At 40.8% G+C, this 68,883-nt stretch overlaps 2 protein-coding genes across 3 annotated transcripts; one reads left to right on the top strand and one right to left on the bottom strand.

The window, feature by feature from the left end:
- Nucleotides 1–14,267: 14,267 nt before the first annotated feature.
- On the bottom strand, nucleotides 14,268–29,844 carry Pus7l (pseudouridine synthase 7 like). Its single transcript, XM_051189728.1, has 8 exons — nucleotides 28,897–29,844; nucleotides 27,056–27,215; nucleotides 24,525–24,717; nucleotides 23,597–23,695; nucleotides 21,514–21,595; nucleotides 20,105–20,382; nucleotides 18,104–18,157; nucleotides 14,268–15,474 (listed from the first exon to the last, which is right to left on the bottom strand). Exons 1-8 carry the CDS (start codon nucleotides 29,801–29,803, stop codon nucleotides 15,151–15,153), a joined length of 2,097 nt encoding a protein of 698 aa, XP_051045685.1. The 5' UTR covers nucleotides 29,804–29,844; the 3' UTR covers nucleotides 14,268–15,150.
- A 1,621-nt stretch (nucleotides 29,845–31,465) lies between these two features.
- Nucleotides 31,466–60,745, top strand: Irak4 (interleukin 1 receptor associated kinase 4). 2 transcript variants are annotated; one of them, XM_051189730.1, is made up of 12 exons: nucleotides 31,466–31,503; nucleotides 38,749–38,916; nucleotides 41,452–41,597; nucleotides 43,107–43,301; nucleotides 43,960–44,120; nucleotides 46,088–46,152; nucleotides 48,340–48,454; nucleotides 48,830–48,939; nucleotides 53,480–53,663; nucleotides 54,779–54,841; nucleotides 59,077–59,235; nucleotides 59,350–60,745. In XM_051189730.1, the coding sequence occupies exons 2-12, from the start codon at nucleotides 38,756–38,758 to the stop codon at nucleotides 59,380–59,382; spliced, it is 1,392 nt and encodes a 463-aa protein (XP_051045687.1). In that variant the 5' UTR covers nucleotides 31,466–31,503; nucleotides 38,749–38,755; the 3' UTR covers nucleotides 59,383–60,745. The 2 variants fall into 2 exon arrangements, with proteins under 2 accessions (XP_051045687.1, XP_051045686.1); XM_051189729.1 differs by lacking the exon at nucleotides 31,466–31,503 and adding an exon at nucleotides 33,187–33,328.
- Nucleotides 60,746–68,883: the final 8,138 nt, after the last annotated feature.

Genomic DNA, 68,883 nt, shown 5'->3' on the forward strand with positions numbered 1-68,883 from the left:
TTTTTCAGACTAGTTGCATCTGGAATACTTACAGACTGTTATACAAACTTGAGAAAAGCATAGGGTCACCCCATCACATGCACATACCCACAACCCACACACACACACACACACACACACACACACACACACACATTTCATTACTAACATTCCTATCTATCATTTCAGTACTACGTTCCACACATCCTTTGGCCCTTGCCTTTCCTCCAGAAGAGAAGTTTGCTCTGTCTTGCTCACTCAAGCAAAGAGCAAGATGATTCTGCCATTACTTGTTCCTACCAGGGAATGCTGATGTTGGAAACTGGTTCTATGGCCTGAGGGATTGTGCATGTCCATTGGTGGCACACCCTTTGTGTCAGCCACTGCTAGTCATAGATATACTATGAGAGCCCTCACGTGGAAATAACATTTCCATTACAGTTGCTTCCTACTTGACTAGACCTTCTCCTTTCCTTTTTTTGTTTGTTTGTTTTTTGGTTTTTTGTTTTGTTTTGTTTTTTAACCACATTAAAAACTAAACACCCAGCATGACAGTCCCTTTTTCCTTCTGTAAGATCTGGGAGGTGTTAACAGCCGATAACCATCCCCTAAAACTGAAAGTTCTGGTTTTGTCTTTTTCCAAATCCTGAGAAGATGTCTTCCTGATTGATTCTCTCAGAATCTCAGCATTACTGTCCCTTCCTTCCACATCAGCGTCTCCAAGGGGATGTGTTAGTCTGAAGGAATTGCCTAGTTGATTGTAAAATAATTACTTCCACTTTCTCCGTGGAATTAGTTGATCCTGTCTTTCAATTGAGCACAAGCGCAATTTGCATACGTTGTACTTAGAATGGAGCAGTCCTTGTCTGTAAATTCCATTGGTAAATAAGATTTTCTGTTGACTGTGAGTGGAAGATGGGCTTTTATGAATCTTACTTCATATAACCCATTTCCTTCAACCTTCTTTATCGCCCTTGGCTATGCTAAGGTCATGTCTTGCCTGCTGCCTTGGAGCCAACGCTCTTTCAGAAGACTGCTATGGTTTTCCCAATGGCTGCTTCTAATTCACCGCTTCTCAGTTTAATGTCATCATCTCATGAGAGTCCCTCCCTGAATTTTCATTGTAGTCACTAACCTCCATTTAGTCTGATCTTTTCAGAAGACAGTCTCTTGTGTCTTTTCTCAGATGCTATCCATCTTGTTTATAAAGCAGACACATGCTGCCATGCTGGCTTGTTGGTGGTGGCAGCGGCAGTGGTGGCGGTGGTGGTGGCGGTGGTGGCGGTGGTGGTGGTGGTTCCAAGGAATGAACTCAGGTTGTTGTGCTTGCTAGGCAAGCACTTTATCAACTGAGCTGTGTCTCCAGCCCCAAGCCAACTGAACTATGTCCTCAGCCCTCATTTTTTTTTTCTTTTTGTTATTTCATTTAATTAATTTTTTTCATTTATTTTTCATACCAACCAGTTTCCCTCTTCTCCTCCTATTCTCCCCGCCACACTCCCAACTATGCCCCCATCCTCATCCACACTCCCATCCTCATCCACACCCCCATCCTCATCCACACCCCCATCCTCATCCACACCCCCATCCTTGCCCTCATCCCCATCTCCATTCAGAAAGGCCAGCCCCCAATTTTTATTGGAGGTTTTCTTTTCACTCATTTCTTCTTTGCCACATCCATAAATGCTCTTTCTTTGTCCTGTCCATTTCAGTGTCTTGAGTTCTTAGAAAAGTAGTTGCCCCATAATGGACAGTCAATAAATATCTGTTAAACAAAGTGCAAAGTGTGACTGCTTTACAACTGTTTCTTTGTGTGACAGAGAGACTGTGAGAACCTTCAATACGGTGATCACTCTGAACATATAATTACAGTTGTGTGTAAAGAATCAGAAACTGACAGTTGCTAAGTTCCTAAGTGATTACCACCAGACACTTAGCTCCCTCTCAGGCACAGGAACAGCCTCTCCAGCTGTATACAGCCCTTAGCACTGTTTACTATGTGTTAGAACACTACCTTCGGTGTAAATAAATATTTGTTGAATGAATTAATCAATCAGTTAATGAGCTCAGCATATCTCTACCTCCAGTTATTCTCTCATCTAGATGGCATAAATTCAGTTGTAGTAGTTCATAGAGGATCACATCAGTATACTTGTATTTTATCTTCATTTTTTCACTCATAAGCATTACTAAGTACCTGTTTAGATAGATCCTGTACTAAAAATAACAAATTAACCAACCATGCCCTTGTTTGCATATGACCTCAGTGTGATGAGAAACACATTCATAACCACCGGAAGAAACATTAAGTACAGCTGAGATGGGTGCCCAGGAATAGATAATAATTATTTTGGAAATTATTATGCACAACTTAAACTAGATGTTATAATAATTCTCAGGAAAAAACACATAGTTTGGTTATTAAAGAAAATAATTTCTAAAATAATAGTTGGGTAAGAGATGAAGGAAAATAGTGGTTTGGGCTCATATACAAAGATTTACTAAATTAGATTAACTACAGACCAGCTCATGTTCATATATTTATTTTCAGGGGCAATTCTTTCTGGCTCTTTATTCTTAGGTTCACCGCTTGTTTTCCAAGTCACCTATATGTAGAATGTTTCACTCTGCTGTCAAAATGAATACATCCTCTTTTGAATTATTTGCCTCTCTGTTCTCCTTTGATGGTAAAGGAACTAGAGAACAACTTTATTTAGGGACTGAAGCCACCATCCAACAATAAAGAAAAAGGCACTAGTGTTTGGAGTGAACCCTGAATGGACCTACTGTGCTGACAATTCCTTCCTGTGACTTGAATGTATCCCCCTTGGTAACTCCAGCATTTGCAGGGTGTTCCTGAAAATTCTACAGGCATACCTGAACTGGAAAGGAACAAATCTGCCATGAATTTCCTCTCGCAATAAGCGTTTTTGTGGTGATCTTTCTGGTCACCACGAAAGCTTCACCTTGTGTCTTTTTCCTACTTGGAAATGTTTTTAAAGTCTTTCACAAACAGACCTGCAAATGTGTACTCTGAAAACACAGGGACATTGAGAAACACCCGAGAGTGAAACCTGGAGAGAACTCGACTCTACCTGGATCACAAGGACTGTTACATGTAAGCTTGTAGCTTCTGACCACCATCAGGCTAGCCTTTGTTCAGAGTGTCTTATATAACTAGACAAGGAGGGTCTTAGTTATTTTTCAAGTGCTTTGATGAAACACCATGACCAAGGGAACTTATAAAAGAAACCATTTATTTTGGGGCCCATGGTTTCAGAGGGTTAAGTCCATGGCATCATGGTGGGAAGCATGGCAGCAGGCCAGCAGCATGGCAGAGGAGCAGTAGATGAGAGATCACATCCAGGTCCACGAGGAAGGCAGAGAAAGCTAACCGGGGATGCCACGGGCTTTTAAAACCTCAAAGCCCATTCCCAGTGACACACTTCCAACAAGCCACACCCAAACCATATTGGGACCAAGCGTTCAAACATGAGCCAACTGGGCCATTCTGATTCAAACCATCACAGGAGTTATAAATGCATTGCTCTGGTCAAGAACATAGTCTGTATGTTGGTGTGTTGATAAAACAACATAACAGCTACAGACAGCACAATTACATAGTGTTTTCAGGCCCGTTCTTTATAAATGTATGAACTTACGGACATTTGATCTCAATCATCTACCAGCTTCCTCCCTTTTCCCCCTATTTTTATTCATCCTTTCTCAAAAACATCAGCATTTGTGGGCAAAATGCAGAAGGTTCCCCACCTGCTCTCACCCACCAATCCTCAGTTTCCAATTCAGTCCCACAGAGGCCATTATTCATTAATTTATGTGTCTTTTCGACTCCATTGCTTGAGTGTGGTGTGAATATAAATGGAAGTCATGTTGCTTCTTTTTTCCTCCTGTAATGAAATTTTCATCAGCACCTTTGCCTGTAAACATGCATGTGTGCACATATGCAGATATGTGGGTAGAGCTCCAAAACTTCTAACCAAGAGAGGGAAAGAATGGTGCTGAGGATGGCAGAGGGAAGGCAAAGGGACATGTATAGCATGCAAGAGGCAAAGAGATTGGGGATGTTTAAAAGAAGAAAAAGGGGTGGGGAAGGTGAGGGGGGTCTACTAAAATACAGTTTGCTTGAAAAATGCCATGATCATATTTAATCTCCTGTATGCTAATTTAAAAATGAATAAGTAAACAAAATTATGAATACTGTTCTGCATCTCCCCTGTTTGGCTTATTGTGTTGTGGAGATTTTCTTAAGTAGCACACAATTTATTCATATTTCCAACCACACAGCATACTGTCTTATGCACGTCCTAATTTAAGTGATGTTATACAGATGAAGATTCTTATCTTCTGCTGCTTCTAATGCCGTTGTACTCGAGAGTAAGTACGGATCATTTCTCATTTCTCACACGTGCAAATTTATTCTGTAGGATAAATTCCCAGAAGCAGAGCTCCTACTGAGAAGCAAATTCATCGTACTTTACAGAACTTTGCTAAATTACTTTGATAATTGTAACTGTGTATCATTTTGCAAGCAATGCGTGAAGGCACATTAATCCTCCACAGATCCACCAACAGATGGATGATGATGATGCTCTTGAAACTTATGCAGAGTAATTGAGAAAAAATATTTTAATATCCATCACTTCAGTACAAGTAGTATTGAACATATTTTCTTCAGTTTCCAACCCATATTTTCTATAAATTGTTCATACATTTAAATATGCTGCATACTTTTTGCCTCACCAGCTTATAGGCTTTCCACATATCTGAGAAAATTAAACTGGTTTTGTCTGTAATATGAATCTCACATACTGTTTCCCAGGATGCTATTTACCTTTGGTATCACTTATGGCTTGCATTTTGACAGAATTGCCCAGGAGTTTTATCATCCAGTTCTTATTTCTAATATACTATACAAGACCTTTCCCTACCATTATTACACAGGAATTCACTCATTCAAGTCACCTTCACGTAAATAAACCCACAGTTTTTATAACTAAAACTTTGTTCAATGATTACCCTATACCATACATAGCATCGTTACAATTTTTATTGTTGCAAATGGTAGCAAGTTATACATCACTTTATTGAGTAATGATTGAGATGGTGTTTTTACAATGTAATCAATTTCTGAACACATGTAGGTGTTTCTGGGTCTTCTACTCCCCTGATCTTCCTGACTGTGCCCGACTAGCTGATACTGTGTGGGTCAGAATTCTCCAGAGAATTAGAGCAAAACAAATGGGCCATGTATGTAGAAACAGTTATGGAGGCTCACACAACTAGAGAGGCTGAGATATCTCACCATCTACTTGTGTGACACAGAGCCTAGCGGAGCGACCAATGCAGGTCACATCCTGACAGCGGAAGGTATAAATTCCAGACACAATATAAAGAGCAAAAAATCAGAGCCATCTGAAGCAACAGACAGCTGAAGCCCTGTCGTCATGTCCCAGCATCATGTCCCAGTATCATGTCCCAGTGAGGCAAAGTGTGAATGTGCCTTTCTTGACGTTTTTGATTCATTTTGGCCAACGGTGGTTCTAATAACGAATGCACCTTCAGCTGAGAACTTATTTCAACTCACTTCGGTGACTCCACCACCAAGGTCTTCTGCATGTACTTTCCCTTATACTGTCAGAAATAATGCTTGACCAGACAGCTGGGAATCCAGAAACTAAGTCAAGTTGCCAACTTAAAAACTGTTTTCACGGGATTTATGCTTTGCATCTAATCCCATTATCTCTTACCATCCTTCTTAAAGTTTTCTAGCAACTGTGATACACATGTGTAACCTTTAGAATCAGACTGGATAGTCTTTCTTTTGAAGTCAAATCTGCTAAATATTTATACTGGCCTCACACGGTAGTTAGGCATTAGTTGAAAAGAACCAGGCGCATTGTATCTTATCATTCCTTTACACCAGATTTCTTTTTTCACTAAAGTTTAGCATGATTTTTTTCCAAGATATTTATTCATATAAATAGAACATTTTCTTCACTTTTATCTTTAAACTCATTTGTGCAAATATGTAAATTCTTGAGCCCTATAATTATTAAAATACATACCCCTGTGGTGTGACTTTTCTTGAAGAATGTCATTTATCTCAAGGAACCAAAGACAGGCAAAAGAAATTATTCCTCCCAAGTATTATAGACTGTGAACTTCTGAGAATACTGGCGTCACTTACAGAAGTATGTGTGACTCAGATGGACACATCACCAAAAATGTCACCACTGGATAGAAGCTGTGCTGCAGAAGGCCCCACACAACTTTCAGGTGCCTCCTCTGTCCATCTGTCCATCTCCTGTCCCCAGAAAGTGCTCTCCAGGAGGTACTTTACCACTCACACAACTTTGCCTCTCCTAAGTTTCATGAGCTTCCTGAGTCCTAGAAGATTCTTTGAGAGCTGTGTAAGCTATGGGGCCTTCCTTCTCTCTCCAGAGGTGAATGTTTCAGTCTGGAGCAGCAGTTCTCAACCTTCCTAACACTGGGACCCTTTAATACTAGTCGCTCATGCTGTGGTGACCTCCAACCATAAATTTCATTGCTACTCCCTATCTGTAATTTTGCTTCTGTGGCGAATTGTAATGAAAATATCTGATGTGCAGGATATCTGATATGTGCCACCATGAAAGGGTCATTTTACTCCCTGATGGGGTCAGGTCCTCCAGGTTAAGAACCTCTGGTCTGGGGGAAAAGCTGTGTAGCAATCTCATTATCTGCTTCTATGTGTGCAGGTTTTGACACTGACTATCAGGGTTTCCAAGCATGAAATCATATCATTTTCAGAGTGATGGTTTTCCTGTTCCTTCTAATTTGTCTAATTGTGTTGGCTGGTAGCCTCACTTCAATGTTTTATGGTGGTGGTTATATTAGGCAGGGTTCTCTGATGGAATAGAACCACTAGAATTTGTATGCATATATTATAAAAGCAGTTACAAAATTGGCTTATATTTTAAGCCAGTTTACTAGATTGGCTTGCATGGGAGGGACGGAATAGTCCAACAATGGCTTTCTACACACTGAAAACGCTGGGAACTTGATAGTTACTCAGTCTTCAAAGTTGGATGCTTCCATGGTCTCAGTCTGGTACTGAAGGAAGTCCTGATAGATTTCTAGAGAGTCAGTGGCTGCAGCCTACAATTGAAAGTGGAAGAAGCTGAAGTCTGATGCCAATTAAAAAATGGCAGTGGCAGCAGCAATAACAACAGCCATGGGGATGAGATTGTAGATCAGTGGAAGGGCACTTGCTTAGCAGGTGTGAGGCTCTAAGTTCAATTCCCAACATTGCCATTAAAAATAATAATAATAAGGAAGGAAGAGACAGAGACAGAGAGAAACACATTCCAATGGACGTGAAGGCAAGCAGGCGACAGTTTTCTCCCTGGATCATGTGACACAAAGTGCTCTGAAGGAAGACCATCTCCCCAGAGGCAAACTTTGTTAAAAATGCCCAAGAAACCAGTCTCTTAGATGAGTGCAGATTCTGTCAAGTTGTCCAGCAGTGTTAAGCATCACCATGGTGACAGTCGGAACCCTTATTCTGTGGCAGACATGAATGAGGATGACACCAATGATCCCATTGATGAGAATGCTTCATTTTAGGAGACTTATATTGTTATATTAGTGAAGTATTCATCTACTCATTTTTTCCTGTTATTTCAAAATCAAGAATAGATACTGATTTTTGCCTTCTCTGGGTGACCAAGTAGCACTTTTCTCAATAGTATGATGGTGTGAGTGGGTCTGCATGTATGAAATCATCTGTTTCTAGAGCTGTGGTTCTCAACCTTCCTAATACTGTGACCCTTCAATACAGTTCCTCATGTTGTGGGGATCACAACCATAAAATTGTGGGGTGCTGCTTCATTAAACTATAATTTTGCTGCTCTTATGAATCATAATGTAAATGTCTTTGAGGTTTATGAGAGGGGTCATGACCCACAGGTTGAGAACCACTCTTCTAAAGTCAAACCATGCTCACTTTGTCATTTTTCAGTGTGCTTCTAGATTCTTCTTGGTAATAAGCTTGAAGACAGCTATGAACATTTTATATAATTAGTTTTAGTAGGATTTGATCTGTACTTTTTCTGTCTGTTTTAGTTCTTGATTTTTCTTAGTTAGAATGAAGGAAAGTTGCTATAACAAGGTGTGTCAACTCTGAGGCATCAGTCAAGTACACAGGGAGCTTCTATTTCAGAGACATAAGTTTAATCTACCTGTGTCATCAACAAATGCTCCCATTTTGCTTTTCAATGTGGATGGATTATATGAGGCACTGTGTTCCCACATGGGGAAAGGGTAATGATGAAAGGCATGTGGGCTGTGTTTGGAGACCCAACCCTGTAAGCCCCCAACAGTCTCCTACTTAAATTAGAACTAAGCTGTAAGATGGCTCAGTGGGCAGAGGAGTTTACACACAGACCTGGTAACCTAAGTTGGATTCCAGGATCCTACAAGGTAATAGGAGAGAAGCAATTCTATAAAGTGGCCCAGCATCCTCCACACACACCACGACACCCTAACACCTACACATCTCTGTACACACATGAGTAAATAAATAAAATTAATGTATTAATTAACACTTCGAAAGAGCTTGAACTTAATCACGTGTCATATCTAACTACGAGGGAATCTCTAGGTACTTATGGTCACACTTATAAAAATGCTTTCATGGGTTCTCTCTGTTACATTATTTCTGCTAATTTACAAATGGATCTATTTGTGGTACATATAATATTTTAGAATAAGTATGCATCATGGTGGTTGATGTGGGTATTTACTAAGGAAACTTATAAAATTTCTTTTGTATTTTATGTTTTATAATGTCTAAATATTAAATTCCTTGGCTATCTTTACCCTTTCCTTTAACTAAAATATTTCTCAGAGAGGGTCTATCTTCACATGCAGGGTTAATTAACTCTTGCCTCAAAGTGCAAAAATGAATTGCTCGAGAAGATTAGAGTCATCTTCTTAACTTAGAGGCATTCATGACAGCTCACACTGGAATTACTCAGTGCCAAATTCTTGTCCTTTAAACTGGCACACTCTTAGAAAGCTGCCTGCCTTAATGCGGAGCAGTTCAGGCACATTTTAAGGAGCCCCCGAATCACTTAGAAATGCTATTGTTGTAGGTGTCATTTAAGGATTCAGAAGGGGTGCCAGAGGCCAAGCAACACCTCAGAGAGCTGCAACCCAATGGGAACCTGTGCTTTGTTTCCTCCTTGCCATTTAGTCTGCACACTCTTTCTGCATGTGGCAATTCAAGTCAAACAAAACCGAGAAGGATGCAATGTGCTAATCTCTGCAAGCAGGGATATGTCTTATTATTTCCTACTGCAACTCCAGAGCGCCCTCACCTGGGAACCATTCAAATGCCTGCTGACTGTTACATCACGTACTGAGTACTGCTCGTGGCCTATCAAAAAATGTTAGAGCGGAGGTCTTGAAAATCAAGATTAAACCAGTGCCATAAAACATCACACTTTTTCTCAGGAACCTAGTAGAAATTGACAGTAAATCTGTAACATGGCAACCTTGAAACCACAATGTTTACTTCTGCTGCCGCTGGTGCTGGTGGGATGTGTAATTCATGTCTCTCTCTAGCCATGCTCCCACGGGCCCCCAGAACTATTCTGAAGACAGTTGTAATCTGCTGCTTCCCTTACCCTCTTCTCTCAAACTTAAGCAGTCTCCATGGCTTTTAACTGGGGAAAAAAGTTCATGACTATCTGTAAAAAATTCAAACACTTCAGAAATGAATGAAGGGGAACATTCTAGTTTCCCACATTGGCATAATCCTCTTCCAGCTTTGTTCCCACTCTTAATGTAAAATAGCTCTGTTAGGGTTTCCTTTTTCCTTTTGGTATCTTAACATTGAGGGATATTAACCTACATAGTTCTAACTGATTCTAACTTGAATGAATTTTCTGAACCTTGGTATTTAGAAACTTCTTTCCACTTAAAGCTTTCCCTTGGGGGGTGGGGCGGGATGTATGTGTGGTACACACACACACACACACACACACACACACACACACACACACACACTCATGCTTGTATGTGTGCAAGGGTGCTTAGAGGCCAGGGGTTGGTGCTGGGTGTCTTCTTCGACTGCATTCCATTTAATTTCCTGAGACAGTCTCACTGAATCCAGGAAGCGCTGATTGAGCTGGTAGTCAGCTCACCACAGGGAATCCCATCTCTACAGGACAGGACTACAGCTGGGGCACCATGCCTGCCTGGTTCTCATGTGCCCAGCGCTTATGTGGCAAATGCTTTACCTACTAAGCCATCTCCCCAGGCCATAAAAATATGAATTATAGTTTGCATTAAGACAGAATCTGATCAGCTCTCAATGAAAAGTAACTAAACTGCTGGGTGGTGGTGGTGCATGCCTTTAATCCCAGCACTCGGGAGGCAGAGGCAGGCAGATCTCTGTGAGTTCGAGGCCAGCCTGGTCTACAGAGTGAGCTCCATGACAGCCAAGGCTGCCACACAGAGAAATCCTGTCTTCAAAACAAACAAACAAAAGGGGGGAAAGTAACTAACCTTCTGTAAAGGGTTGCAGAGAGCACAGTGAAGTGGTATTGACTCCAAGAACCAGAGCTGGAATTTTCTGAGAATTTCTGAGGTACCAGCCACAGTTCTGTGTCTTTTAAGATTTTTCTATGAAGTTCTTACTAGTAAAAATGTCAGGAAATGTCATATGTATTAATGCCTCCATTTATAACATGAAAATATCACGAATTTGTGTGCTTTTCATAGATTTATTTGGTACAAAATATCCAGGACTGAAGAAAATGAGAAGGTGACGAAGGTTACTTGGAACCCGAGAATGTCATAACGGAGAACTTCAGTGGATTGCTAAAGTCACAAACTAATGCATGGTCCAGCCAGTCTCCAAGGCGAGGGATTCAGGGCTTAGTAGTATTTCTCAGATTTTTGCCCTCCCTGTACTGCTGTCCAATCACTATCTCATTTGTCCTGTCAGGACCCGTGAGGTGGCCCTCCCTCTTTACAGCAAAATTCGGTAACAGTTACAAATGTAGGAACACAACTATCTGAGTGAACATGTGTTAATTGCAAAAGTGAGTCTAATATGAGAAGAAACCTCATTCAATTCTGGGTGCTGTAACTTGATGACGCATCTAAGCAGGGGGCCTGTAGCATCTGTTAAAAAGGTGGGCCGGCCAGTGTGAGCTTGCTGCTTCTTTAAGCAGAATGACTGCTGGAAAGACTGGAGAAGCTAGGCCTGATTTAGGACTACACATTCTCACTAAGCTTTTCCAGTGATACTTAAAATTGTCCCAGGTGTCAGCTCAGTTTCCTATGAGCTGTGATGACTTCAACACATCCCTGTGATACACACTCCAGTATATCGCATGGGAGATTCCAGAATGATTTGGATCTTCTACTTAGTTCAGGATCTCAGAAAGAATACTATTTCTTCTCTATATATACACGTTCCAATGTGCCTACTCAGCCGCAGCAGACAATGCTAAATTGGTGGACACAGAAATTATTACCCCCAAGATTGCTCTCAGGAGACAGATACTAGTGAAGGCAGTATGAACCTAGTGCTGGCTGGTTTTGTGTCCACTTGACACAAGTTAGTCATCTGAGAGGAGAGAACCTCAACTGAGAAAATGCCTCAGTAAGTTCTAGCTGTAGAGCATTTTATTAATTAGTGATTGATGTGGGGGAATCTACTCCATTGTGAGTGGTGCCATCCCTGGGCTGGTGGTCCTACATTCTCTAAGAAAGCAGGATGAGCAGGCCATGAGGAGCAAGCCAGTAAGCAGCACTGCTCCATGGCCTCTGCATCAGCACCTGCCTCTAGTTTCTACCCTGTGTGAGTTCCTGCCCAGACTGCTTTTGATGATTAACTGTTCTATGGAACTGAGTGAAACAAACCCTTTCCTCCCCAGCTTGCTTTTGGTCATGGTGTTTCATAACAGCAATGGCTACCCTGAGCAAGACACCTAGGAAGCACAGTCAAGTTCTAGTTCATACTGTATCTTGTCTTACCTTGAAGAGATTAGTACATCAGATATCCTCACAATCTGTCCAAAGCAGACACTATTACACATGCCCCAATAGGGGGGGATATGGGTTAATAGGAGAGACGCCGATTTACACTAAAATAATGTTACCTGGGCTTAAAGTTAGAGATTTTTTACATTTTTACAATATATATATATATATGTGTGTGTGTGTGTGTGTGTGTGTGTGTGTGTGTGTGTGTGTATATATATATATATATATATATATATATATATATAAAGAGCAGACATTTTTATCTTGACAAAAAGAGTGAAAATAGTGAGGCTCTCACTGTAGTTTTAGAGCACTTGCCTAGCATGAGCGAGGTCCTGGGTTCAATCCCCGCCATGGTAACAAAGTAAACCACCTCAAAATGAGAACTGTTCACTTTCCTGTTCTTCAACATTATTAGTCTCAAATGCCACCTTGGTAATTAAAACTAAAGCAAAACTTGAATTGCCCCATAAAATCTGTAAAACTTAAGAGACTGGTCACCAGTTGGTTCTCAGGACACAAAAAAGTCCATGAAAAGCCAAACAATTATCATATCAAATATCATATTAAATGTTATATGGAATGACTTTCAACATGAGCAGCATCCCAATCGTTTTTATAGTAATGAATGATGCTTTACACTGGCTCCAAGTGTCGACTGTATGAACAATCTAGACTTACAGTGCCACCTACAGGCCAAGAGAGGAATGTTAACGACAGCACATTGTATGAAATGCTTTGATGTTGTCTAATTAATGCTTAATTGAAAGAAAACTAAAGTTCACATAATTTACTTTCATATTTAATTCATGAAATTCAATTTATGTCAATAAATTAACATATTTCTATCCTCCCAATTTATCTTTATTTTCGATAACCACTAAAACTGTGGAAGTAGTTTTAAAAAATTCAATATCCCCCTTCTTTTGTATTTGTGATGGGCAGTCTCAATTGGCAATTTGATCAGATTGCAATCACCTGGAAGACAATGGCCCTAGACACACATGTAAGGAATTATCTTGCTTAGAGTGATAGGGGTGGGAAGCCATTCCCAGGGCTTGGATCGTGAACTGTATAAAAAGGAGAATGTAAGTTGATAAGTATCCACTATTCTCTGCTTCCCAGCTATGGATGTGAGGTGACAGTGCCCTCAAGGCTCCTGCTGCCATGTTTCCTTGCCATGATAGACTGTACCTTGGACCTGGGAGCCAAAATAACCTTTTCACATTTAAATTGCTTTTGTTACAGTTTTTTTTTTTTTTATCACAGGAACAGAAAGGTAACTGAGATGACCAAATATACATAATATGTATGCGTGTATATACATATATGTGTATCTATATGCACATATAAGTATTATTATTTTTAATTTAATACTCATCATCTTAATTGAATGTCATTATCTTCTCTTCCAAATTTGTACCTGCAGACATGTAACGATTGTGGAGTGCCAGGCCCTTCTCTAACATGCTGCACTTATGCTATCTGATGACACCCTCACATTTGCCCTTGAGTGTTATCTGTATTCACATTCCCTTCCATGAATACTGAGAGGGAAGCACAAGAACTTAAATAAGCAGTAGAGGCTGGGCTCAGACCGGGGAAGTTAGTTCCTGGAGGCTATAGCATGCAAATATACTTCTTATTAGTATACCCAGAATTTGTAAAACGCATGTTTGTAACACATTTTCTAATGCTAGTGGACTTCAACCAACATTTTCAGAAACTACATGTTTGCTATTAATTTGATTCCACTCATCTTACTTATATTATTTATAGGTAGACTTTGAGCTGACTTCTGATTTGCTCCATAATACATACATACATACATACATACATACATACATACATACATATATATACACATGAACATGCTATTTAAGAATTATATTCTGTTCAGCATTTTTCCTCCTTTTGGAATTTTATTTCCTGATGCTAATATTCCCTAAATGGGCAGACTAGCATAGACATACAAAAGGACCTCTTGCTGGTCTGTAATATTCCATAAGGCTTTTGAAATTTCATCACAATGTGTTACAATCAAAGAAATGATACCAAGAAATATTCCTGACAAATACATCACCCCTCTTTATCCAAATTTAAATGATATAACACTATTAAGATGATTTATGGTGTGAGACAACTAAAACAAACCAATAAACATTAAGATTACCAAACAGACAATTTTTTTCCCCTTGGTGGCATAAAACACAGAGACAATTCTGTGGTAACTTAGGAAATGGATAATGCCTTTATTTCCAAAAGAATCAATACCATATCCAATGTGTGGGAAATGGAACATGAGTAGCTCTGAGTATAAAATCTGAGTTTTAGGTAATAGAAGACATAACAAAAAGTTAGGGTATCGAGTACAAAACTTGTATGAAAAGGTTTAATGAAAACTTCTAGTCTTCCTCCAAGATGATGTCAGATGTCAGTTACTGTAAGAACCTGCATGTTTCTGTGACCAGCCACCTTAAACTGGGAAGGATGGTATTTCAATTGTCCTGACACCATGGTTTCAATGTCACCTAGCTTTCCCTTTTTAAGCAGAGCAGAGGGGGCTCTCTCTCTACATGTCACTCGAGTGTGAGCCACTGCAGCCAGGGCACAGAGTAGTGTTCTAAAGACTGGAACTGTGGTGACTGGGACAAAAATCCCTGAAGGACGTGGAAAGACTAGTCACACAGCTTTAAACCTGCGGCTCTCAACCTTCCCGATGCTGCGACCCTATAATACAGTTCCTCCTGTTGTGCTGACCCCCAACCATAAAATTATTTCCGTTGCTACTTCATAACTATAATTTTGCTACTGTTATGAATCATAATGTAAATATTTTTAGATAGTTACCAAAGGGGACTTGACCCAAAGCTTGAGAACCACTGCCTTAGGCCTTTGATTCCTCAACTGTTATGAGTAAACACAGGACTTTAGTGAAAAAGTTTAAACTGAGACACTGACATTTACTTTAATTCATCAGGTTTCCAACCTCTTGACATACTGTGAAAATTAAAGGCAACAGCAATCATGAAGCTCAAGGCAGAGGCCCTAGAAATGGCAGTTACCCTTTCTTCAGAATGGCAGACACACGACTACATCATGGGTGCTGGTTTAAACATCACCCTTCATCATTTCCCTCAGACAAACAGTAGCATAACATGAAGCATCGAGATCAAAGGAGATGGACAGAGATGAGGTTATGTCATTGCCGTGGGAACCTTCTACTTTATCGTCAGAGTCAGGATGGACTAGTTGGTATGACACATTGTGGGGATGTTTCAAGATGTGCCTGTAGCATCCTGGTACATTCAGCTTCAGGACAGGCACTCTAAACCTACAAGACTGCAGTCCGTCCCTGCTGAGGACTCCTTGGTACCAATGCCCTACTTTGTTCTCTGGGTACTGAGCGTTGTATCCAAGTACTGGCAGAACCACCTGGAGAGGTCAGGGAGAAACCACAACACATGGATTTAGCCCTCAGAAAGAAATGCCATCATATTTTTACCTTTAAGACTACAACCCAGATTTGTAAAAATAGTCTAAGGCTATACTATAAACAGGACAGTTGACCTAGGACATTTTGAATACTAGGATATTTTTAATGTTATCTGGTAAAGAAAAGAGCTAACTAAAACCAAAGACTTGGAAGAGTTAAGGCCATTAGCTTATATCAGGAGTCAAGGGGCAAAATTCAAAAATAAAGGTTGATTTAATTATCCAGTAAGGAAGGACTCCATCTCCAAAACCATTAAAAAAAAAAAAAAAAAAAAAAAAAAAAAAAAAAGCAGTAAAGCAGTCTTCTGTGATACACAAAGCTACAAAACTGTCTCTACTGCTAGCCACTGCTATTTTGGGGTAACAATCTGAAGTTCCTTTTAATAAAAACAAAGTAATCAACCAACAGGAAATATTTTAATTTTTTCAGCTGTATGTGCATGAGTAAATCTGTGATCCTTATGATCCTTAGAGGTCTTCTCCTTTGCTTAACGTGAGATAGTATGCTTGAATAGTAAAAGGCATTTAGAAAAACGGGCAGAATCCTCAAATACATAAATGAATCTCAAAGAAGCCAGACAGGGAAGGCTGAGGCAGGGGTATGAGTTGGAATCCAGCCTGGGCTACAGCCTGGGCTTCAGAAACTTGATTTGCTTGTGACCCATATTATCTAAGAAAGATGTATACAATTCTAAGCATATACTCTATAAAGTTGGTATAAAAGCCAAACACTGACATTAAGATTAAATCATAAAAGATTTATTCCAAGATGATTCTCTGTTATACATATATTTCTGTCATTCATGAAAGACAATTTACTTGTCATTAAATTATTAAAGCAAACTTGCATACCAATGAGATGATATGCTGTTTATTCTCATATTAAACACTAAACATTACCTAGATATTTGAAACCGTAGGATATAAAGCATTTTCAATGTTTTTCATTGTTGACAGACATTTGGATTTTGTAATTCTTGGCGCTAAGAGTTCCGCTTCACATAAACACATGGCACAAAATAGCAGAAGTATATTTAGAGCCTTTTCATAAAATGTTGGAAATTCTGTCCTAATCCTGAGTCAAAACTCATTTAACTATCTTTTTTATGACACTCAGGTCAGCAACCAAAACAGCAATTTTTAAAATCAAGTATTCAAACACAATACAGCCCAAGCATATACTAAGTTAATATTCACATGCTGATGAATGATGACAGGAAAATATTAAGTCTTTGCTTTCCAGAAGAAAGCCATTGAGGATTTTTGTTTTGTTTTGTTTTGTTTTTAAGAATAGAAAACTTTGTATGTACAGTAAGAGCTACAATTACTAATATTTAATAGTGTGGAATCTGATCTGAGGTGTTTCAGGCATCACCATCATCACCATCACTATCATCAATCATCAATCATCATCACCATCATCAATCATCACCATCATTAATCATCATCAATCACCATCGTCAATCATCATTAATCATCAATCACCATCACCACCATCACTATCATCAATCGTCATCATCATCATTAATCATCACCATCATCTCTCATCATCATCACCATCATCAATCATCACCATCATTAATCATCATCAATCACCATCATCAATCACCATCATCATCACCATCAATCATCATCATCATCATCATCATCATCACCATCATCAATCACCATCATCAATCATCATCAATCACCACAATCATCATCAATCACCATCATCAATCACCATCATCATCAATCACTATCATCAATCATCATCATCATCAATCACTATCATCAATCACCATCATCATCACCATCATAAATCATCATCAATCATCATCATTCATCATCATCACCACCATCATCACCATTATCAGCCACAATGCTGAGCGGGATGGTACACACAGGGCAAAGTGTGTGTGTGAGTGTGTGTGTTGCTACACAGAACCAAGTCTTTAGTGAAGTCACATGACACAACACTGGTGAATTCTTCTAGAAATACCTTGCATCCATTATGCATTTAATTTTCAATTAATTTTCTGTCACTATGCATTCAGATATCTTGTATCACTACAAATATTTTTCACAACCCCCATACTCAGTCTTGGGATCACAACCCAGTCTAAGAAGGTAGAATATAGAAAAATCTACATATACAATATGTGAATCTATTTATGTAACATTTTTTTAAACATAAAATCACAATGATAGAAATAAATCAGTGATTCCAATGAAATAGGATCAATACAACCCTGGAAATAGGATTAATGTGGGGGGTCAAACACTGGGGAAACATTGGAGGGAGATGTGAGCAACGGGAAATCTGAGAGAGACATGAAACTATTCTAACTTAATATTGAATTTTCCAGTGTCCATTATTATATATATTTATCAAAAGCAAGGATAAATTAAATTATTAGGGTTTAGATTATAGCATAATAAGTTTAATAGAAGCATAACTGAATTACAGAAGTATAAATTATTAGGATATATAATAAACAATTTAAAAGTTCTCTAGGAAGGGAGGATTTGTCTTTAGGGGACAATGCTTATTCAAATCTACGTGGGGGTAACTTTTAACCAAACTTACCTGGTGTATTGCATAAGTGTTAGCTGATTCCTCTTCTTTGGTTACCAGGTGAACCTAGTTTCATAAAATACAATGGGAATGAGTATTTTCAAAGTGTTCACATTACCTCAGTGTTTCCTAACTCTGATTCCTACACTGAATATACACATGTTCAAGCACAATCTTTTTACAATAACTTGTCTCCTTGAGCCCACTACATTAAAAATTAGACCAATTCTTTCTTCTTTACCCATGTACCACTGAAGCTGGCAAACAGGTGACACTTTCCTCAGTCACCAACAAATGATGCCAAACCGAATGTCTGCTTCTGTATAGCCAGCCCCTACCTTCAACTGTCCCTGTCCCCAGGAAACACAGTGATATTTTTATTTAGCCATGGGGTTTATGGATATTTATTTCAGAGGACAGTAGTAGGTATCTGAAGCCAAAAGGGAAATAAGTCAGTGTGTGATTTAAGTGTAAATTAACTTTGCTCCACAACGTCACAGAATACACAACCCTCAGCTGGACAAATGCTCAGCTGTTGGGAGTACTGCTCTTGCAGAGGACAGGCTTGGAGACGCAGATGTGCCTGAATAAACCATGAGTTTTCAGACACAGGGCCAATAAACTCCTGCTGGATTTTCTCTTAATTAGTTTGAGGGAGATTTCTATTACCTGAAACCAAACAGCCTTAATTCATACATCTGGAGTTCATCATTGATCTAGGGAAAGCTTTCTTTAAGCAGAGCTTAGTCTACCTTCCCTCTAGTTTGAAGGGCTGGGCCATGATGTACCTCTTACTAGCCAATTCCTAGGTCTACCTTCAGGTTCCTCCAGAGGAGACCCACTTGCACTCCTGGGTCTTTCTACATACATTACATAGATTTTTCTGAATTTTCCCTTTCCCATCTCAGCCTTAGTTCTCACTCCTATAGAACGGAGTTCAAAGACTGGACCTCTGAAATCCTTTACTCCCCTAAAATCCAACTGTTTTGCCACTTATAGCGTGAAGCACCACTCAGGGTCTTGTCCTTGGTTTTAACCCTGCTAAAATTGACTTAAGATAATATTAAAGAAAAACTCTTTGTTCCTTTTGTTTCACACTATTATGTGAACTCTCATAAGACTCACAGAATTCAGCTTCACTAATTAGTTCAAACCTATTGAGAGAAAAATGCCAGGTGGACAGGAAAGAAACGCAAAACAAAGTTTCATAAAATAGTCATACTATAACTTCATTAATATAAATGTCATAAAAATGACATCTACATAAAACCACATGTATAGGAAAGAAACATAGCATCCCATGTCCTCATATTACTGAACTTTCCTTTTTCCTCTTTTAATCTGTACATCTCTTACACCTGTCTTTCCTTGGTGTTATACATAAATAAAAGTCACTTTCTGCAGGCATTTGGGGAAAGCAGAGAGAAAGAACACATGCTGGACAGCAGGGAAGCTAGGGATGGCACGCAGATACCCCAGCTCTGCGTGGTTTGATTCTTATTTTTAAGAGGGCAGCCTAACAGGTCCCAATGCATTACACGTACAGGTTTCTTTGTTTTTGAGACTGTGCTCTTTAGAGGAGGCTTTACCACCTTTCATTCTGTACCACTATTTCTTCACTTAGCAACATGGGGTGATTCTCAGCCGTTAGAAAAGCACAGTCAGAGATTGTTGTGTGATATCTTAACATAATAATTACGCTTGCTTGGAGTCAGAGGGCAGAGCTAGCCACTAACTGACCAAAATTAACCATAGAGGTTTTGGAAGACTGAGGACAGATAGGAGACAAGAGTAAGGAGGGGCTTAGAGAGGATCTCAGCCTTTTGGATGAGGAACCAAGGAAATAGGTCATCGGTGGCTGCTCTGCTGCTTCTCTGACCATGCAGGTTCTTACCCTGATATCTGATTCCCAGTTTTTATTGATAAAGCAAACAGAAGTGTTTCCAAACCCAAATGTCTTGCAATTACTGTCTCTGGTGTGGCAAGTCACCTCTTGGATGGATGGACACTCACTTTACTGCTTGAGATATGCTCGTCAATGTCTTCATCCAAGCAGATCAGGTCCCCCTCCACCACTCTGGACCCATAGGCTGCAAGCCTATAAGATGCTGCCTCATTCCAAATCTTGCTGCTGTAGGCATGGATGTAGAATATGCGCATGGAATGAGGAAAAGAGAACCAGGCCTGGATGCAGCCTTCCTCTGTCATACCAAAGCGATGCAGTGACTCCAGCAGGGCCCGCTCTCGAATTCGGAACTCCGGCATCAGTGAGAGCGTGCCTTTGGCGTCCTCTGAAATGGAGAACAAATCAGCTGGTAGGCTCCCCCACTGCAAAGCTACTTGGGGGATGCCTTTTTCAAGCAGTCTGAGTGGGAGGCAATCATTTTGTGGGCACACTGAACACTACTGCTTAACCCAGTTATACTTTTAGAAGCTTGCTTGTTTTGTTTTGTTTTTAACTTTTATTTTCTTTGAAAAATAAGAACAAGCAAGCCTAGCATTAGGAACAGCTGGCCAGACCAGACCCCTTTCCTCAGAACAGAGTTAATCTAATTCAGAAGACTGCCCAACAAAAAGAACCAATCACCAGGGACTAAATAAGCTGGTAAGCTGGAGGGGCCTCAGAGTTTCTGAAGAACTGTTATGGATACAGAGTAGACTGTCAGATGAAGAAGCCGTGGCAATCTCTATCCTGGCTAATGGGTTTTAAAACATGTAGTGCTGAGCTCCAGTGATGCTTACTCAGGGAGGACCTTGTAACTGGTATTTAATAAAGGTTGTGGGTGTTTGCTGAGTGCACTAAGGCTTTGGAATCACTGACATGGGGATTTTCTCCTCAGACTCCACAAGAGAAACAAATCATACATGGACAGCAAAGCCACAGCTTATCTGCCATCACACTCACAATCAAAATCGTGTTTCTTTAGTGTACCTGCAAACGACGTCATACATATACATCCACATCAAAGAGGAGTCAGGAATCCATGGCAGCCCTTCAGAAACAATCCCGAAAGGACTTGATATCACAGATGAACTTCACTCAGCTGGAGGTTTTGCTGCTTGCTGTGGCCCTACTACCATCAGCAGCAGTGTGGAACAGACCTCCTCCTATAGGACTTCAGTGCAGGAAAACTAAGAAAAGACTTCCTGCCTCTCCTTATCCCCAAAGTACAGTTAGGATAGACAAAAGTCCAAGCAAGCAGCCCAAAATGAAGTACATGTGTCAGGCATCCACATTATTCAAACTGCAAACTACTACCTATTGTTTGTTCAGCCTACCAGTCTCCCAGCTGCTTCCGCTATGTCTTAAGGAAAAGCCCATGCAGGGTGGTTTTAGGGTTTTTTGGGTTTTGTTTGTTTATTTGTTTGTTTGGTTTTTTCTGTGTCTATATTACTATAGATTAGTAAAGAAACTTACATACCAGTTTGAAGAAAGTATTTCTTTGCTTTATTTACAGGATCATCCATGTCTTCTGGAGTAAGAAATAATTTTATGGCCCTTACCTTGAAAAATTAACCAAGTAAACAGGTTTTAAAACATGGCAAATTACTTATTTAAAAATATGCAAATTCTTGGGCACCTGGAAAGGGCAGAAAACATTGCTTCAAGTTCTTCCTTAAGGTTTCAACACTTAACTGGTTTCAAATATAGAGATAACCCTCTCATACAAACTTAAAGTAACTACAACAAAACATTATCCTGGAAAAGGCCCTTCCTCAAGCATTGCATTCCCATCATTCTTTATTCAGCTGAGATATAAGCAGGAGTGTAAAGTGATGAGTTGGTATATAAAGGAGTTTGCTTGCCACCACGCCTGATGATCTGAGTTCAGTCTTCAGGACCCACATGGTGGGAAGAGAGAGACTATTTTGGCAAGATGTCCTCTGACCGCCACACTGGCAAAATACAATAAAGCAGCCACTTTAATATTTTACTGAACATTTTAGTAGTTTATTTTAAAACATACACATATGTTTCTTTTCTAATTTAAAAAAGGTATCCACTTAATCTGTGTTATTTTATCACTGGGACTTATTTCTGAGTATGTAGTTCATAGTATAGAAGCAACTTAAAATAATTCATTCATCCCAATTTCCATTTCATCATCTTCTACAGTATTCATCCAAACAAATATTCATAAAAAGTTAATACATCTGTGGCGGTTGGTTTTCTGTCAACTTGATATATGCCAAGGTCACTTGGGAAGAAGGAGGCCAGTTAAGAAAATGTCCCCATCAGATTGGTCTGTGGGCAAGTTTATAGAGCATCTTCTTGATTAATGATTGATATGGGAGAGCCCATCTCATTGTGGGCAGGTGGACCCTATTATATTAAAAACAAACACACAAACAAAAAGCAAGCCAAGCAAGCCATGGGAGCAAGTCAGTAAGCAGCACTCCTCCATGAACTCTGTTTGGTCCCTGCCTCCAGTTCCTGCATTAGCTTCCTCTGATAATGGACTGTAACCTGTTTGCCAAATCAACCCTTTCTTTCCCAGGTTGCTTTTTGTCATGGAGTATTATTATAGCTACAAGAAGCAAACTAAGACAACAGCCAAGCAAATGTTTGTCTCTATTACATGCTGAGGACTGTGTGGGATGTGACAGATAGAGCACTACCTACTGGAAAAGACTGAGCCATTTCAACAAGATAATCATAACAGAACAAGATGAGAAGTCCCAGATCACAAATCAGTGGACATTTAAGATACAAAAAGTAAAGATTAGGGAGGGGTGCTTTAAGCAAAGAAAGGAGATGTGGCATGCCAGCTACAGGAACTGACCCCTAGCTTATCTCTCATGCTAGCCTCTCTCCTACATGTACCTACATGCAGTTCTCCCCTACATGTACCAGGTCTGGTTATATGAGCAGAACTCAGCAAAGCTAAAGGCCCATCACCATCACTTTGCCTAGTTTGTGGAAATGCAGGTTACTCTACCAGTGGATCTTTTATTCAGTTATAGAGTCAAGGATCACTGGTCAAATTTATATCATTTCAAATAAAAGTTAAACACAAGGCCATTGAATATAGTTGGCTTTCTTATAATGTGAATCCAAGAATATGGTAGCTGCCATATGATATAAAACATGACGTATGGGAACTGGCTTTTGGGAGCCCATTCCCTGCAGGGGAATACTTTGCTCAGCCTAGATACAGGGGGAGAGCCTTCCTCCTGCCTCAGCTGTATGTTGAGATGTGACAGACTCTATTGACTCCCTATGGGAGGCCTCACCCTCTCTGAGGAATGGACGGGGTGGGGAGGCGGATGGAGCAAGAAGAGGAGAGGAAGGGGGAACAGGGATTGGTATATAAAAATTTTTTAAAAGTTTAAAAAAAAATAAAGATAAAATTGGCTTTCATAGGAAAAATAAAAAATAGGATGCATGGTGTGTATGAGAGTGTATGCACGTGCACACACATGCAGTTATATGCCGCAATTAGATATGCAATGAGCTTATGCAGTAAGTATAAGAGTTAAGGTTATCGTTTTGAAAACTCATACCATTTCATTCTTCAGTAAAGCCAATCCGATTTGGTCTGTTTGAATTTTCCTTCCTTTCCCAAACCTCTGTGGTCCATAGTAATTCACAAAACCTTTAGTCTATGAACATAAGAGAATATAATAAATTAGAACTTCATAAATATAGTATGCCAAAGTATAATCAAACATTTCTCTTCATATTTAATTGACAAATCTGATAATTACCAATAATACAGAGAGGCCAAATGGTGTAAGAAATGCTAAACAGTTATACACTGGAAGGAGAATAGGATAGATACAAATCAGCCAGTAAACCCTCAGGGACAATGGTGTAAAGAGGAGAGGAAGGGAGGTACTGAGAGCCAAGGCCCACCTAGGCTGGGAGACCCTGTCTGAGAAAACCAAACTAACCCAAAATTTACTACATGGGACCAATGAAGACCAAAGCTTTAAAATAGCCTTCCATTCACAACAGGAAGGGGTCCCTAGTACATGTGACTTAAAGAGTTAAGCCAAATGAGGTGGGGTGTACTGGGATAGGGTGCACATTAAACCTTCGCCAGTCCCACTTATCAATATTCTGACTAGCTCTTGGTCATTCAGTCTTAAATTAGACCAATAAGATAAGCAAGGTGAAACAAAGGTCACACATCTTTACATAGTTAAACAAGTGCCATATAAACAAATGTAACATACCTTTACATGGTAATATTCTGCAACAAAAATAAATGTAACACATCTTTACATAAAGTAATATTCTACAACAGTCTCTTTTTATTTATGTTATGTTTTGTTTCAATATGAAGCATCTTGAAGGCAAAATAAGCCAACACTTAATTATCATTTTAGAAATTAATTAGATATATACACATTACAAAAACAATCTTTTTTTAATCTGAGAGGATTATAGATTTTCCTGTAATGCAATTTCAAAATTGTGTTTTCTTACCTTAACATTCTCTATTGCCTCCAAAATCCTCTCACTCAGGCTTGCAGAATCATTTGTTTGAGTTTTTAGATTTCTGATGACAATTTCAAAGTGATTTCCTTTGAGCTGACCAAGTCTGAGAGAATCACCTACAGATCGAATATTAAACACATTCATTCTCTTCTTTTTAATTTCTTCCTCAATATTTTTCAACCTAGAAGTGATAAATCATATAATCAGTTAAATCTTGATCTAAAAAAAATTATATATTTACAAGCTTTAAAATGATAGTTGCCAGGGAACTCTTTTCAAAATATAAGTATGATGGGAGGCTGGAAAGATGGCTCAGTGGTTAAGACTACCAGGTTCAATTCCTAGTACCCAGTTACAGGAGTTCCAATACCCTCTTCTGGCTTTTACAGGTACCAAGTGACATATAGACATACATGCAGGCAAAACATCCATGTACATTAAATACATGTGTATAATGTTTTGGTGAAATTTTACGTTAACTTTAGTGAATATACTCTAAATATTCATTGTTACAGGACTAGACTCAGCAGATTAGTTTGGCAACATGAGCAGGTTTATCTATCATCTGCCTTCTCCTCAGCTCCAGGGGCAGAGCCTCCCAATGATCTTTCCTTCTCAGTGTCTCTTCCAATATCACTGAAAAGACGAGAACCCATCGGCATCAGCAATGCTGCTCTGCACACTTCCTTACTCAAATGTTCAGTTTTCTGCCAACTTTAAAAAAAAAAAAAACAGATTTCATGGTCATGTTTAAAAAAAAAAAAAAATAAGCCAATGTCACAATGTCAGTTTATATATATATATTAGTTCTTATAAAAATTGTCTATTTTACTTGGTAGACTACTTGTTGTCCCTCTAAATAATTTCTTGATTTATAGACCTACTATTACTTAAGGGTACTTGAATTCCCCACACCCATAGACCAAATCAAGGTCATTTTTTCTTCCTTTCCTGGGAACTAATAATATTTATTGCCTTTCATTGTGAAAAAATTAACCTTTGTCTTAACAGTGTGATATCTAAATTCCTGTCATTCAGACCACAAAAACAGACTTTATATAGGTCTTAAAAGAATCTCCTTACAAATATGTGTGCTTAGTTTATAGCTAACTACTAAAATATTACATCCAATTAAGAGGAATTCTTATGCATGACTCAGCTTGGGCAAGTTTAAGGAAAGCATCCAAAAGTTGCAGACTAAAGTACAAGAATATCATTTACAGTGAAAAACTGGATAAAATCTGTTTTTTGGTTTTTTGTTTGTTTGTTTGTTTGTGTTTTGGGCTTGTTTTTTGGTTTTTTGGGGGGGGTTCTTTTTTTTGTTTTTGTTTTTTGGGGGTTTTTTTTTGGTTTGTTTGTTTTTCAGGATTTCTCTGTAAAATAGTCCTAACTGTCCTGGGACCAGTTAAGTCTTTTACAAAAATTATTTTGAAACTCTCTCAGCAAAAACTCTCATACTATTTTATTACAAATATATAAATTACAGAGGTAACATGATTTTCGTGTCTCTGAAAAACATCTTGAAAACCAAGTGTTTACTGAAGTTATTTCTCAGCAGTGGAGGCATTCATCAACTGATCCTTTTCTATTTTCTAAATCTGAAGTATATGTTATTTCTTTTAAAATGGCAAAATTATTGATAGATAAAACTTCATTGCACTGAGAGGTAAAATTTGAGTCCTATACATTGTATTTAAATAAGAATGTATTTTAAATGTAACGGCTTATGATAAAAGCACTATAATAATTAAAAATATTTATACATTTTATGTCTTCCATTATGCTTTTCTGAAGTCAAGTGCATATTGAACATAGTACAAGATGTTTATAAACAATTCAGACAATTTAAAATCTACCACTTATCAGTTTTCTAGGCAAAATTTCCTATTTTCGGTAAGTTTTTTTCTTTGGGGTGTGTGTGTGTGTGTGTGTAATTCAGACAATTTAAAATCTACCACTTATCAGTTTTCTAGGCAAAATTTCCTATTTTCGGTAAGTTTTTTTCTTTGGGGTGTGTGTGTGTGTGTGTGTGTGTGTGTGTGTGTGTGCGTGTGTGTGTGTATCTTGTGAAAGGAGACCAGGAAAGGCCAGCAGAGGACACTGGATCCCTTGGGGTGTACTACAGACAGTTGTGAGGCTCCCATCATGGGTGTGTGTGTGTGTGTGTGTGTGTGTGTGTGTGTATCTTGTGAAAGGAGACCAGGAAAGGCCAGCAGAGGACACTGGATCCCTTGGGGTGTACTACAGACAGTTGTGAGGCTCCCATCATGGGTGCTGGGAACCAAACCTAGGGCATCTGGAAGAACAGGAAGTGCTTTTAACCCCTGAGCCATCTCATCAGCCCCAAACTTCATATATATCCAAAGCACATCTATGCATACACTGAAGACAATTATTTTATTAATGCAGAACATGCTGTTCGGTATATAATCAGTTAGTTAATATTGATTGTAAAGATAAGCTGGCATTTTCTTTTGCATTTTAACTTTATACTTTACTAGAAAGCAATACTGTATTACCTCTGTGGAGTCACTTTTTTGACAACCATCGACTGATAGGTGACTGCTTTCTTGTCTTTAAGGCCCGCATAACTGAAATCTGAAGGTATGACCCCAAGCTTGACGGCTAAAAATCCAACTGCTTCAAACATCTCCAGGTTTTCCTTTTGTAGGGTAAAAGCTGAAACAAAATAAGAACAAAAAGAAGATGCCATCTGTAATTACATTCTTCACAAACTAACAGGTTAGGATAATGAATCTGAAGTGAAGTGTGTTTTAAAGAAATCATAAAACTAGCACCACAGATCTCAACTGTCAGTGTTGCCTTGTTAAAGGTGTGCATTCAAAATTCACATCCTTTTCCTGGGACATAGGTCTACCTTCCAGTTTCCACAGGGACCATTTTCACTCATATATCCTAAATTTCAACACACAGACTCCTGATTTGTCACATTTCTAGTCAATCTCAATAATAGCCGTCCTGCCTCAAATGCTTTTTAGGTTCCAAGGCTGAATGTTCCATAGTAAGGGCTATGCTTACTTTACAAAGCATTACGTCATTGTCTCTACTAGTAGTTGTCAATCATAAAAACTAAGCAAAATGATGGTTGCTGGGAACTGAAAGTAAGATATGGTTATCCAATTGATATTAATGCCAGAATAAGAAAATGATAAGACTTAGGAAATTAATGGTAGCACAATAATGCAAATGTCCTTCATTCCATTAAAATGTAAACTTAAGAACAGCTAAAATAGAGCCAGGCGGTGGTGGAGCATCCCTTTAATCCCAGCACTTGGGAGGCAGAGGTAGGCAGATCTCTGTGAGTTCTAGGCCAGCTTGGTCTACAAAGCTAGTTCCAGGACAGCCTCCAAAGCCAAGAGAAACCCTGTCTTGAATCCCCCACCACAAAAATAGCTAAAATGGTGGGCTGAAAAGTCAGATCGGCCATTAAAGGCTAGGCTCACAAAGAAATCCTCAAGAATGGATAAAATGGTAAATTCTACATGCTATATATCTTACCATAATTGTCATACACTTATAAACGATAGTAAATTTACTACATAAATACACAGATATGTGTGCATGCATGCATGGAGGCAGAGGAAATTTTAACATGAGCTAGTTTGGTTCTTATAAAAGGTATCATAAGCAAAATCTCTTTCTGTTTTTGGACACGGATATCTTCACATAGTCCTCTTGGTGAACCATTAATTCAACTTCAGTAAAATTAATTTAGATTCAATATATGAAAATATTCCCATGTCTTGACTCATTATCCCAAACCAGATACTATTTCAACTAATAGAAAAAGTTAGAAGCCCTAAAGCTACTTAAACCATAAGGGCAGCAGTTCTTATCCTATATGTAAGCCTATATGTACTTTTCCTTTAAAATAGATGAACTTATCCATAGTATGGCTTTTCTCATGTTTACATTTGTGGATGCTAAGCTTTAAATATATGAAATATTTCCTAAGTCCAAAGGGTTTAAACATGCCTGCAGTCCCAGCACCCAAGAAGCTTAAGTTTGGGATCAGCCTCTGCTACATGTGATCATGCCTCAAGAAACTCCACAGCTAAGGGTGTAGCCCAGGGTTAAAGGCCTGGCCTTGCACGCACAAGGTCTTTAGTTCAATCTTGGGCAATGCATAAGAAATTTCACCCCTGTCATAGCGAATAAATGCAATTTAAAATCAAACCCACATCACTCCAAATTCAAACCTCTTACTTGGACCAGAGGCTCTGTAACACAAATAATCAGTCCATATATTTTTTACATTAGCTCTATAACCAGTCCTATCCATCCAAATTACTCACCTTTCATAATTTTTACACAAGAAAATGATGATTTACAAAATTACCTGTATATACAGCTTTTCTTCTCTCGCACTCAAGACGAGCTCTCTTTCCATGTCTATGTGCTTTCTCCCGGAACCTGACAGTTATGGCTGTGTTTGCATTTCCAGCACTGTGATCCAGCTCAGTAAAAGACTTGGTCTCCACAAGGTTTCCAAACTTCTTGTTGAGGAAATGGTGCACGGCTTTCCTGTGATCCTTATTTGTGTCTGGTTTAAAGGTAAACTTGGTATTTTCTTTCTTTGCATCCAAATATTTGAAAAAACCAAGTGCTTCTTCTTCAGATACCAAATGGCAGAGTTCTTTATACTCAGGATTTGGTTTTACAATGACTTCACTGCTTTTTCCTACAGTTATCAAAAAAGGAAATGTCTGCCTAACAGCACTGTGTAAAACAGCCCTTTGGCTTTTGTCAAGGATCCTACCTAGAGAGAGTTCCAGAGATGGTTCAATTAACTCGGTTTTTGAATTCCACATCCCTTTGATGTCACAGGCAAACTGTTCCAGCAATGTATGAGTTTTTCCATCTAAAAGTGAACTTAATAAGTCAGCGTTTTCTTTTTCACATTGAGAAGTCACACCATTGACACTGTCTTCTGAGCCAGAATGATGACTCTCATCACCATCAGAGTACCCAGTCAAGTTAGCAGGTTCTTCATCACCTTCACGGTATAGGGACACATCTTGAATATTTAGCTTTGGCTTTTTGACCAGATGACTTGGCTCGGAGTGTGTTTTACTAATTTCGTAACAAGATTCATCAATGGTCTTGCTGACTAATTGTCCCTGTTCATCAATCTCAGTGACGATGAAGTCACTTGGGGAGGTTTTTATAGTGCCTTGAAATCCAACATGATCATTAATGAAACATAAGGAACTAAACCTGATTCCGCCATCCGTGTCCTCTTCCATTCTAAACAGTACCTACAAAAGAGATAACACGGTCAGCTACCAGAAAAACTTACAGGTAAGAATGAAATTTGCTTGCAAGATCCATTCAGTTGTCTTCCTCTTAATTCTATGTTCCCTAAAACACACTCATAACTTATCTATGGATATATGTGCGTACCTACTTTCATTTAGCAAGCAGAGTTAACAGGCCAACTATCTGTAACCGAAGTAGTGGCTTGATTTTTCCATTCATTCCAAGTTTCTATTAGGCAGAATTAAAATGGCTCAATTTTAAACTGGAGAAATGGCTTAGCTGTCAATCAAACTTGTTTTTGCAGAGGACACCAGCTCAGTACTCAGCAGGGCAGCTCACAGCCATCAGTAACTCCTGTGACAGGGGATCTGTTGCCGTTTTCTGACCTCTGCTGTCCTAGGCACACCTGTGGTTCACATGCGTACATACACACAAAACATGCATAACAAAATAAATAAGCATATTTAAAAGGTTTAAATAAAAAATATATACAATATGTAAAGTGGGTAAATGTCCATTTCACCTGAAAAGTAGCAGCTTTAGGCCCACACAAAAGAAAGAAGAAAATAGGTCTGTTGTGTCGTCCCGGGAGCCTCACGATCTCCTGGATCTAACTCCAGAGACACTGTCGTGGTTTTTCAATATACTGGAAGTTAGATCACGAGGAAGAGTAAGACAGAAAGGTCTGCAGTAAATGGGTGCAACAGGTTCTCTGTACACTTAGAGGCAGGTTTATGTCCATCCTGGTCCTTCAGCGTCCTCTAAATTCCCTACAGAAAAGATACAAAATTCTCAAGCTGATAAGAGGAAATTTCTACCCAGTCGCTGGCAGCCGAGTAAAGAAACCCTTATAGAGTTTTCTTGGGGCTGGACACAAGAGCAATTCTACCCTGCCCCTGCCCCTGCCCCAGTCACATATCACACGGAGCTGGGAAGCAGCTTCACCACTTGGCTCTCATAGTTCTCATACTTTACAAGCACTTTGTCATCTTGATCAAAATGATTTAACCTCCGCCCTTCTCGGTCCTTCCCATTAGGCCATGTACAAACCACAGTGAATTCTATCACCATTTAACATTGATTTTCCTTACTTTTTAAATTCCCTCCAGTCCCCTGCATTCCATGCTCTGATTGCCCTAATCAAATCCTACAGATCTGTCTTCTTCCTTCCTCATCTTGGGGGGGGGGGGGCCACATTTTTTTTTTCTTCGCAGACCTCATCCCTGGCCTTACCATCTTCCCATATCTTCCCTGATAACTCCTTCACAGAGGCTTCCATCCTCTGGAGCAGAGCCTCTCAGTCACCATGTGGATCATGTTTCCAGCTCCATCCCACACTCCCTCACTCTCTTCCTCAGCCTCAGGCCCCACTCCATTCCAGCCATCTACTCTTATGATCAGTCTTACTTTCTCATCACCAAAAACTTCACCACCTATAGAAATCTGGTTTCCTAATTGTGGTGGTTTGAAAGAAACTGGCCTCCAAAGTGAGTGGCAGTATTAGGGGGTGTGGCCTTGTTGGAGGAAGTGTGTCTCTGTGGGGGCGGGCTTTGAGGTCTCTTGCTCCAGTTTCCTCAGTGTGACTGTTGGACTTCCTATTGCTGCTCCAGTAGCTCTCAGCTGCTCCAGCAACACATCTGACTGCATGCCACCATGCGCCTGGCCATGATGATAATGGACTGAAACTGTAATTGAATCCCCTTAATGTTTTCCTTATAAATTGCCATTGTTGTAGTGTTTGTTTCAATAAAAAGCCCAAAGACACTGATCAGACCTATTTTACCATTCTTAACAGTTCCAGCTTCCAAATTCTTAGGCATTTATGGCAGGCTTTTTAGTCTTTCTGTTTAGTCAACTTTTATCTACTCTGCGTACCACCCAAAATACTGTATTAAAAGGTAAGCCATACCACAAGTGTTTAGAACCCTAATATTGCCTTTACAACAAAGTCTAAACTAAATGCCCCAAGATTCTGCATCCTGTCTATTCTGCAGTATGATGTACCTTTATCCCATTACCCTCTAAACCACAGTTACAATGGCTCTCCTCACTACCTTTGTAGTAACTTCCTGCTCAATCTTTTCAGAGTCACTTTCTCAGAAGTTTTTTTCACTGACCAATAACCTTATCTATGGGAACCTGTACACCATTTTCTTTCACAAAAACCAGACTTAATTTTCTGTATGGAAAATGTTTTATTATTTATTGTCCATCTTCTTCAACTTAGTGTAGGTTCCAAATGAGCAGGAACTGTACCTTATTCAGTACTGATCAGCCCACATTTACAACAGCACCAAGCACATGAAAGATGACCATACCAAGTCTGCAATTAATATTGGTTGTTGGCCAAAAACAACCAGAGCACAGTAAGAGCTGTAATAGTGATGAAGAAGGAAGTGTTAGCTTCTGTTTGTGATAACCAGGAATGGTATAATAAGTTGCTACTTAAGTCTTTGAAAATAGTTCAAGAGACGGAAGTGGGGCAGAAATACCACATGCAAGTACAAACAAAACGGACAATATGTGGGAGAGGGAAAGCCCTGTACAGCATTGGGAAGAGGGAGTAGGGTGATACAGTTTTGGGAAAGACAGCTGAAGTCATGCTATGAAAGATACAGAACGCTCTGTCAAAAGTTGGAATCTGCTTTGTGGAGGTTTCTTAAACGACTGATGGAATTCTGAAGTCAGGGGTCCACAGGCCTTAAGAACTCTAGGAAAGGAAAGATCATAGGAAGGCTTTCTAGGCTAGGCATGGGGACAGCGGGGAGATTAAGGCATTCCAGCAGCTAGTAAAGCGGTGGAATGCAAAGGCAAGCGAAGCGCAGCGTGTGGGCTAGGCTGGCAGGAGCTCCTCCGCTGCTCCTCAGGGCGAGCCGAGGGTGCGGAGGGATCCAGCCCAGGAGAAGGGCTGGCTGGAGGCTGGCTCCCTGAGATCCTCACCCCCTATACACACACCAGCCACCCTGCTCCCGCGGCTTCCGCCACGCCTTCCTCCCCCTTCCAGGCCTCGCGCCATGTCGCCCTTCTCGGGGCCACCGGCTTCGGATCTTCCACGTCCGCCACTCTCAGACCCACGCGTGACCCAACATCCCACTACACTAACCTGCTCAACCTCGCTTCCAAGAGAAGGCGGTCCTCCCGTGTGACAAAGTGCGCATTCCCGGAAGCCTTCGCATGCCCAGCCTCCTACAGGGACTTTTAAAGGGACAGTGTCCCACTTGCGTCGTTCCTCCCTTGATGGAGAGCCGCCTGTAGGCACCTAGAGCAGTAGAGGGCGGGGAGGGGAGGCGTGGCCTTCCGGGTTGACCCCGCCCCTACGCTCTCAACCTCTGTGAGCACTCGCTCTGCTGTACTGCATGGATCTGGCACCCTGGAAAGCTCATTACCTTGTCGCTGACCGTCTGAAGTCGCATCGTGGCCCCGCGCGTCCAAACCTCCCCCCCAGAGTCCTCGCGGGACCGTGGCGGGGCGCCGGTCGCCTTGTGCAGGAAGCGAGGAACGTCAGAGAGGAAGTAGGTTGGGCGACCGGGCGAGGAAGGCTGATCTCAGGCCACGACCTTGCTGCCATCCTCTATCCGGGCCCGGTTCGCGACCGGCTCGCCTTACCCCAGAACCGGGAAGTGGGCGCACCTCCGCAGAGGCTTGGGGAGCCCCGCAGCCTATGCGCCGCGAGGGTTCGCTGGTGTGTTGCTTGCTCGCAGTGGGGAGTATTAGGAAGCTGTGTGTCACAGTCCATCAACAGGTGGAGGGAGGGGTCAGCGCAGCACTGCTTGGAAGCCAGAGAAGAGCAGAAAAAGCAAAGCCCAGGAGAGCGAGAAAGCTCTGGTCTCTTTTGGAATGGACACAGTGCCCCCAAAACAAGATAAAAAAAAAAAAATCCGACTTTTCCGTTCCTTCAAGATATTTCAAAGAGCTCAGGTTTCTTTTATTCTCCTGTTTTCCTGCTAAACATTTTTGCTATCTACATGTTCCAGACTGACCTGATTTCCCAGACCAAACTTGCGCCTTATACTCTTGTTTCAGTCATGCTTCTGTCTGAAGCAGAAAATCCTGGTGCAGTCTTCGCACTCTCTACATCAGCAGACTTTTGTGAATTGCCCTGCAAAATACATCTAGCACTGGGACACTAGCGCCCCTTCATAGCTTCCACGTAAAGTTTTAGTCGCCAATTGCTGTTTCTTTGTCCTTACTCAGTGCCCCCGTTGTTGTTGTCTATGAAACCTCCGCTTTTGCCGTGAATATAGAACTATCTGCACATTCTCTCGGAACTTCCACTGTCTTTTCTCTCAACGCAGCTGATAATCAAGTCAGTTCAAAGGTTTAAGGTTCTGGAAGTCCATCCTCTCATTTCTAATCTCCTGTGCTTGTCTGTTAGGTCTCACACGGAGACAAAAGGCTAACTGAGGCAGATGCTGGCCACCAAGTTCTCCCAGCATCCCCCAGTCTCTACCTCCAGTACCTTACCCTGAACTCTGGGTACTGGGTATCAGCCCAACTACTGGGCTTCCTACCAGCCCCCCAGCTTCTTTGGCTCCTGTTAAACACAGCCATTTGGGCTAAGCCAGTCTCTTAGCCCAGGCCACCACTTTTGGTAGACTGTTCCTTTCTTGCTCTCTGTCCCCCTCCTCACATGGCCAGGCTTAATTGGTGTCTGCCTCTAGCTATGCTCACCCTCACATCTACAATAAACCCATTAGGAATACTCATGCCCTTCCCTTTATTTCTTCACTCACAAGAACCTCCAACTTGTGTGCTGATTACTCATTTACACCAGAAACTTTCCCAGCAGGACTGATGAGCGTTCTCATTCCTCAAGATCTCTGGAGGCCCATAGTAACTAACTAGCCCTTTTAAAGTTGCAGCCCCTTGTCTCTCCGTCTGGCACTGCCTTATTTACTTATCTGTTAGTTGAGTTTAGGATCCTAGAGGGACCAGAGCCTCAGTGGGAGAGTGGGAATGGCAGCCTGCACACAGACAAAACAAACAAGATGGAGAGATGGAACACCAGCTCACAGTTCACCTCTTGACCCACAAGCAGGATGCAGAGCTGCCTGGAAATGGCCCAAGGGCCCAAGTCTTGAAACCTCAAAGCCTGCTTCCAGTAACACTTCCTCATCCTCCCAAACAGCCACCAATCAGGAACCAAGTGTTCAATTGTGGGAGACTTAGGAGGGCCTTCTCTTTCAAACCACCATAGACACCATTTAACATAGGCAAAAAGCATTCTTAGCTTGCTGCCTTCTTCCTCCATTAGAATAAAACCTGTGTGTGTTCTTGTCTCCTTTTTCTCTATTTTTCCGGAATAATGTCAATATCGATGGTATAGGACACTTTTTTGGTGAATGCATGACAGTATACATTTTAGTACATCCAAAGCATTTTAAGTTGCTACTGAAGTAAATGAGCAGATAAGAAACATGGATGTTGCCCATGTCATCTAAAAGGTCCTTTTGATGATGTATCAGGGACAGATGGAGCTGTTAAGGATGAGAGCCATTGGGAAAGCTTATGTGGAACATTTTTGTTTGGGTATAGGGGGAATGTTCAGTGAGAAAAACGTTTAAAATACGGGGCAAAATATGAGTTTGAGCATAATAAGGAGCATAAAAGGAGTGATGGAAGGGAGGAGGCAGAGTGGGAGGGAACCAAATGCCTTTACATAGGAGGAGACAAGTTGGTTTTGTGTGTGTGTGTGTGTGTGTGTGTGTGTGTGTGTGTGTCTGTTCTCAGTGTCTTTGGGCCCTGTCTCAAACCAGTTGGATTTGCTTGTGCCTAAGGAGCTTTGCTCATTGGGAAGGGCACAAATCCCATCCTTAGCTGTCAGATCTAGTCTTTTTAAATTTTGGAGTACTGCAGCAGCTAAGGAATTGAACTAGTCCTGAAGGATGTTAAACCGGTCTGAAAATGCTTTAAGTTTCTCTGGTATCTGGTGAGACAGAGAGGTTAACTGATGCAAAGAAGGCTGCAGTCCAGCTGTTTTAGTTCTGAGTCCAGGAAACAATGTCCAGAGTGGCAAAAAAAAGGAGGTGGGGGGGATAAGTTGGATGGCCTATTAGTTCCCCCTTCGGAGGTCACCCAAAGTGCTTTTGGGTGGTTTGGAGCACTGATTTCGATGGCTTCAAGCTGACAAAAAATGGATGGTGTAAATGGGACCACACTTAGGGAGTGTCAGAGGAAGGTCCATTCAAGGAGCCACAATATAACACAACAGATGGGAAACATCCAAAACGTAAGTCGGGAGGAAATAACTGTACAACCTTGTGTAGGCAGAGTTTTTCTATCCCACCTGTCAGCTCTGTCCCACCAGTCAGCTCCCAAATAACCACACAGAGATTTACTATTAATTATATATGCTCAGCTGATAGCTTAGGCTTGTTACTAACTAGATCTTACATCTTAAATTAACCCATATTTCTTATCTATACTCTACCACATGGCAATACCTTTTTCTAACATGACATGTTCATCTCCTGCTTCCTCTGAATTTTGCTGGCAACTCCCCATGACTTTACCCTTCTTCCTAGTGTCCTCTTTGGCTCTCCCACCTAATTTCTTCCTGCCTAGCTACTGGCCATTTAGCCTTTTATTAAACCAATCCGAAGGTACCTTGGCAAAGCTCATCTTCACAGTGTACAAAAAGATTAATTCATAGCAATCTTGTGGGAATATTAGGAGGCAAAAATAAAGAAGAAAAGATTTTAGATCAAGATTAACAGAAGTTATGTTTGGTAAGGTTAAGTGATCAATTGTTTCTATGTCTGTGATAAGGGGGAGCTTCATGGCAGAGAGCAAATAGTGCAACAAATCTGCCTACCTCATGGTGTGGGAAAGGGCAAAGACAAAGAGGGAGGAAAGAAAAGAGATAGGAAGGGGAACAGAGTCCAAGCTCATCAAGGGGCACTTAGCCAGTGAGCCTTTTCATTTAGATAGGTCCCATCTCCTAAAGTTACCACCAGTTCCCAATATCCCATTAAGCTATCAATCCATCAATGGATGAATATATTGATAGATAATAGGGGAGCCTTCATGATCCAAACACCTACCAAATGCACCTACCAACACAGAACACTATTATATTAGGGACAAAGCCTTCAAAACAAGAGCGGATAGGAGCTATTTCAAATCCAAACTATACTGTACAACACCAGTATCAATAATGTATAAGTTGCATTAATGAATGAGTTTTGGTCCTTAACTCATGGAGCTGTCAATCTAATGGCAGAGACAGGTAGTAAACAAGCAGCTAATTATATGATTATAAATATATTGTGCAGGGGTGAATGATAATTAGATATGGAGAAAATCAACTTAGGTAGACAATGAAGGGCAGAGAGACATGAATACTTTTATAGACACTTATATACAGACAAATGTATTTTTACTGTTTTATAGCTTTTATATTTTGCATCATTTGAATATATGATTTACTCCCAAGTGATGGGGGGTGTCTTTCTGTATATATGTTTCTCTTATTGGCTGATGAATAAAACATGGATTGGCCAGTAGCTAGGCAGGCAGTATAGGCAGGGCTACGAGATGAGAATTCTGGGGAGAGAATACAGAGAGGAACTGCACTGTATTTAAAAAATGAAAACACAGAAAAATCCTTGAAAGAATAAATATGAGTCTGTTTCTCTTGATTAGTTGGAAGGCAGGATTATTGTCTGTTGAGAATGAGGGACAGAGAGAGGTAAACGTAGGAAATGACCCCGAAAGACAAGGAGAGAAAAGTGAGTGTTGGAGGCACAATGGAAAGGCTGTTCTCATCAGTCTGTCCAGTAATCTGTGGCTGTGCTCAGCAGCTCCATGTATGAGGAACACTGGGAGGTATCTCTTGGCTGCAGCCTCCAAGGTGGAATACTAGGAAACAGGAGGATCGATCAAATAAAGGTACTATCACAAGAGGAGCTACAGAGGTGGCCACGGATTCCACCATGCAGGACACAGTAGTCATGCAGATCTCAGGCTCATAAATGTTCAAGGTTCTTTGTGTGCTTCGTGAAAAGTGGGTGGATGGAATGTGTCTCTAATGCTGTGTGAATTAGTTTTATTTTGTCTTATTTTTTAATTTTGGCCAAAGAGGGTTGCATTAAAGAATGTTAATAGTAGATGCTGGAGTGACAGCTCAGTGGTTAAGAGCCCTTGCTGTGGAGGACCCAGGTTCAGTTCCCAGCACCCACACAGTGGCTCACAGTCATCAGTACTCCAGTTACAGATCATCTGGTGCCCTCTTCTGACTCTGCAGGCACCAGACAGGCACATGGGGCACATACATACATGCAGGCAAAATACTCATATACATAAAATAAAATGAATAAATAATTTTAAATGTAATAATAAATGGGTACTAACTGAGAAAAATACTTAAATTTAGGAGATAAGTCTCTTCTATTCATCTCATAGATTTGATTCCTGAACATGCTCCCAGGTCGCTTTCCAATAGACATCTTGTTTTTTATAAATTTCACGTGGAAAATTCCAGCGTCAGAATGAAGTTTTCCAATGTTGGTTTGGGGGATGGGAGAATAATTCTAGAGGGTGATTAGACAACTTTTGATGAGAGGTAGGTTGGAGCGAGAGTTGCTGTGTTCAGATAGTCAGTTGCAGCATCTCATGCATCTACCAGTGCATGGCATGCAGCTTCTAGATGCTGGCCTGAAACTTGTAAAGTTGTGAGGGTTTTAACTTTTTTTCTTTGCTTTTTTTAGTTTTTGTTTTTGTTGTTTTTCATTTTTATTTATTTGTTTTGTTCTTGAGACAGACTTTCTCTGTATATCCCTGGCTGTCCTTTAACTTGCTCTGTAGACCAGGCTGATCTTAAACTCAGAGATAACACCTGGCTCTGCTTCCCAAGTACTGGGAGTAAAGGTGTGTGCCACTACTGCCCAGCTGACTTATTGTGAAGTTTTAATGAAAATATTTCATATTTCAGGTAGAAGATGAACAAGCCTCTGACACCATCCACATATGTACGAAGCCTCAATGTTGGACTCATTAGGAAGCTGTCAGATTTTATTGATCCTCAAGAAGGATGGAAGAAATTAGCAGTAGCTATTAAAAAACCATCTGGTGATGATAGGTACAATCAATTCCATATAAGGTAATATGGTGTTTATTTTTCTTTTTAAATCCTTCTCATCACAAGCAGGATTCAGGCATAAACACTGTCTAACATAACTGTCTCTTCTCATCTCTGCTTGATTTAGTAGAAAATACAAATTCTAATTAAAAATTGTTGTTGTTTTTCAAGACAGAGTTTTTCTGTGAGCTTTGGAGCCTGTCCTGGCACTCATTCTATAGACCAGACTGGCCTCGAATTCACATAGATCACCTGCCTCTGTCTCCCAAGTGCTGGGATCAAAGGCACGCACTACCACCACCAGGCCTCAGATTTAAATTTTGTGCTGTATTTTGCATTAAAACTTACTGCCAAAAATCTCTTATATAAAAAGAAAAAAATGAATTATTGATTTTTTATTTTTAATAAATCTGATAAAGACTCTAAAGTCTGGGCTCCCAATTGTCCTTCATACAAATGTCTCTCACATGAAGGCAAACATTTTAAGGTACAAGGGAGAAGCTCAGCTTTCAAACTCAAAAACCAATTTTTCAAGGATAGCTTGATGATATTTTTATTAAAAATGTGAGGTTGTCGCAGTGGTCATTCTAGAGAGAAAGGACTCTTCCATACTAAACAGTGCCAAAAACATTGTCAGAATAGCAGAATTTATTATGTCAGCCATGTTCAGCCACCAGGGAAGACTGCTTCTCATGAGCCTCATGGGACTCAAACATAAAAGTTTTGTCCACAAATTTTGTGTGCATTAAGAAAGAGAAAACTAACTGTTGCTGAGACAGGGTCCTGCATAGCCAAGGCTGTCCTCAACCTTGTAAGGCTGGCCTTGGACTCCTGATCCTCCTGCCTCCACCTTCTAAGTGCTGGGGCGACAGGTGTGCATCAGCATACCCAGCCTGAGAGAGGTACTTGTGTCATGAAGAAATCTGAAGCACATCTCCCTATCCAAATGATCAAACAGTGCCCCCAGTCATGGCACAGAACTACATATTGTGCCTCCGGGTATGATGTAGCAGGAAGAAAACATTACCTCTTGTGTAGTTCTTAGCAAAAATGTTAACTGTGATTGAAATTACTCATTAAAAAGTAGTCCTGTAAATGGAGACTGAGATACAGACAAGATACCTGGCCTGTATCGCATGCCATGTATAGAGAAAGGTTAAAAGAGCATTCACAAGAGCACGGATGTGGACAGATGCTACCAGCTGGCCAATTGGTAAATCTAGATGGAGGGCAAGTTGTTCACTGTGCTATTTCACAGTCTTTGTTAAAGTTTGAAATGTTTCCAAACAAAACCTTGGAAAGAAAACCAGAATGAGCTTGGGTTAAGTTTCCAGTATTACTTTCTAAGTTTTAATTTTAAAGAAATGAGATGAAAAATTACAGATGTTTTTCTTTCTATTTAAATATAGTTGAGAGGAAAGCATAGGCACATTCTGCTTCATGAGGCAGGCTTGTTCATTTAAAAGTAAACAGCTAGAAGACTGTATGCTTACACTGTCACGTAAGGTGCATGTAGACATTGCAATAGCTAAGTGGTTTTAAAGTGTGCTCTTTGGTCAGGAGAGATCAGAACTTGAACTAAACCTGGGTGACATTTTGGGTGTGCTGTATGGCTCACAACTGGCTACTCCATCCATCCCCGTCTGGCAGTCTCATGCTAACATTCTCAGCTGGTTGCTCTAGAGATATCCTGTAGCTCTGTGAGGTAATATTTGCTAAATAATACTAACCAGGTGGGTTTGACTGATATGTGTGTTTGTGTGTGTGTGTGTATGTGTTAACTGTGTGTGCATGGTAAGTGTGCGTGTTTGTGGAGGACAGAGGTCAACATGGGGTGCCTTGCTCACTCTCACTCCATCTGTTTTTTGAGACACAGTATCTCGAAGAGCCTGGAGCTTACAAATTCATCAAGTCTAACAGATGGGCATCAGGGATATGCCGGTCACTACCTGTCTAGCCCAGTATTAGAGCAGGTGCCCGGCACTGCCTCTTCTTTGCTGGATGCTGGGGAATCTGAACTCAGGCCCTCAGTCTTTATACTGGCAAAGGCAACTGAGATACCTCCTCCGCCCCAAAAGTTAATTTACAGTTTTTAGAGTTCTTTATTTTGTTTTATGCTACATATATGTATTTGCACCACATGCATGCCCATACCCATGGAGGACAGAAGATGGTTTTAGATCTCCTGGAATTGGAAATGCAGGTGCTTGTGAGCTGCCCTGAGGATACTGGGAACCAAACCCTGGTCCTCTGTAAAAGCAGCCAGTGTTCTCAACCACTGAGCATCCCTCCAGCCCCAGTTGTTAACTTGAATTGTCATCTTCTCTGAATCCTTTTCTGCTGAGTGCCATTCTCCTAGATGGGGGTCCTTCCGGGTTCTCTCACACTCCCGTCCCGTCCGTCCCGTCCTGGTGAGAGCCAGTGGTCTGGACAGGAGGGGACGCAGAAGTGGTGGAGAGTGGTTTGGACAGAAGGGGATGTGGTTGTGGTGCAGAGATCAGTGTCTATCTTCAGATGAATGCTCCTTGTGTACTAGTTTTGTCTCTTGCTTTTCAGGAGATTCGAAGCCTTACTCCAGACTGGGAAAAGCCCTACATGTGAGCTGCTGTTCGACTGGGGTACCACAAACTGCACAGTTGGTGACCTTGTGGATCTTCTGGTCCAGATTGAGCTTTTCGCCCCTGCTACTCTCCTACTGCCGGGTAAACTGGGTGTGGCCAGAGCACCAGCGGCTGGCTGAAGTGATGAACAGCAGAAATCAAAGTGTTTGTTTTTCCTTTTACTCTTCTATGGAATGAACACACCTGACACTTGAGTTCCCTCGTTCTTTCAGCTATCCCCAGCCATTAACCACTCTAGATGGCTGATGCGCTAGACTGTGCTGCTAAAGTGATAGAAACTCAGGGGTAGCGTTTAAGCACCCCAAAGCCAGGTGGTTTTGTACCAGAAGGTTTTACTCAGAGGGATGAAGAATTCATCCTACAAGAATTTACTCTTTAGAGCCATGTCTCTCTCTAGACCCCCATTGGGCTTCACCTTCACAGGACTCTCATCATGGCTTCCTTACACTACATTTCCCTGTGTTACTGTTGCTCTGCCCTGGCCATCACTCCACTTCTTTTCTCCCTTTCATACACTAGGGGATCTCGACCTTTACTGTGTAAAGAATCTCTTAGAGTTCTTGTTGAATGTGTAGATTACTGGACTCCATGCCACACCTTCTTTTGAGTTTTTTTGTTTGTTTGGTTGGTTGGTTGATTTGGTTTTGGTTTTGGTTTGTTTGAGACATGGTTTCTCTGTGTAGCACTGGCTCTCCTGAAACTCACTCTGTAGACCAGGCTGTCCTCGAACTCACGGAGATTCACCTGCCTCTTCCTCATGAGTGCTGGGATTAAAGGCAAGCACCACCACCTCCCAACACACCTTCTTAATAGGACTCAGTAGCACTGATGTTTTTGATCCTTCCCACCACTGCCCCCTGCTGCCGTGTGTGTGTGTGTGTGTGTGTGTGTGTGTGTGTGTGTGTGTGTGTGTGTGTGTCTAGTTGTTTGTTTTTGTACACAGAATCTCAGGTAGCAGTCAAGACTAAAGTTGAACTTGATTCTCCTGTCTCTACCTTCAGAGTGTTGGGATCACAGGTGGGCACCACCATGCCCACTAGTTCTCTATTCCTAACTAAATACAGTGTTTCCTAATTTCCTAATGGCTCTGAACCACTTTTGTAAACACTGTCACTCTGTCTATTCATCTTTATCACAAGGAACAGCATCATACTGAGGATCCTCCTGTGTTTGGTAGGGTGTAGGGCCAACATCTAGATGCTGCATGTGAGTCCTGGTTTTCTTAGTTAGGATTTCTGTTGCTGTGAAGAAACACCATGACCACAGCAACTCTTATAAAGAAAAACATTAGTGGGAAGCATGGCAGCACAGGAGGCAGACATAGTGCTGGAGAAGTAGCTGTGAGTTTCTGATTGTCAGGCAGGAGAGAGGGAGAGAGAGAGGAAGAGAGAGAGAGACACTGGGCCTGATGAGCATCTGAGACCTTAAAGCCTACTCCCAGCGACACGCTTCCTCCAGCAACGCCCCACCTCCTAATAGTTTCACTCCTTATGATCCTGTGGGGTTCACTTTCATTGAAAACACCACACTGTTTTCCCACAAAGACTTTTCTTCTTACACAAAGAGTAATTTTGTCTTCTTGTTCGGCAGATGCTGTTCCCCAAACTGTCAGCAATATACCTTCTAGAGAAACTGCAACGGTGCCACAGACACACAGGCCCTGCCACGAAAAAGTCAGGACACTGGTGATGCCTGTGCAGAGGCCAGCACAAAGCTGTGGGCTACCTGACTCCTCAAGCCCTGACAACAAAAGCAAAAGCGTAGACCTCAGTGATACTGAGACTCGTAAGTAATGTTGCGTGTGCTTTGCCACTGGTGAATTTGCCACTGTGGTGATTTAAAGAAGATCTCTCCCCATTTGTACTGTGGGCAGAAGCATGTTGGCAGCATCCTTAGACTTGTATTTTCCTTTGTATTTAATTACTACCATTGCCATTGCATCTGTTACTATTCTTTCGGTGACTTGAAGCAATGTGCCATGCAAATAGTCACAGAACTAAGAAAACAGTGTGGTGCTGTATACCTGCGCTCCAGACCCCAGGGAACGAAAAGACAGGGAAGCCCAAAGTTTGAGGCCAGCTTCAGCTGAACAGCAAATACAAGGTGAACCTAATCTGCATGATACCCTGTCTCAAAAATAAATGTATAAATAAAATAATTTTTAAACATGACTCGAGTTCTGGAGAAGTAGATAGAACTTAGCCAAATAAGTATTTTGGGTGAAGATAGAGTGTTTGGTACAGAATCACCAAGTGTAATTGTCAGGATAAAGGTTACAGTCTGTATTTCATGTGAGTGCCCGCACATGCTTGCGTGTGTGTGTATGTGTGTGTGTGTGTGTGTGTGTGATCTTCAAATTGAGAAGATACCAATTATAAATATCAGTTGCTAAAGCCACATTCTTTTATTTGAGCACCTCTTCCTTGTTTTGTTGATGCAATAGGTTTTCACAGTTTTTCCTTTTATGAACTGAAGAGCATCACTAATAACTTTGACGAGCGACCTGTTTCTGTTGGAGGCAACAGAATGGGAGAGGGAGGCTTTGGAGTGGTGTACAAAGGCTGTGTGAACGACACAACCGTGGCCGTGAAGAAGCTTGGAGCCGTAAGCTGTCTTCCTTCCTCCTGTCAGAACAGGCTGTCAGTTAACCTTCTGGGGATTTATTATCTTAACACTTACTCCCTTTAAGTGGACCCCATCCTAAGCTGTATCTCGTAACATGTAAGAATCTATTGAGGGCTGAAAAGCTGAGCCCTAGGAAAGTGTTTATGGACACAGACCTAGAATCATGTTTGTAATTGTGGTAGATTCACAAGATAGAGTTAAGAACTCTTGCACCACAGTGCCTCTTACATAATTTAGATTCAAGCTAAAATACTAAGAAAATGTTATCTGGATACTTTTGCATGAACTGACTCATTTAAAAATATCATTTAGGTGCCAGTGAGATAGTTCAGTAGGTAAAGGTGCTTGCCACCAAAAGCCTGATAATCTGAGTTTGATCCCTGGGAGCCATATAGTAGAATAAGAGCACTGGCTCCTACAATTTGTCCTCTCACCTCCACATGCTCAATGTGACCCAGGCGTGCATGCACACACACACACACACACACACACATGCACACACACGTGCATTCATGCACATGCACACACATGCACACATACATGCACTCATGCACACACACGCACTCGTGCACATGCACAATAAATAAATAAAATTTTAAAAATAACATACTTTTTTGAAACAGGGTCTGTGTATGTAGTCCTGGCTATCGTGGAATTTACTGTGTGGACCAGGCTGGCCTCAAACTCCCAAAGATCCACCTGCCTCTGCCTCCCAAGTGCTGGGATTAAAGGCATGTACCACCATGCCCAGCAAAAATAATATTTTTTTAAAATGCACATTATAAAAAAGGAGTGTCCTTGCCTGTTCTTTGTTACAATTTCTTTTATTAATATTATTGTTACAATTTCTACAAGGGTTTCTTTTTTTTTACCTTTCCTATCTTTAAAGTGTCAGTGTCCTGAATATGTATATACACAGGCATCCTTCATCATTAATGTTGTAGGTGCTTTCGTTGGATTTAATTCTTTTTCTATTCACATTTGCTTTCATGTTGTTACATAGAATTCTTTTTTAAAATTCTTCTGTGGTGAAATACTATATTTCATTTTGTTTCTATCACAACCCTAAAGGTTTATGTTTTTTCCTTTTTCCAAAACAATATGGATCTAAGGCAAATCACTTGTGTTTCTAGATGTCAATAATTCTTTAAAACAAAGAGAATAAGACCATGTGTACCCCTGTATGAGCAGACATCATGAATGAGCATTTGTAACATGAGAATGGTCATGTCAAAGGCCCCAGTGCCTCAGGCTCCTGGGCAGGGAAGGGCAAGGCCTTCCTCTGGTCTGAGTATGGATGTTGACAAATGGTTGGCCTTTAGCTAAGGCCAGTGCATGTAAAAGGTATCAACCTCTGTTCCCAGGTGACTGAAGCCTGAGGCTGCTGCCCTACAGAGGACCCCCTTACCAAAATTAGCTTACTGCATCTTAAGACAAGCTATGCATGCTAAACAGGCTGAGTATCTGTGTTGCTGGTATGGCAACATCTCACCACATGGACTGTTTGATCCCAGCTTTGTGTTACTTATGTCTGTCTGTCTGTCTGTCTGTCTGTCTGTCTTAGTCTCTTGTCACTTGCTGTCAGGTTGTTAAGACCCAGCTGTGCAGATGGTAGGAAGACATTATTCTATATTCATTTTCCTGTATTACTATTGAATCCAGAGCCAGCACTTTGTATATGTTAAGCCAGCACTTTACCACTGAGCTATATCCTAGCCCTCTTTATGACTCACTTGGAGCAAAGGTCAAGCTGCATAGGCCACCCTTGAACTCACCTGTAAGTCTCAGCCTCACAGTTATCTGGGACTATAGTCCTAAGTCACCTGGTTTGCCATGTGATGTTAAAGTAAGCAAGTCAGCAGAGGACTCTTTCTTGAGCCCCCTTCCAGCTTTAGGAGCCACAAGGTTATTGCATTGTGTTACAGTATATGTTTTTATTTTCCTAGATGGTTGAAATCAGTACTGAGGAACTAAAGCAACAGTTTGATCAAGAAATTAAAGTAATGGCAAAGTAAGTGTTGATGGTGTTGATGTGCCTGTGTGGCATGGGGCAAAAGCATGGCATAAGGCAAGGGGACCAGGTTTCGCATCAAAGTGTGCAGATTCAGATTTGTAAAGATACAGAGTTGAGACCAGCACTGTTGATTCTCTAATTATATGATCACTTATACTTATATGCTGGCAGATTAAAAGGGTTTGGTATTTTACATCACATCAAAGTTACAGAGGATTCAAAGTATTTCCCATTATCAGGTTTCTAGTCCAAGAATTCCTGACAGATCAGTTGTAGTGATTAAAAAATAAATAAGTAAATCCAAGAATGATGCTGCACTCCTGTAATCCCAGTACTTGTGAGGATAAGGTAGAGGATTGTGAATTCAAGAACACCCTGTGCTATGTTGCAAGTTATAAGATAGCCTGAGCTATATAGGAAGAGTCTATCTCAAAAAATAAATAAAAACTAAAACTGTTTATAAAATAACAGACCCTGGGAGAAGTTAAATTCAGAGGAAACTAAGGAAATGCCATATACAAAGACTTGAGGAATATAGTGATGCAGAATGTAGGAAATTCCTGGGGTTAATAAGGAAGGGGATAAGAACCAAATCAGAAGATGTAACAATCCCAGTGATTGGCATTTGAGTCTATACAGCATGCCATATGCTGTTCTGCCTACTTTAAGTTCATGGAATCATTTAATTCTGAGAACAATGAGTGCAACCTCCTTTATTTAAAACAAGATTTAGAAATGTGAAATAATTTGCTCAAGGTCACATTGCCAGCAAGTATTAGAGATGGATTTTTGTTCAAGTGTAGCTAATTCCAGAGCTGTTGGTGGTCGAATCCTAAGGAGGGTTTTAAACAACATGAGGCCATGTTGTCTGTCACCCACTCCAGTTATTTGCCCTCATAAAATAGCTAACAGACCAAGAGTAATTTGTGTACAGTAAAAATGGTGCACGTGGAAAGAAGAGCCAAAGCCCTCTTCAGATTTGACCTCCTCACCTCTACCTCCAGTATTCAGTTCTAAGCGTAACTTGTGGCCCAGGCGGTGAGATGTCTGCCATGAACAAGGCTCTGGGTTTCATCACCAACACCACACTGGTCACCCTCTAGATTACACTACATCCCCAGCCTCTAGTGTTACACTTTTTAAATGTCACTTTCCAGACCTTAGTATCAGAATGACCTAGTCCAAATTTCTTACTTCTGTCCATTGGGGAGTAAAATAATAACACATTATAATGGTTAGTGAGACAAAGTAGGTAAGCCACCACCTACTTTATAGACAGTAGAAATCCGATGTGTGCTATCTACTTGTGTTTAAAATATGCAAGTGTGGTGGAAATGGGGAATTTATCAATTGCACTTACACTTCTCAGAGTATTTCTGGCAGTGGAAGTCTGGTTTTATGCAAGGCTATGCAGAATTACAGAGACATGGAATGAGCAAAATGAGTAAGCCCTGAATGGAGGGTCTCTCCTGTGCCGTGTGTGCTGCAGGTATTCATTAATCCTCACAGCACCCACATTGTGTGAGACCGTTGTGCTAGTGCCCTGTTCTGTATGTAGGGAAGCCCTGAGACTGAGATTGTCCACATGCTGTGTGTTGCAGGTCCAGGAGGTGGCAGGACTGCGCTTTCAGCTGAAGCCTGAAGCTTTGTTCCTCTGTAGCCTTTGTACTCATTTCTCTCAAGTGTACAAAAATCTCAGATTGTAGACAAGCACGTGGTTAAGGACCAAAAGTATGAAAGTTAAATGTGACTGAAGACCGTTCCTATAAAGCAGTACCTTGGGAGTGTTAGAATTTTGTTATGTTCAAGGATTTTTCCATATTCTAAGTTTCCAGGTCTTGAAAAGGCACTGAACAAAAAGATGGGCATCAGCCATGTCCTGGACTAACCTGTCTCAGGTTCCACTGATCTAATCAAATGTGACCATAGGACCAAGAGAGGTTTGTGGATCAGTGTCACAGAAACAAGAACCGTTTACAGAAAAGAATCAGCAATTTCAATGAAAGTGCTAGCATGTTATGAGCACCTGTCATATTATATATGATATATGTTGCATATTATTCACACACACACACACACATTTATATGCAGTTATCTCTTTGATCTTTCTGCTAAAACTCTGAAATTGAGTGACTCCTAGAAATACTTAGTGTAACAATTTTGCATGCTACCTCACTTGTACAGGTGTCAGCACGAAAACCTGGTAGAGCTACTTGGCTTCTCAAGCGACAGCGATGACCTGTGTTTAGTATATGCTTACATGCCCAATGGTTCCTTGCTGGACAGGCTGTCCTGCTTGGTAAGACACCTGTCACCAGATTTTCCCACTTTCTGTTTGTATGTTTGGATTGCTACTGTTCACATTTGTTCGGGAACACTTAAACCACGGTAATCTTACTATTTTCTTGCTCTGTGAAATGATGCTGTTTATGTGTTGACAAGTATTGAAAATTTAAAATTCAAAAGCATCAGTCAAGGTTGGGTGTTGATGATGGTCTCACATATTTTCATTTTCAAGTGAGAGTGCAGAGTCCATTTAATCTTAGTTAAGATTACTTTTGCTTTAAATTTTGCCAATCTGAATTCTTAGTAAACAAAAATACTGTTATGGGTTTTCTATGGATTTTTTGTTTCACCTAAACGATTATTTAAAACCAGTTTCTTTTTTTGTAAGGATGGCACCCCACCACTTTCTTGGCACATGAGATGTAAGATTGCTCAGGGTGCAGCTAATGGCATTAGTTTTCTGCATGAAAATCATCATATCCATAGAGATATTAAAAGGTAAGTCTAGTATGGGGAAGCTTTTGAAAGCCATTTCTAAAGAATAATTTTCTCTCGCCCTTTTCATTCTCCCTTTGCATGTTTGTCTTAACATACAGTGGCTAGACTTGCCCCATCACTGGAAAGACCTCTACACTATACACACCTATAATCTCCATTGTCCCAAGCCCTCTGACCTACTTCTCCTCAGGGAGATTAGGTTCTTTCTTTGTTTTTGGATCACTGATCTCTCCTGAATCACCTTCATTCTCCATGGATATTTTTTTTTTTAGTCCTCTCCACCCTTATGTTATTTACCTAGTTAAATATTTAGCTACCATGTGCTAGACATTGTACATAATATGATCAGCAGATGTACCTCAACATATCAATCAGATAATCACAAAATAATAGTTTTAGCATTTATTATAGTGTTCAGTCTTACTATCAAGAAGGATTTTGAAAGGAATGATGTTTAAGCTGAGACCTGAACATTGAGCAGGAAATAAGGAAGCATAGTCTGAGGGTAGTTGTACAGAAGATTAGTAAAATAGTCTAGAACTCGTAAGCCTATGAGTGTTAAGAGGGAATATGAGGGGGCTGGAGAGATGATAGATCAGCAGTTAAGAGAACTGGCTGATCTTCCAGAGGTCCTGAGTGCAATTCTCAGCAACCACATGGTGACTCATAAGCATCTCTAATAGGATCTGATGCCCTCTTCTGAAATAAAGGTGTACATGCAGATAGAGTACTGATTTCATAAAATAAGTAAATCTTTTCTGTAAAAAAAAAAAAAGAGGGCATATGAAATATGAAATCATGATGAGTTACAGAAAGTAAAATGATTACAGCGTTACTGGTGTGCAGAAACTGAGGGGTAGAAGACATGAGAGGAAATTAAATAAGTCCTATGGGGCTTGGTAGACAAAGCCCAGCGTTTGATTATAAATGTAATGAGATGCTGTTGAAAGTTATAAAACGATGGCAGTGGTTCTCAACCTTCCTAATGCTGTGACCCTTATACAGTGCCTCATGTTGTGGTGTCCCCTATAAATCATTTTTGTTGCCTAACTAGTTATAGATTGTAATTTAAATATCTGCTGTGCAGGATATCTGATAGTCAAGCCCTGTGAGAGGCTCGTTCATCTCCCAAAGGGGTTGCACAACTTACAGGTTGAGAACTGATGGAGTACAGTATCATATTCAAGCTTTGCAAATCACTCTGACTCTAGAGTAGAGAGCAGTTTAAAATCAGGGATTATTAATAGAGCACTAGAGACATTTTGGTAGACCTAGTTCATATGAGCATAAGTGAGCAGACACGAGTGATTAATGTGGCAAGACAGGTTTGTGTCTTAGCTATAGAAGGCCTGGGAAGAGGGGAGTATCAGTTACAGCACCCACAGTTGCACTCTGGGAATTGTTGTGGCATGACTCACTTGTATGGAAAGACCCAGAAGGACTCTAGGTTGGGGTGGGCTTAGGAGAGGTGTGCATTCTATGTTTGAAATTCTCTTATGATGGAGAGGTGAGGCAGACAGTGTCACATACAAATTTATAGGCAGACATCTGAGCTGAAGATATAAATGTGTAGCACTCGCATGGACATGATGCTTGAAGAGTTATTTAATTATGGAAAGATATAGCACAAGGGCCCAGGGTTAAATACAAAGGACCCCTAAGACATAATGGCCAAACAAAAGAGAATAGTCCCCAAAACACATCTAATAAACTATATAAACACATAGGTAGATGAAAGCCTGTACGTGGATTGTACTGTCTCCCAAATCAAGTAAAGAAAGTTTGCCAAGAGGTGGGTAGAAGTCAGGTTAACCCATTGGATTAATACCATGCAGGTCATTCATGATTATTTCCATTTAGGAATTGAGTTAGAAGTCAGGTTGTATGGGGGACAGAGTGGGAGCTAGAAAACTGGGAATAGAGTAGAAACACTGTTTTATGATGTTTTGATCCTAAAGTGTGACATCTGAAAACAGATATGCCATTTAGGAATCCCTTAATATTGCCAAGACTAGCCAAGGCAGTAGTAGCACACATCTTTGATCTCAGCACTTGGGAGGCAAAGGCAGGTGGATCTTTGTGTCTTTGTGTTCAAGGCCAGCCTGGTTTCAGGACAGGCTCCAAAGCAATACAGAGAAAACCTGTCTCAAACCCTCCCCCCCCAAAAAAAAAAGCAAGACTAGTGCATGCTTATATGACTATGAGAAGTGCCTAAGAAAAGAGGGAAAGGTTACAATGGACAAACGCAAGATAAGCCTTAAACTAAGGTCGGTCCTGGAGAATGCACAGAGCCACACAGAGGAGGGGGCTGGTTCAGAGATTCTGATCACTGTCTTCTGTGTCTTCTGTCCTTCCTAGCCACACTTTTGCAAAGGTTTATTGGGTGTGCCTGAAAATTTGCAATTCCCATTTATCCCCAGTGTTTACCTAACATTTGTTAACATTTATCAACTTTATTTCAAGCCTTCCTACTTGATAAAAACAATTTGTACTAGGTCTCAGCTCTTCCCTACCACAGTGGCATCTTAAGGTCCTAAAACGCATGTTTGATAGTATCAGTCACCTGTTCTGAAAACTGAATGTTGTCCTGGTACCCAAGGATAAAGTCCAAATTCTCTCTGCATTCCATGGACACAAGTTCCTTGAGTGGCAGTGTATACCATATACTCTGTGCTTTAACCATCTTGTTCCTCTACTGGCCTGCCATGCCTTTCTTCCCTCTTAGAAACATCCATTTCTGATAACTAAGACTAAGCATGTGTCTCATTTGCTCTGTAAATCCCTCCTCAATTCACCTACAATCATTCCATCAGCATTTCCTACCGAATATTGCCATCTTGTAATCTTCATTGGTTTTTTTTTTAAAGTACTAAAAATTATTCATATGCCTTTGTCACAAATAAGACCTGTGTGGTTTTTTGTTGTTGTTGTTGTTTGTTTTATTTTATTTTGTTTTGTTTTTTGTTTTTGTTTCTGTTTTTTGTCACCTTAAATACTATAAACTGTAGGAGCTCTCTGTAAGAAAATACATACAAATGAATTCATATGATACATGGATGGAGATGTTTCACCTGTACATATTTCTTTAAGATTCCAAGGAGTACAGCCAGGTGTGTACTCCTCGGAATTCCAACACTCATGTGGCAGAGGCATGCAGATCTCTGTGAGTTCAAGGCCAGCCTGGTCTACATAATTCCAGGACAGCCGGAGCTATATACTCAGACCCTGTCTCAATAAAATAATAATAAAATATATATATATATATATATATATGTTTATTTATTTATTTATTTATTTATTTCCAGGAAGTACAGAGGAAGGACATGTGAAAGAAATAAAAATTCCTGTAGTTTGGTTGGAAATTTGTTTCCAAATGTATTGAGAAATGTTAGGAAAGGGGTTAAGGTGCCTTTGACTCATCTCAAACCCTGACAGAAAGGCAAATACCACATGTTCTCACTCATTTCTAGATACTAATCCCAGAGAACTTTGGAATACCGGGGTGTTCAGTAGGGATAGGGAGCGCAGCAGCAGAAACAGAGGCAGTACCAAACAAAGTTGAGCCATGGCTTCTCAGTCTTCCTCAGCTCAGTAGAACTGTAGGCTAAAGGCCTGTGAGATCTCTCAGGGTGGCTGTAAGATCGCAGAATGCCAGCACATAGAAATGGCCAATGACTGTAGAGGCTGCCGTGCTGCCTAGCCTGATATGACTACACTATGTGGACAAGACTGAACTGCTATGTAGCAAGTCTTTCTCTGTCCCTCCAGCCAGCTCCTAAATAATGACGTGGAGACTTATCATTAATTATGAAAGCTCAGCCTATAGGCTTGTTTTTACTTGCTCTTGTAACTTAAATTAACCCATTTCTATTAGTTTACTTTTTGCCTCACGGCTTTATTACCTCATCTCTGTATTGTCCATCCTGGTGTCTCTGCCCTTCTTCCCAGTGTCCTCTCTGCCCTGAAAATCCTGCCTAGCTATTGGCCATTTATCTTTTTATTAAACCAATCACACAGTGTAAAGGAATATTCCACAAGACTACCATGTAATACATAAGATATTAAAATATACCCCATTAGAAAATCGAATTTCTTTCTAAGAACAGTACTTTTGGCCTAAGGATGTAGCTCAGTAGTAAAGCTGTTGCCCACCTCAAGTGATGCTCTGGGTTCAGTCACCAGCACCATTATAAATTTTGTTTTTAAAGAGGCTCCCTGGTTAGGCTGTCTGTGGCATACCCAAATTGTAACTCCCGTAAGGGGAAAATTTATTATGTTTTCATCCCTTTAAACATCTCTGTTCAAGATACAGAAAAGAAAGGAAAATGGCAATTTCTCTCTTGCTGTCATCTGAATAATTGACTGATTTAAATACATCTCAGTCTTCTATGCTGCACCTCTAAAATGGCACACACACGTATTACATATGTGTATATATACATATGCATACATATGCATGTATCACTTTCTCAGAACCTATTTGACCTTGTAGCCAAGGGAAAAAAATGTTTTCTTCCTTCAAATTTAAATTTTTTTCCAGTGCAAATATCTTACTAGACAAAGACTTTACTGCCAAAATATCTGACTTTGGGCTTGCCCGGGCTTCGGCAAAGTTTACCCAGACAGTCATGACCAGCCGAATTGTGGGCACAACGGCTTATATGGCACCTGAAGCTTTGCGAGGAGAAATAACACCCAAATCGGACATCTACAGCTTTGGTGTGGTACGTGATCATTTTCTTTGTTGTTTTGCATGTATTCTTTTTAGTGTGTGTGCATGTGCATGCCACAGCATACATGTGCCAAGAGCCAGAGGGTAGCTTGTAGGAGCCAGTTCTCTCCTACCATCATGCTGGTTCCAGGGAACCAAACTCAGGCCATTAGGGTTGGTGGCAAGTGCCTTTACTAGCTACGCCCTCATTCCAGCCCATGATGATTCTTTTGAAATTGTGAATTAAATTAGGATGTTTTAGTACATGTGTCTTGTTTACCTCTCATATTAGCCTATAGTTACACCAGAAAGTTATGAACAATTCTCAATATGCAAACGTTTTTGACTTGATTTCTTTTTAATTGCTGCAAGGAAAGATTTTCTTACCACAAATCTAAACAAAACTTAAACTGAGTCAGAGCACAATGTTAATCCTGTCACATGATGTGTACTTTTTTTCCTCTTGCTTTTTTTTTTTTTTTTTTTTTTTTTTTTTTTTTTTTTTGTCATTTATCATCTCACAGAAGTGAAGAATGAGGGGTGAGATTAATGGGGCCTCATCTTCATCTTAGTCTTCCAAATAGGTTTCATTTATGGAAACAACTTTACTCCACCATAACATTAAAGCATGGGGTTATACAATGTGACTACTGGCTAGAAAATAATATTCTCCTGAGATACCTGTAATAATGAAAAGGATCTGGATTCCCAGAATGCGTGTCCTGGAGAACTTTTTGTTATCTATAGCCATAGGTTTATGCAGGAATTACTAAGTAGATTTCTGTCAACATCCATGTTCCAGGGCAGTGGTTAGCACAACAAGAAATCCTTACTTAGCATGTCCAAGTCCCTAGGCTAAGTCCATATGCCTTTTAATTTATTTTTTTTCCTTAAGATTTATTTATTGTGTATACAGCTTTCTGCCTGCATGTATGCCTGCAGGCCAGAAGAGGGGGCCAGATCTTACTATAAATGGTTGTGACCCACCTTGTGGTTGCTGGGAATTGAACTCAGAACCTCTGGAAGAACAGGCAATGCTCTTAACCCCTGAGCCATCTCTCTAGCCCTTCTTTTAATTCCTAGTCGATGTCTTCAGCATTTTGCTAATGGATCTTTTTGTCTTCCTAGGTTTTATTAGAGCTAATCACTGGACTTGCAGCCGTGGATGAAAACCGTGAGCCTCAATTACTAGTAAGTAATTCATTTTTGCCAGTCTTTTCCTCCTTTGTCTTGTGGTCTTAAGTTCCTGTGTGTCAATATGGCATATAGAAATGCATTTCTGACATAATTCTGGCTATGTGTCATAGTGAAAGTGTATGATGTGTTTACGGTCCTGGGTTTGCTGGATGTGTACCTGAAAAGATTATTTGTATATTACTTGTTCCTGTGTCTTTGTAGCAAAATGAGAAGAAAGCTAGCTTGCCTGTGGCTTTTTACTTTCCAGGTGTACAGACCCTGGGTGGCGGGGCCATTTTCAGGTCATAGGGAAATAAATTAGTTTTCATTTGTATCCACATAAGAATATAAATGCCAGTGAGACTGTCTGTTTCATCATGGAGTACTTTATTTGCAAAGATAAAACACTTTCCTTCTCCTGCACTACCATTCCTACCCTTCTAATTTTTATACCGAACATTTGATTGACAATTTATATGTGGACGGGTTAAATGATAACTAAACTATAGATAAATTATGTGTCATCCTTTAATATATACATATACATATATACACACGGGCCTTTACATATATCTTTATATATGTATAAAAATGTATATGTGATACTCATCCATATAAAAACATATGTGTCTTTATATATATGTATAGGTATATATTTATTATATAAGTGTTTCTAAAAATTAGTGACTATACTCCTATTATCCTAACTTATTTATATGCCCTAATAGAGCAAACCAATATGAACAATTCAGATAATTGATATATACTGGGTCATGTCCCATAATCAGGAACAGAGAATCAGAAAGTGTAACTTGCTTGTTCAGTCTTAATGTCAAGGCTAGAGAAATGGCTCAGCAGTCAAGAGCTCATACTACTTTTCCAGAGGCCTAAGTTTAGTTCCCAGCACACACGTTATGTGTCTTACAATAGCCTGTAACTCCAGTTCCAGATCTGAGGACTCTTGACCTCCAAAGGCACCTATATACTTGTACACACACATACTGACACACACTTACATACACACACACACACATACAGAGAGAGAGAGAGATAATTAAAATAGAATTTCAGAAGAATAACAAAAATCTTAGTGCCAATACTAATTTGAATAAACTATAGTATGTGAGACTGTTACAGATGTCTGCCATAAAACAAAAATATCCATGGTCTGTTAGAAATGCAATATTAAAATAGTATATAGTATATATACTATATATAATGTCTTTATATTGGAAGATATTTGTGAGAATATTCTAATGGTATTCAGATTATTATAATGGTAAATCAAAGGGTAAAATTTTATGTTAACTAGAAATATAAAGTTCTCTGTCCTATCAGTTATGGGACATTAAGAGAGAAGCCTGGATTGGAGTTGCCATATTTGAGCTGCTAGTATATGGACATAGACAAAGTTTAAGGTGGGGTTGGACTAAAAAACATACACATTAGAAATACAGAGGCGAGGGAGTTATCCAGCACATAAAGGTGCTGCCAGTGACACACTTCCTCCAGCAAGGCCACACCTCCCAAGCCTACCCAAACAGCACCACCAATAGAAAACCAAAGGAACTCATGATGAACATTCCATTCAGACCCCTGCACCCAAGATGACCTCTCATTTCAGATGTCTTCAAAGATCACTTTTCTACATGAGGTCATATTCACAGACTCCAGGAGCCAGGACATAGACATACATATATACACATTTCTGGGACCATCACTCAACTAGACTGTTCAGCCCACAGCACCACCTCCTCACTCGTCTCCTAGTCTCCCAGTCTCCCAGTCCTTCTTTTTCTATGATTCATCAGTCTGAGTTCCTGTGGATAAAGGCGGGGTGTCTGGGTCCAGAAGGTGGAATTGCATTTTCAAAAATGATCAAAAAAACTAATGACTCTGAACTGGTGAATGCTGCAACAGGAATGTGAGCAATTAGCTCATTGGAGAAAGACAAGAACTACAAAGCAGATGGGCAGGAGTAAATGGGGATAAGGCTAGTAAATCAGTAATGTGTGCATATGTGTACACTTCCTTATCTACCATTTGTCCTGCCTGGCCTCAAGTCTTACGGAGGTTATAAAAAGTAGTAAGAGGTTCAGTGTGGCTGGATTTATGTTAAGGTCTTTGGTCCATTTGAACTCAAGTTTTGTGTGTGGCAATAGACATGGGTCTATCTGCAGTCTTCTACACACCATCATCCAATTGTGCCAGCACCATTTGTTGAAGATGCTTTCCTTACTACATTGTATACTTTTAGCTGTTTTGTCAAAGACCTGAACATCAATCCAGCCACACCAAACCTCTTAGAAGAGAAAATGGGAGGTACCCTTGAACAAATTGGTATAGGAGACCGCTTCCTGAACATAACTCCAGTAGCACAGACACTGAGATCTACAATTAATAAATGGGACCTCCTCAGGCTTAGAAGCTTCTGTAAGGCAAAGGACACAGTGGACAAGACCAAATCACAGCCCACAGACTGGGTAAAGATTTTCACCAATCCTGCATCTGACAAAGGACTGATCTCAAAAATATACTAGTCAACAAAACATCAAATAACTCTATTAAAAAAATAGGGTACAGAACTGAAGAAAGAATTCTCAGTAGAAGAAATCAAAAAGGCTGAAAGACACTTAAGAAAGTACTCAACATCCTTAGCTATCAGGGAAATGCAAATCAAAACAACTTTGAGATACCATCTTACTCCTGCCAGAATGACTAAAATTAGAAACACCAATGACAACTTATGCTGGAGAGGATGTGGAGAAAGGGGAACATTCTTCCACTGCTGGTGGGAGTGCAAACTCATACAGCCATTTTGGAGATCAGTATGGTAGTTCCTCAGGAAAATGGGAATAAGTTTACCATAGGACCCGGCAATCCCCCTCTTAGGCATATACCCAAATGATCCACATCCATGCAGTAAAGACATGTGCTCAGCTATGTTCATAGCAGCATTATTTGTAATAGTAAGAACCTGGAAGCAACCTAGATGCCCCTCAACTGAAGATGTGGCACATCTACACAATGGAATACTATTCTACTCTGCGGGAAAAAACAATGGAATCTTGAAATTCACAGGCAAGTGGATAGAACTTAAAGAAACCATCCTGAATGAGGTAACCCATTGACAAAAAGAGGAACATGGTGTGTTCTCAATCATATATGGATTTTAGACTAGAACAAAGGTTCACCAGTCTATAATTCATACCGCCAGAAGAACTAGGATACAAGGTGGATTCTAAGAGATTCATATAAAGTCCCTCACAGAAGGGGGAAAGGGACAAGTTCTCCAGAGCACATGGGGATTGTGTGTGGGGGGGGCAGTGAGTGGAGAGGGAATGAGGAGAAAGAGAAGGGGAAGAGAGGAGAAAACAGGTGGGACTAGGAAGATTGAGTCTGGGGAGGAATAGATGACAGGAGAGAGAGAGAGAGAGAGAACATAAAAGAGGGAGCCATTATAGGTTTGAATAAAAAAACAACTTAAAGAAATGTCCAGAGACCTACAAGACTGACCCCAACTAACAATTTGAGCAACAGTGGAAAGGCTACCATAAATGCCCTTCCCTGATAATGAGATCAATGACTAACTTATCCACCATCATGGAGCCCTCATCTAGTACGTTGGAAACAGAAGCAAACACCCACAACTAAACACTGAGCCGAACTAGAATCCAGATGCAGAGAAGGAGGACAAGACCAGGCTACAGAAACTCACAGAGACAGCTGACTGGAACAAGGAGTAGCTAAGGGGCCCCCTAGACTGATAGCTGGGAATCCAGCATGGGACTGACTTAGACCCCCAGAACATGGGTCTCAGATAGAAGGCCTGAGCAGTCTAAGGGACCTCAGACAGTAGAATCAGGATGTATTCCTGGTGCACAAAAGGACCTTGTGGACACATCCCCCATGGAGGGATACTCCCTTAACATAGAGACAGGAGAGAAGTCCTAGTCCCTACTTCAAATTATTTGACAGATTTACATGACCCCACCTGGATGGCATCACCCTATCTGTGGAGTAGGGGTAGCATGGGAGGGGAGGGTGGTATGGTGCATGTTGGAGGGGGGGAGGGAGGGAGGGAGGGAGGGAGAGGGAACTGGAATCAATATGTAAAATAAAAATTTAAAAAAATAGTAAGGTAAGAGTTCAGGTTATTTCAAAAATAGACAAATTTAAGTCATTTAAATTTATATTCTGATTTCTTCCATGTTGAAGCTTTTAACCAAGGTTTAATGCCCATTTTATAGCTGGATATTAAAGATGAGATTGAGGATGAAGAGAAGACGATTGGAGATTACACTGATGAGAAGATGAACGATGCTGACCCTGCTTTGGTTGAAGCAATGTATGCTGCAGCTAGTCAGTGTCTGCACGAAAAGAAAAACAAGAGGCCAGACATTACGAAGGTGCCTCTTTTATACCCATACACACACGGAGACTGTGGGGGCCGTTATCCTTTACTAAGTACACATTTCAATGCATCTGTGTAATAATATTCTTTTGTTCTTTCTTTTTGAAAGGTTCAACAGCTGCTACAGGAGATGTCTGCTTAAAACTAATGAAATAAACTTTATATATATATATATACATACATACATACATGTATATATATATATATATATTATGTACATACAGACACAGCTCTATAAGCACTTGCCTCTTCACACACACATCCCTTTTGTTTTTACTTCTTGTGGTCATGGAGACTGAACAAGCACTTTGGCACTGAGCTATATCACCAGCCTGTTTTTTGTTTTTGTTTTCCCAAATGTTCTTTTAACAAGGCAGCATGGCGCAGTGAATTAATGAATGTGTCCACACACTGCAAATGTGGGAGTAGTATGGCAGCACTTGGCCACACCTACTTTGTATGGAGCTCATTTTCCATGGCAGCATCATAAAACTACAGCAACTACAAGATTCAAGAAAACAGCACTCCACTGAGGGGTAGAGACCCTAGGATTTTAGGGGTTTGTTGTTAGACACAGCATTTCTGTGTGGTCCAGGATGGCCTTGAACTCAGACATCTTCCTCAGAGATCTGCCTGCTTCTGCCTCCCAAGGGCTGGGATTAAAGGCCTACACCACCATCATCCAGCCAGAGACTCCGGTTTGAAATCAGCCGGTCCTACTAATCTCCTGTAAAACTCTGGTCTAGCTCATAGCTAGCCTAAGCCTCAGTTTTGGCTTTTCTTTTTTGTTAATGAACTCCTTGGTCCTGTAAATAACTTTTCCTAAGCTCCTGTTAATATTCTCAACGACTGCTCCTGAATCCTAATTAAACTCACTGGGTTGCCAAGGTAGACGGGGTGGACTCAATTGTTCAGTCTGTCATTGGTGTCCTAAATTGAATGAATAGATATTCAGTTGTCTCCCCACACAAGAAAAATTTGCACACTTGGTACTTTATATGGGGCTTGACAGAACCAATGATGAGCTTAGGGGTGGTACTTGCATTGCCTCTGCTGTGACAGCAACTGGGGCTAATCTGTCTGAGGATGGAGCACCCAAGGGGGCAATCCTGATGTCATCTTTCCCATGTGGAAGGAATGGCAGGCTCTTTTGCTCTACTGGCTGGTTTTGTGTGTCAACCTGACACAAGGTAGAGTCATCAGAGAAGGAACCTCAGCTGAGGAAATGCCTCTGTAAGATCCAGCTGATTAATGGGGGAGGCTTCAGCCCATGGTGGATGGTGCCATCCCTGGGCTGCTGGTCCTGGGTTCTATAAGAAGGTGGGTTGAGCAAGCCAGTAAGCAGCCCCCCTCCATGGCCTCTGCATCCGCTCCTGCCTCCAGGATCCTGCCCTGTGTGAGTTCCTGTCCTGACTTCCTTCAGTGATGAACAGCGATGCTGAAGTGTAAGCCTTTCTTTCCCGACTTGCTTTTGGATCACAGCAATAGAAACCCTAACTAAGACACTTGCTGTAGTAGTGGTTGCATTACTCCTGCCTTGGTTGAAAAGACATGTAAACCAGTCAGTGGTTCTACCTGCAGCCAGTGTCTGTGAGGAAAGCTCCAGAGAGACCATCTTCATGTCGGTATGTAATGGCATGCATGCCTCCTTGATGAGTGGAATCAGCCATTTGATACCACAACAAAACAAAGGGCAGATTCTGTCCTCTGTGTTATTCTCTAAATTGGCAGGTAAAATGAAAGAGAAAAAAACAAAACAAAACAAAACAAAAAAAAAAAAAAAAAAAAACAAGACTAGGACACAGTGCCTTTTAATGCCAGAACTTGGCAGATAGAGCCAGGCAGTCTCTGTGGGTTTCCAGCTAGGGCTATAGTGTGACACTCTCTGTCTCTGTGCCTCTCTCTCTGTCTCTGTGTGTGTGTGTGTGTGTGTGTGTGTGTGTGTGTGTGTGTGTGTGTGTATCTGCCTGTCTATCTTCTGCACCCCCTCAAAAGAAAAGAAAAGAAAAGTGGTATGGCAATGAAGTATGATAAATAAAATCTCTTATATTCCAAGAGACTGGAACTTTTGCTAGACTTCACTGCCAGTTAATAATATACTTTGAGGTCACTTAAGACTGATACCCTATTGGGTAGCCAGCCTGTTTGTTTAACCTGTGTTTAAGAGAACAATGTGACGGCCAACCTTATTTGCCTTTGATTCCCTGTAGTCCACTTTTACAACCAAAGCTAATGAATAACTGTAATCTTGAGTTATCTACTCTTCCACATCCGTGACCCAGGAGCAATGCATGTATGCTTTGTCTGTATTGTGATAATCATTTGCTGAAAACAGCAAGTATATGTTGAAAGCAATCTTATAACAATGAATTTCCATAATCATTGAAGACAACATACAGGTATTGTTTGATAAACAATGATATATGTAATACCGTTTGTTACCTGGGTCAGTTGATGTAAGTGACTTGTAAAACACTGTTAAAATTTTCTATAAAGTGTCCCTATTCCTTCCCTGTGTGATACTCTCCGTGCTATTCGACCCTTTTTTTAGGAATAGCCACATAAACACACAGCTATACAGTTATAGAATAGGGAAGATTTACGAGATAGCATTTAGGCAGACACAGATTCAGACTCATACAACAGACAGGCACAGGGGAGCAAAGTAGGGAATTCATATCTGGGCTCACTGTTGGTTAATGACACCAAAGGGAAGTGCTATATTTCTGGACTTAATGCAACACCAACATGATATTGGTAATTGAGTTTATTATTAGTACATTCAAACTGATATGAGTTGGACTGCTAGCTTGCCATTTCATATATCTGGGGGTGGAGGGCTGGGGCGTGGAGGGCTTCAAAGAAAGCACAAATGATACGCATGCTAAGTAATCCTCCCTATAATCCCCAATCTTGAAATCTATGGGAAGAATATGTTGAGGAGGGGAAGGAATGGAAGCTATCCCTCACGCATGATCTTTAATACAGAGGAAGGAAAAATGTCCATGGTGCACAGGGGCCTTAATAATAATTATGGAATATTGTGCCATTGATCTGTTTGGATTGGAAGAGACTTTTACATGAGAAATTAGCCTTGCTCTTAAAGCTACAGGGCAAGAGATTAAATGGGATCAGCCTAGTGTTGTAGCCGAAAAACTGATATGACCACACACTCCTGCTTACTACAAGAACTATGTGATTTGTGGTGGTCTGAATAGGTATGACCCCATAGACTCATGTGTTTGAATGCTTGGCCCATAGGGAGTGGTACTATTAGGAGGTGTGGCCTTGTTGAGGGAAATGTGTCACTGTGGGAGTGGGCTTTGAGGTCTCATATGCTAAAACTAGGCCAAATGTTGGACACAGTCTCTTGCTGCCTGCAGATCAAGATGTAGGACTCTCAGCTCCTTCTCTAGCACCATGTCTTCCTGCATACCACCATGCTTGTCACCATGGTGATAATGGCCCAAACCCCTGAACTGTAAGCAGCCCCAATTAAACATTTTCCTTTATAAGAGTTACCATGGTCATGGTGTCTCTTCACAGCAATAGAAGCCATCACTAAGACATAATCTGAGACAATATGAGGGAAATCACTTTCTGACGGGTGGTCCACAGGAACTATCACAGATACCTAGTCCCCTGACTACTATGCGCTAGAGGACAATAGAGGAAGGACAGACATGGAAATAAGCATGAGAAAGGCAGCATTGCATGACCAGATCATTGTACCAGACAGGACCAGGAGACCTAAGAGAGGTTGTTTCAACAGTTACCTTGGGGCAGTACAGGCACTAATGGCTGCATTGTGGCACATGGCCTTTATTATAATAATAAAGGAAGACACACCCCTGGCAGGTCTGAATAGTGTAGACTGATATAAAGTTTATAAAGTAATGAAGCAGTCAAGAGGGATAGGGATGTTTTTTAAAAACTCAGACAAAGGGACCTGGGTGGAAACTCTAAAGAGAATTTGAGGCAATATTAGTATCAAGCCAGTGTCCCTACGGGAAAGAAAAAAACTGGTAGAAAATTCAATGGTACTAAGTCTCTAGAAGGCTTTAAGGCCTGAAGCAAAAGTTTAATTACTGTATAAATATCAGTAGTACAAGTGATAAAGACTGTTTGTCCCCAGGATGGTAACTAAACGCTCACCCCCACAAGCTCTCCGGGGAGGCAGAATGCTGGGAGTGGAAAGGGTTTGCCCAACCTAGAGACCTCTCAGTGGCCAGCGCTAGCCGATGGAGAAGCTGCAACGAGGCACAGCTTAGCCCAGAGACAATCAGATCTGTGGAGCTAGTTAATCATGGCAGGCATGATGTGGCTGTTTCTGCTAGGCTCTAGGCCAATCCAAGCAACAAGAGCCAGCCCAAGCCCCACTGAGCCTGTCCCCGGTGGGGAAGTGCGGCAGCACACCAACATAAGGGAATGGAGCAACTCATGGCAAATGATGTGGGTAGTGGCAGGTAACTAAGAAGTAGCTCCCACTCACACCGCTGTACTCAACCTGGGTTTCTGAGAAAACAACTGGTAGAAGAATTGGGAATTTGTCATGATATAATTAATCACACTATCATTTTTCCTCAGTATCCCCAAAGCTACTGACTTCTGAAATCAATTGGCAATTATGGTGGGTCATGGTCCTTCAAAGGTCCTGCCACCCTTTGCAAAAAAAAAAAAAAAAAAAAAAAAAAAAAAAAAAAAAGCTTCATTTCACAGTGCTAACTTCTAGATGTTTTAAGAAATTTAAAAAGGCATCTAAGAGCTGGAGAGATGGCTCAGTGGTTATGTTCCTGCAGAGGACCCAAATTCAGTTCCCAGCACCCGTGTCATGGAGTCTAAACCTGTGACCCCAGCCCCAGTGGTCTACAATGCCTCTGGCCTCTGAGGGCACCTACCATCACATGAGCATACCCACCCCACCCCCACCCCTACACATAATTAAAGATAAGCAGTTTTAAAGAAAGAAAAGAAGGGCTACTGAGACACATTCAAGCACATGGGAAATCAGTCCACACAAGGCTCAAGCGCCATGCACAACTCTGAAGTCCTTGGGAGCTGGGTAAAGCACAGAGGTCATACAACGGGGGGTGGGGGGTGGGGGGTGGGGGGTGTTGTCCAACAGCCTGTCAACATCAAAACAAGCTCAGAGCTTGAATAGCAGTGCCTTGTTTGGTTGGAAACAAATATTCCTAGAAGCCCTAAGGTTAGTGGAAATCCCAGTATTGGGGATAGGGCACCTCCTGAGTTATTTGACAGGGATGCCCTCCAAATACAATAAGGCTGTTTTCCACTGCTGTCGATTTTTCACCAGAACTAGATGGTAAGATCCTAATACTGAAGACACCACACACTTTGGTTCTGGAACATGGAGAGATCAAGCTGCAACTGGCCTAGAAGCTTCCTGATAGCTAACTTGCTGGAAGATGCTGGGCAGGCTGTAGGGAAAAGGTGTATCATACTCAGATGTGATCTCTGCATGTTTACAGGCTTGTCAGACAATACATAACCACTAATACAATAGAGGCACAATTGGGTACTACCAACTGCTTTTTTAGTGGCTGTAAGGTCTATTCCAAGGGAAGAAATTCATATCAAGTACCGTCAGCCTATTCAAAACCCCATTGATAATGGGGTTTCCTATTAGGGGTTTCCTAGACTTCCCTATTAGGAAGTCTCCTATTATTGTTTGGCTGAATAGATAGGATGTACCTGTCGGACTGACTCCTAAGCATTTATAATTTTGTCTAACATATTGTTGCTGTCAGCCTTGGCCAGTAAGTATTGGTTACTATAGAGACTCATAACTTATAAAGGATTGAGATAATGACTGTTGAATGCTTAACTCGAAATGGCACATCTTTATTATTCCTTCTAAATCTCAGGGAATGGATTGGTTCCACTTCTGTTGCTGTGATAAAATACTATGACCAAAAGCAACTTACAGAATGGAGAGTTTTGGACTTATGGTTCTGGAAGTACCAGGGTCCATTGTGGCCGGGAAGCATGGCAGCAAATGTCAGGCATGGCAGCAGGAGCAAGAAGCTGAGAGCCCACATCTTCAAGCTCAAACACATAGCAAAGAAGGAGACGAGGAAGTATAATGAGGCTATATGATCTCAGAGCCTACCCATAATGATGGGCATTCTCAAACAAGGCTGCAGCCACACAAAACACCCCAAGTGGCACCGCCAACTGGGAAGCAAGTGTTTAGATACCATAGCCTATGGGGTACATTCTCATTCAAACCACCACAGTGAACATCACTGAAGAGACAGTGGAAAGATTATAAGAGCCAGAAGAAAGAATGATGGGTTTGAGGAACACTTCCCTCTGGGCATCACATGGCCATCGCTCCCCTGAACCCTCAGCAGCTGTGATTATCCACACAAAGGATGCACAAGATGGAGACCATTTGTGGAGGGAGCAGGAGTTCACAAGGCCCTCACATCCTGAAGGATATATAGACAGATAAGGGTCACTGGGAGAGACATTTTCTTCGGTGGTGCTATAAGCCCATGACTCTGTAACTCCATACCCTGGCCCTGTAAATATCCCTAATTAAACTCACTGGGTTGCCAAGTAGAAGTGTTTATTTGGACTGTCATTTGTAACATGTATCAGTGAAGAGATGACTCCTTATCTCCCCAAGAAAAATTTACATTCACACATTTCCCCCTACATTGGATTAATATCTGCTGTGCCTTCTTGGCCAGGGTGAGGTGGGGGTGGGGGTATCCATGCAAAGCAAATAGTTAAAAATGCATATAAAGACTTTGTAACAGTAATGGGGCATTTACGGGTACAATTATAAAACCCTATTTATAGTGAAATGTTTGTAAGGTCTATTCATAGTGTATTAATTACAGCAATCATTCACTACAAACAAAATGTCCCTTGATGATACTCCCACAATAAGGCTACTAGATTGCATTTCATGCAAAGTTTAAGGGATTTTATGGATGCCATTAAGGGAGCTACTCATCTGATTCTGAGTATCAACCAGGAAACTACAGAAGGAGCCTAGCCACATCAGAAGACCCAGGACAATAAGTCAGGGATACTTTCCTGTGGGCTTTGTAGGGGTGTACTGCTGTGAGGGAACAGCATTGTTAAAAGCCCACGGGAGGCCACAGGAGGATGGATGTTGCCCTCCATCTGTAACTCAGCTGGAAGTAAACGAGAATGCAACTGAACAGTCATGGGGAACTGTTCTGGCAGCTGAAAGAAGCTGGGGGAGTGGCTCAGCCTTCCTTCATGTGACTGTGGGACTCTGCAACTGAGAGCAAGCTGGGATACCCAAAAGAGGCTCAGCCTAGCTAGGCTGCAGGAAGAAATGGAAACCAGTGGAGCTGCCTGCTCAGATCATGTGAGCTACCTGGAAAGGACTCTCTCCAACTGCTTGAACCACATGAAGGCTGTGCAGTATGTTCCAGGTTCCCAGCTTTCCACAGCTCTCCCCATGCTGGGGTGGGCTTTGCTGATACAGCTGTCTTTGGGGTAATTCCTCTTCCTATAAGTATCCCTTCATCCATGTCCCTGTTTGTAGCCCCAATAAAACTCATTGGTTCACCAAGTTGGACTTGGATGATACTTGACTTTGGTCTGTTGTCAGATCCCTATCTGGAATGAGTGACTGTTTGTATCTCCCTAAGAACAGCATCACACCATGCCTGCTTACCTCATACTAGCTCTCCTTGCATAGCAGCCCTTCTTTTCCTTACTGTTTCTTGCCTGCAATACACAGATGATAAGACTAATGGATTGTATAATATGTTTCTATTACTGAATCTCTTTTATAACTAAGAAACCATATTCTGATTTATACCTATGTTCCCAGTGTAGGAGGAGTTCTTCAGTGATTCATCTCAGGCTGCCCTGCAGCAGGGATGTCAATCTCAGCTATCCACATTTTGGTATGAACACTTCCACTATGAGAAGGGCTTTCACTCATTCAAAGTCTAGTCTCAAAAACAGTCACTATGAAGACAACAGCTATGGCTCTCCAGAAGTAAGCTTTCACCCCTTTGATAAAACTGGGGGAGGTTTCTTATGGAATATTTTACCTAGACTGTGAATAACCATTTCTCCCGTTGTCACCATTCTCATAGAAAGACTATGTCTCAAGGTGGTATGTCCCTTCCTTTTAAAATTAACAATTTAGCAATTGAGTGCTGGAGAGTTGACTCCAGAGGTTAAGAGACTGCACTGCTCTGTTTGTCTCCCAGCATCCATGTCAAAAGACTCACAATTGCCTATAACTTCAATTCATGGATTATCCTCTGACCCTGGACTCAGCAGGCACTGGAATTCACATGCATATATTATATGCATGCTCATGCATGAGGGTACCTGCACTTAAAAATAAATACATTTAAAAATCAAAATTAATCTAATCCAAAAAGCCTATTAAAGGCAGAAAATCCAAGAGAACTTAAAAACGGTGGCAGAATTTCAGTAATTACAAATTTTGAGGTATTTTTGTCAGTCCGTAGTCCCTTCTCTGGCTCCCCAGCTCAGCAAGAAGTTTGAAAAGTACAATCCCCACTCCTAATACCAAAGGAAGCAAAATAGCCACAGCCCTTTCAAAGTCTCATAGAAACAAAACAAAACAAAACAAAAAACCCAAAAAACATATTGACTTGTGTTGTAGTTACCAGAAAACCCAGTCAAGGGTTATCTTTACAGAACCTGCCCAGAGCTCTCCTGGTGCTGAGAGTCTCTCCATGACAGCATTTATTAGAGGCCTGATGGTGAGGGTCACATCACAGCTACCTGAAGTGGGAGCAGCTAGGGCCAGCAGCCAGCTAAGCAAAACATAAAAGGAAAAGCTAAGGACCTAGACAGCTATTATGATTTTGAAAAGTTCAAGACAGTCCCAGAAACTTGGAAACCTACACATGAATTTACAATGACATGTGCATGCTCAGAAGAAATGTGAGCAGATCATAAGCTCTAACTTCTGGCTGACTTTGAAGTTCTGTCCAACCTTGGAGTGAAAACTAAGAAGACGAAGAAAAAAAAAAAAAAAAAAAAAAACAAAAAAAAAAAAAAAACTATCCACCTCAACATAGACTCTGTGTGTGTGTGTGTGTGTTTGTGTAGTTGTGTTTCTTTCTGAAAATCCAGAACTTTCAGTCAAGTTTGCATATGCCTTGAGATCTTTTAAGACTATGTGCTCAGTTGAAGTTTAAACTTCAAGAGAGCAATGTAACCAACCTTATTTGGCCTTGGATTTCCCATGTAATCAGCTTTACCTGAGAACCTAAGCTAAAGACACAGTTTTAATAGTTTTGTTGTTTTTAAATTTGTTGATTTTAAAAGGTAGAAACTTAAGGGAGATTATATGGGAGCTCTACTTTCTTCTTCACTATTCTGAAACTCCTGGTTCACAATAGCAAAGAAATGTAATGAGACTAGATGCCATCCATAGATGAATGAATAATGAAAACATGGCATTTTGTTCAGACACCACGAAAAATGACATCTGTAGGAAAGTGGATATGAATGGAAAGTATATTGGCTCAGAAAGATAACCAACATTTTCTCTCCAATGTGGGTCCTAGTTTCTAATTTTCCTATGTTTGCATTTATTCAGGTGTGTGGGTAGAACCCAGGAAACTACACAGGGATTCACAAGGGG

Source organism: Phodopus roborovskii, unplaced genomic scaffold, assembly GCF_943737965.1.
Source record: "Phodopus roborovskii unplaced genomic scaffold, PHOROB, whole genome shotgun sequence".
Taxonomy (NCBI): domain Eukaryota; kingdom Metazoa; phylum Chordata; class Mammalia; order Rodentia; family Cricetidae; genus Phodopus; species Phodopus roborovskii.

What these genes read in the sequence shown, in the direction of transcription:
- Pus7l (XM_051189728.1), bottom strand. Translation starts at nt 29,803, where the DNA reads ATGGAAGAGGACACGGATGGCGGAATCAGGTTTAGTTCCTTATGTTTC. An exon ending in CTTTACTGAAGAATGAAATG is followed by an intron (nt 21,596 to 23,596) that starts GTATGAGTTTTC and finishes TAATTTTTCAAG; the next exon opens with GTAAGGGCCATAAAATTATT. An exon ending in AGCATATCTCAAGCAGTAAA is followed by an intron (nt 18,158 to 20,104) that starts GTGAGTGTCCAT and finishes TTATGAAACTAG; the next exon opens with GTTCACCTGGTAACCAAAGA.
- Irak4 (XM_051189730.1), top strand. Translation starts at nt 38,756, where the DNA reads ATGAACAAGCCTCTGACACCATCCACATATGTACGAAGCCTCAATGTT. An exon ending in TGGACAGGCTGTCCTGCTTG is followed by an intron (nt 48,455 to 48,829) that starts GTAAGACACCTG and finishes TTTTTTTGTAAG; the next exon opens with GATGGCACCCCACCACTTTC. An exon ending in ATCCATAGAGATATTAAAAG is followed by an intron (nt 48,940 to 53,479) that starts GTAAGTCTAGTA and finishes ATTTTTTTCCAG; the next exon opens with TGCAAATATCTTACTAGACA.